This window comes from Eptesicus fuscus, chromosome 18 (assembly GCF_027574615.1).
Source record: "Eptesicus fuscus isolate TK198812 chromosome 18, DD_ASM_mEF_20220401, whole genome shotgun sequence".
Lineage (NCBI taxonomy): Eukaryota > Metazoa > Chordata > Mammalia > Chiroptera > Vespertilionidae > Eptesicus > Eptesicus fuscus.
This window is the reverse complement of record NC_072490.1, coordinates 30,208,303-30,280,391: the sequence shown is the minus strand read 5'-3', so window position 1 is coordinate 30,280,391 and position 72,089 is coordinate 30,208,303. Positions and strand designations below refer to the sequence as shown.

Here is a 72,089-nt window from a genome sequence, read left to right as displayed (position 1 = left end):
AAAAAGGAGAAACAATTGTAATCTGAACAATAAAGATTCATTAAAAATAAATAAAAAAAAATAAATAAAGTTTAGGCATCTCTTCAGTTTCTTTTTCTTTTTAAATTCTTTTTAAATTAAACTTATTGGGGTAACATCCTATCTAATAATAGACAAATATGCAAATTGACCATACCTCCGACACAACCACAAGCCACGCCCACAAAGCCACGCCCACCATCCAATCAGAGCGAGCATGCAAATTAACCCAAACCAAGAAGGCTACAGCCACAGAGAGCAAGGTTTCCTAGGTAACAGAGGAAGCCAAGCTTTCTGCCTGCCCTTGCCAGGCCTAAGCCTCCACTCAAGCTACAAAGTTTCAATTATAGAAGGTAAACAAATTCAAACAAATGGCGGTGGAATGGAGCTTGAGAGAGCAGGCCAGGGTTGCCGCCAGCAACAGGGGAAGCAAAGCTTTCCACACACCCTGGCCGGGCCCACCCGCTTAAGGCAACAAAGTTTCAATTATAACCCCAACACACATGGCTGCCGGCCTCGGAGGGAGACCCAGGCTTGGCTCCACTCCAGGCTACAAAGTTTCAATTGTAGAAGGAAAATAAATTCCAGATACCAGGGCCTCTGCTTGGATTGCCAGGGGGCGTGGCCGGCCTGCAAACCACCACAGGCCCCTCGCTCAGGCCGCCCCACGCCCCAAGGGAACCCCCACCTGATCCAGGACGCCCTTCAGGGCAAACCAGCTGGCCCCCACCCCTGTACCAGGCCTCTATCCTATCTAATAAAAAAGTAATGTGCAGATTGATCATCACTGCAACACACAATATCGCTGCCCCCATGTGGTCAAAGATCCTGCCCCCCATGTGGACACAAGATGGCCAGCAGGAGAGGGCAGTTGGGAGGCATCTGGCCTGCAAGGGAGGGCAGTTGAGAAGGACCAGGCCTGCAAGGGAGGGCAGTTGGAGGTGATCAACCCTGCAGGAGAGGGCAGTTAGGGGTGACCAGGCTGGCAGAGGAGGGAAGTTGGGGGCAAACAGGCTGGCAGCAGAGTGGTTAGGGGGTGATCAGGCTGGCAGGCAGAAGCGGTGAGGGGCAATCAGGGAGGCAGGCAGGCAAGCAGTTGGGAGCCAGCAGTCCTGGATTGTGAGAGGGATGTCTGACTGCCCGTTTAGGCCCGATCCTGGGATCGGGCCTAAACCGGCAGTTGGACATCCCTTGAGGGGTCCCATATTGGTGAGGGTACAGGCTGGGCTGAGGGACAACCCCCCTCCGTGCACGAATTTCGTGTACCAGGCCTCTAGTTGGTTAATAAAATTATATATGTTTCAAGTATACAATTCTATGACACATCATCTGTATATTGTATAATGTGTTATTTCTTTGATTTCATTTTGGTTTCTCTTCTTGAAATGTAATTAAATTTCAATGTAATATTTTTCTTAAAATTAATATATAGAATAATTTTATCTTTATAGAAATATTTCTCATGCTCATTCTCTCTCTCATTCATGTAGAAATGTGTGAAATAAAGTTTATCTGTATTAAAAATAGTTATTTTGGGGTGGTGGAGTTTGGGGACATTTTCCTACATCATCACAACTCCGTTACCACAACTAACACAATTAACAGTGATACCTTAACATCATGTAAGGCCAAGTCCCCAACTGTCTCCAAAATGGTTTATTCAAATCAGATTCCAATCAAGGACCACATATTGCATTTCACTAAATGTAGAACAACCTCCTTCCTTCATTTTCTGTAACAATAATTTTAAAAATATATATTTTATTGATTTTTACAGAGAGAAAGGGAGAGGGATAGAGAGTTAGAAACATCTATCAGCTGCCTCCTGCACACCCCCTACTGGGGATGTGCCCGCAACCAAGGTAGGTACATGCCCTTGACCGGAATCGAACCTGGGACCTTTCAGTCCGCAGGCCGGTGCTCTATCCACTGAGCAAAACCAGTTAGAGCCCGTAACAATAATTTATTGAGACTAGGCCAGCTGTCCTCTAGACATCTCACCTTATGGGCTTTTGGTCCATTGTGATATAGTTTCACTTGTTCCCCTAGTTCCATGGCAAACTGCGGCTCGCGAGCCACATGTGGCTCTTTGGCCCCTTGAGTGTGGCTCTTCCACAAAATACCACGGCCTGGGCGAGTCTATTTTGAAAAAGTGGCATTAGAAGAAGTTTAAAAAATTTGGCTCTCAAAAGAAATTTCAATCGTTATACTGTTGATATTTGGCTCTGTTGACTAATGAGTTTGCTGACCACTGCCCTAGTCCCTGTAATTCCTGTAAATTGAAATTTATAACAAAAGGCTTGATGAGATTCAATAGAAATAGTTTTGGCAAGAATGTGTCATAGCTGCTGTTATAGTTCATCTTGCTTCATTATGGAAGACACATACTGGTTGTCCCACTATTACTGAGGCTGAGACAGAGCAGTGAGTCCTCCTTTATGAAGTTACATTTTCCCCCTTGTGATCTAGGGGTGATATTTTAGCATCAGACAGCGGTCTCCTCTGGTTTTAGCGTCCATCAATGGCTCATGCCTGAATCATTTCTCTTATTAGGGATTTCAAAATACTGATTTTCTAATTCTGTAAGCCCATGTATTATTAGCTGGGGTTTTACTGTAAAGGAAAATGTTCTCTCATCATCTGGGGCTGGCTACAGTTGCCAGTAGAAAGGCAGGATAATGCCTAATTCTCTCCCATTAATTACAAACTTTACAAGTAAGGAGTTGTTGAAATAGCCTCCTGTGATGGTGACAAATCTTTTTTCTTTTTCTTTTTCTTGTTGACTTATAAAGGACAACTTTTATGTCAACACAGTATATTCCATACTGGAAGATTGAAGAAGGCAATCAGAAGTTTAGGCTAGCAGTGTTGCCAAATATCTTTGGTGCTCAGTTGTCCTGCCAAAATGCAGGTATGTTGAACCTATGGTGATTCCCCAATAATGTAGATACAGGTTGAAAGAACAAGAATAATTCTCCTCCTCCTCCTCCTCCTCCTCCTCCTCCTCCTCCTCCTCCTCCTCCTCCTCCTTCTTCCTCTTCATTATCATAATGGAATGTTATCAGAACTAGGGTTCTATTTAATTAAAGTTTCTGATTAATTGAGGTGTATCAGCTAACCCTTGTCATTTTCACATTTGTCAGACATCATTCTATAACACATGAACCCACTCTATTATCTAGTACATGTCATCGTGGGACATAATTTGATCTTTCTTTGATGATTCCGGAGCCTATAGTGCCACAGGGTGGTTATCACAAACACTTTAAAAAAGTACAATTCTGTAGGGAAAATGAAGAAGGCTGGAAGAATTAGACTGAATTAGTATTAACCCCAGGAAATAATCTCTTTATAAAGACTCATTTTCACATATTTCTTCTAAAAGCAATTCTAACTTGCAAATGCACTATGTTGGGTTCTGGTTAATCTAATTTAACCAGGGAGTAAAGAGGGCTCCCTAAGTTGTGTTTCTTTTTTCTTAGGTGCCATGATGATTCCCTGGAAGTTCATTCTGTTTTCTGCCAGGCTCTGGGTTCAGGGGCATCCCCATTTGGTGCTACTTTCTTCCCAAAACCTATCTCATTCTGTCCTGCCTTGTTACTGAATATACATCATTGCAATGAAGCAAAATTAAAATATCAGCATAGCATGATATAAAGCTGTTGCCTACTTTCTGTTCAGGTACTTAATTATGCGACAATTGTATTCTTCCTTGTGAGATGTTTTGCCATTTTTATAAGCTTGTAGTGAGAGGAGCTTATTTGCATTTCAAAATAGAATTTTACTGGTGGAGAATCCACACCAAGAAGACAGAATCAGAGATTATTTTTCTGATAGTGACAGCTCTGTAACAATACATCTCAGTGGAACAAACAGCTTTCTTAAGAGTAATTTAGATGCACACAGGTTTCTTTTCTCGAAGGGATAACAGGCATTTTAGTCTTTAGCTGAACCATACAAGAAGGAGTTTCATCAAACAGAAAGTTTCCATGCTTTTTAAAAAGAAAATAGTTTTATCTCAAGAAAATTATTTTGTGTTACTAACATATTTTCTAAACTATTTAATGTCTGTGCTGATCCTATTTCCCCAAATACCTTTGGGGGGTTTTTTCAGCATCACTAAAACCCGGTGTGTTCTGTACCAAACTCCAATACATATATCAACTGGAAACATCTAATTCCACAAAGTTCAAAAGGATGTTAGTGAGTTTCTGTAGTAGAAATATTTCTCATATTTAAGAAGTTAAATCACTGAGCCTATTTTGTCTGGAGACCACATGTCCAGTAGAGTAATTTTTTACAAGGGTAAATCAAGTCACACAGCATGCCAGTTCACCCATGATACAGTGTTGCCACATTAACGTCTTATTGGAAAAAATTTTCTATTAAATCTGATATATGCATCTTTTTTTGTTGTTAATCCTCACCAGGGGATATATATTTCATTGATTTTTAGAGAAAGTGGAAGGGAGGGAAGAGAAAGGAAGAAAGGGAGAGAGAGGAGGGAGGGAGGGAGGAAGGAAGAAGAGAGAGAAAGAGAGAGAGGGAGGGAGAAATAAACCTCGATGTGAGAGAGACACATCTATTGATTGCCTTCCACAAGCACTGGGGGATGCAACCTGCAACCCAGATATATGCCCTTGACCCCTTGACTGGGAATCAAACCTGAAACACGTTAGTGCGCAGGCCCATGCTCTAACCACTGAGCAACACCTGCCAGGGCCGATATATGCATCTTTTAAAGTCCAGCAACTCTTACACAGTATGTTCCCAAAGTTTGTTCAAGATCTCTACATGAATAATAGGCACTACAAATTATCAACCCCAACCCCTCTTGACAACTTCAGTCATCTGCAAGCCCATCAGCGTAGAAGTGAAAGAGCACTAAGAAGACAGTTACTCCTTGGCCGGGTGGCTCAGTTGGTTCGAGTGTCCTTCGGTATACCAAAAGGTTCCATTTCTGGTCAAGGCACATACCTAGGTTGCGGGTTTGATCCCCTGTCGTTGCGTAGGGGAGGCAACTGATAGATGTTTCTCTCTCACATCCAAGTTTCTCTTTCTCACTGTCCCTCTGTAAAATCAATAAACATTTCCTCGGGTGAGGATTAAATAGAGGAGGAGGAGGAGGAAGAGGAGGAGGAAGAGGAGGAGGAAGAGGAAGAAGAGGAGGCGGAGGAGGAGCAGGAGAAGGTTGGAAAAATGCAACTTTACTTTAGGATGAGCTCATAGCATTCCAAATGCCCACAAGATGGCACTATTGCCCTGGGACGCTAAGGCAAACGTGCATTGGGCCAGAATTCAGGGAACATTTTGGATACTTGTGAAAAGAAAAAGGACAAGGAGCACAGGAGTGAAGAGGATTGTATGGGGAATGGAGGAAGTTTAGGAAGTAAAAATCTGGGTCAGCTCCAATTTAAGGATTGTGTTTGTAGAAATGCAATCATTTTATACATCTAGGTTCTGGTCACTTTTTGAGAAAGAGGCAGGTGAAATTTACAAGCCCTTTAGATTTTGAATTAACTTTTCTTATGGCTTATCTTCTTATTATTTGCCAAGAAAGCAAATTGAAATCTGGGATTTTTTTTTTAGGAAGAAGTTTCAGGGCAAACCCATACATAGGCTAGTGCATCCTCTCTGACCCAAAAGACTTAATCATTGGAAGACATTTTTTTTTAAAAAAAGCATAAATTAGAAATATATATCCATATTTACCAATTATCTTTTCTTTTTTAAGTTTATAAATGTTTGCTGCATTACTAAATATTAATGTCCGTTATCTATACTATTACTACTTTGGATAATTACAGTATCTCTGGACACAATGGTTTCTCTTTCTTTTTTTAGACTAAATAGATCCCTGGCTGGTTGTAGGGGTCTGGAGGCAATGCTTCAACACTGGGAGGCTTGGGGGTGTACGCAGGAATGTGCACGTGCTTCTGTGTTATACTGGGAAATTTATTTTTAAAAGGCCAAGGTTGTCCGTGATGCCTGTGGCTCCTCTTTCCTCACCTCCTCCAGCCTTGCTACCCCTCGTTACCTCCAGAGCATAAGGATTTGTCAACAGGAAGGTAGTTTTCAGCAACCTTAAATCAGACCATACTGATTCTATTTTTCATAGGAAGAGCCCTGCTTTTATCTTAGGGAGGAAGAATCCCGGGCTCTTTTGATTAAGGAGGATGGATTACAGGGAAAACCGGCAACTACCTTCTTCTGACGTGGGCTCTAACCCAGGTAGAAACAGAGGAGAGCTGGTTCAGGTAACATGACAGGGTAAGTCCTGGAGTCTAGGGCTGGAACTTGGAGAAGACCAGAATTAAAAAGGAGGAAAGCACTTATTTACTTATTCATTTATTTTGTAGGAAAGCACTTTTTAATAAATGTATTATATAAAGTTAGCTAAGCAAAATTTAAAACAACACCATTCATTACTGATAATAAATATTGGAAAACCCTTTTCAAAACACAAAATACAAAAGACCTTAAAATGTTTCTAGACTTTAACCTGGAACACTAATAACAATTACTCTTTTAAAAAAATGTTTTTTAATTTATTTCAGAGAGAGGAAGGGAGAGGGAGAGAGAGATAAAATCATCAATGATGAGAGATAATAATTAAGTGGTTGCTTCCTGCACACCCCCTACCGGGGATTGAGCCCCAAAACTGGGCATGTGCCCTGACCAGGAATCTAACTGTGACCTCCTGGTTCCTAGGTCAATGCTCAACCACTGAGTCACACTGGCCAGCAAGATTTATTCTCTCTTTTTTTTTTTAAATATATATTTTATTGATTTTTTACAGAGAGGAAAGGAGAGGGATAGAGAGCTAGAAACATCGATGAGAGAGAAACACCGATCAGCTGCCTCCTGCACACCCCCTACTGGGGATGTGCCCGCAACCAATGTACATGCCCTTGACCGGAATCGAACCTGGGACCCTTCAGTCCGTAGGCCGACACTCTATCCACCAAGCCAAACCGGTTTCGGCAAGATTTATTCTTAAGAAATCATTCAACAGAAAAGCAAAGAGCCAGAAGCAAAATATTATTTGTAATATTATCTGTAAATTTGAGAAGGTGGACAAATTAAATGTCAGACACTATACAAGATTGTGATTAGACAGTGAAGGCATACCTAGCTACTAGATGAAACATTAAGCACCACTAAAAATAAATATAAACATCATTTAATAATGTTCTTAAAATGGTAATTTGAGGAGACAGAATGAAAAGCAACGGTCTTCAATAAGACGAGGAACGCCGACCCTGTGCTTCTGGGCCTCCCCCCAAACAGTACCCCGTGCCCAGTAGGTTCAGGGACAGCAAATAGGTTCAGGGCATGTCTGTGTCTCTCTAGCAAGTCCCGTGATCATCGTCTGTGTGCCCAGTCCGTGCACTTTTCTTCATTGCAGAAGGAAGGTTGGTCCATGACAGTGGACTCGGCTTCCAAGCCATTGGCACACGGTCTCATGGACTCCCGTGGTCTCTAAGAACTCTCTGGTGTTGCTGAACACAGTCTGCAAGATGGAGACAAAGAATCACAACTGCTCCCCGATCTCCCACCCGCATTGACCCTTATCTGCTTTAGTGGAACAAAAGATACTGTAAGCAAGCAAAGGAACTTCAACTCTCCGCTCATTACAAAGCAGCATCCACTTGGCCACCTATAGACCTTGGAGAGATTATTCAGGGAAAATTTGATTTCCCCCATGACTGACTACCTTCCTCCCACCATCTAACAGATTCCTTCCCTTCCTTCCCTACACACTCCACCTCTGCTTCAGATTAGTCGAAATCATACATAATTAGGGAGGCAAATCGGTCGAAATAGAAATCACATCACGTATTCCAAAGACAAATATTAATGATTTATGGATAGGGTTATAAGTTCTCTGGGAAGGTATTTTTTTTTTTTGTCAGTTCTTCTCTTCAGGAGTCCAAATAATTGACAGTTAATTGTATATTGATTTTTGTGCAGATACAGTATAATATAAGCTGATAAAGTTCCAGGTTCCTAACCACATAACCAGCAGTGTCAAAGCAGGACAGGAAGAACTTGCCCTGACTCAGCAAGCTCTTTTCAACATCGGTTTTTCACCTGGAGCCCCCAAATGGTGCCTACAACTTTACTTACCAGGGTCCCACTATTGCTGTGCCCCCTCCACTGGGGGAAGAGCTGGGATGAAGAAAATTCCAGCCAGTTGTGGATGTCTGCTCATGTCAGTGAGAGAAGCCTTAATTGTTTTGTGAATTATTTCCTGCATAAATTAGAATAACTACTATAAATTATACGAGAAAGATTAATTGTGTCTTTGTAACCGATTTGGATGAAAAAAGGTGTTGCCGGTAAGTTATTAAAATAATTTTAAATGCCATCTAACTTTTATGTAGAGACTATTACTTTTCTTCCCACTCTCAACACAAGGGATACATTTTGAATTGTCCTTTAGATGCTGGTCATGTTTGACCCTTGTCAAGTTTTTGAGGTTTGAGGAGAAAAGCGATAGAGGTACAGTTTGTAAATTAAATGCTATTTCAATTAAAAGTGGATGAAGGCCGACTACTACTTACCTGTGCCTGGTTTGCTCATGAGGCGGTTGTCTACGTGGTGAGGGTTGGGGACCAGAAGATAGAAGGATATTGGGCTGAGCTTGAAGGGCCACCTTCCAGGCACTGTTGTCAGTTCCTGTTGCTCCAGGCCTCAAAGAGCAGCCAAGTTCCCAGTAACAAGGCCAGCATCTAGAAAGGAAGGGAATTAAAAACAAAAGTGAAAACAGACATCACTTTCCTAGATTAACTTTCTTTCCCTTTTGTTGCCATGATTTTATACACAAATGGGCTACATCATGCCTCTGCAGCCAAAAATGACTTCCGTCTCATATTGTGCCTATGGTGAATGGGTTGGAACTCAAGCCTTCAGAGTTTTAAAGAGCTATTACAGCTCTGTGTGGGAGCCAGGACTCAGGGGCTGCATGCATCAGTAAATCACCATTGTGTGCTGGTTTGGTCCAAGGCCAGGAATGTAACCATCCTCCAGAAGGTAACAGAACATTCCAAAAGTCTGACTTCTTATTAGTAAATTCAGGACATAAAAGTTCTGTGCATTAAAAAAAAAAAGTTGATTCAAGAGTTGAAAAAAAAAAAAAAGCAGATGCATTCCACTCTGGAAATCAGATGCATGAATGCGTCTTCCTGTGTCAGCCAGATGATTAGCTCATGGCCTGTGCATAATCTCTGCTCACAAACACCAGAGATTTACTCCAGGCCTTTCTCCCATATTGATAAATAAGTAGAATCACGTTTCAGCATCTTGTTCAAAGAAGCAGACACATGGGGGTCTCTACACAGCATTCTCATCAAATTTTCTTTTCCCTTTTTGGGAATGGCAAGACAGTGGGAGACATGGCTGGTCTATCTTGTTTAAATTAGGAGGATTTAAAAAAAATTGAACCAATATGGAGATCACTAAGAACAATATATATCAAACCCAGGTAGTCAGCATTCAATTTAATAAAGTTAACATAATGTTGTATCTTTTAAAGAGATAAAATATTTAAAATAATTTCAAGGTCCTCCATTTTCCTCTTCATGGCCCCATTCTCTCTCCCCCTCTCTAAATAAAATCACTGTCATGAACTTGGTGTGTGCCTGGTCAATATTTCTATAGTCTACCATTTTTCTAATAAAAAACACATCCATAAGTAATAATTGCTGTAGGTGTTTTATAAAATTATATAGATGCATGCTCTCGTACCTAATGCAATGCTCTCCAGATTTAACTTTTTCTTAACGTTATTTTTGTTGTTGATCTCTACTCATGTATCAGTGGATTTGGTTAACTAACATGTTTATTCCATCATATGGACTATGCCATAATCTGTCTGTTTTCCTATTCCTAGATATTGAATTATCTTCATTTAAAAAATCTTTATAACCATGTCGAAATGGACAGTCTTGTTCATGTTACCACGTAAAACTAATTGGCTACTGAATTTGTGTGCCCAGTGAAAAATGAACTGCAGGACTGCTCCTCTCGCCCACCCCCATTCAAAACACAGGGGAAAGGTGCTGTTAAAGGTACTGAAATATAAAACGTTTTCCTTTCTCCCATGGTCTCTCTGTCTCTTTGTCTCTCAACTTGTCATGGTGTTTTTTTATGTGGCATCCTAATGTTGTTCTAAGCAAAATTAAAAATTTAAATGATTATCATGAATTTTACCTTTTATTGTTATATTGTGCAATGCCCATTTCAAATGCAAATGTAAACATACTTAACTCATATGGGAAATCACTGAAATTACACAACTTGCGTTTTATAGCTCCTATATGCAGATGCATTTTATCTTACCCGAAAAGTAGAAACACCTCACAAAACCAACTCAACTGCTTTTATTTCACTTCTTGATTCATGCACTCTTTACCCGCACTCTTTGCCGTCAGCTTGCTGGAGAGTAAGGAAGGACTGAAAGGAAAAGGAACTGAGCTGGTCTATCTTTCCTTTCTCTTCTGGTGACATCGTGTTCAGCCTGAGTGGTTGGTTAACATGGGGAAGTGCCATGAGGAAGGGTATGGTAGGCTTCTTTGGTTGCTCATGTGCTTTTGTTGCTCCCGTTTTTTCTGCATCTGAAGCCAATTCTGGCTCAGACTGAAAGCGTGGCCTCTCGGGGCTGTCAGCTCCCCGCCTACTCAGTCCTAGATGCCACATGCTTACCTGGTTCTCGCTGAGTCCTGCTGAACGCCCAGGCATCCTGGGGCCACTGGAATTCTGTGCTCCTGGGGCACTGTGGATGCTGTATGTGAATCGGGCAGCAGGGAATGGTGTTATGTACATTGCACCCATTTCCTCTGCTCGTGACATGCTCCATTGTCCCATTGAATTTACTTAAAAGCACAATTTCAAAAATAAAGCTATTAACAATCGCAAGATGGTGAAAGCATGAAACCAAGCACAGGGCCCTCCTGAGAACAGAATCCTGTGGGACTGCACGTGCCCCTGGCGTTGCACCTGCACCTCCTGTGAGTCTCTCTGGGAGAGAGGGATGTCTGCACGTGGGTTTCTGAGTGGTTATGCACAGTGTTGATTTTAACCTGATATTATCAAAATGGATTTCATAATAGCTGTACAAATTTTCACTAATAGCAGTACTATGTGAAAGTTTCCATCAGCCCAGACTCTCATTCCTACTTATTTATTAATATTAAGTAATTTTGCCAATTGTATCATTTTGTTATTTCCCTGTGAAGTTGAACATCTTTATTCTTCTGTGAACTTCTTGTTCTAGAATCTTTGCCCATTTATTTACTAGACTGTCTGGCTTGGCATATTGATCTGTAGGAGTTACTTTTTTGTTTGGTCTTTTAAAACATTCTCAATACTAATCTTGACAGTTACACATCTTGCCAATATCTTCTCTCAGGCTGCTTCTCATCTTTTATCCTTGTAAGTGAAGCTTTTTGTTTCGTAAAAGTATTAAATGCTTTTGATAGCCACATTTGTCAATCATTCCCATTATAATTTCTATTTTTTGCCTTCCCTGCCCTAAGATCACACAGAGTACATTTTTTGAAATCATTTTGAAGATTCTTTAAGATGTTTGTTTTTATCTTTAGATAAGTCATCTCAGTTTGTTTTTAATGTACAGACTCTAGTAAAGGTGAGGCAGAAATTCAGCTTTAAATTTATTTTAACACGAAAAGTCAGTTGCCCCAACACCATTTATTAAGTAGTCTATTATGTGCTCCCCTAATTTCTGTTGGGTTGATTCTCAGATCCCTACGTTATATTTCGCTGATTTATTAATATTTTCCATTTACTAGCAGAGCTTTTAGTTAGTACTGATATCTGTAAGTGAGAATACAATATTTTTAAACAACACATTTTTTTTTCATTGTAAAACACAGAAACAATAAAACAAATCAAACACGTTTTCTTACTTTTCAGAATGCATTAAGAAATTCTCTAGCCTACATACTGTGAAAACACGACTTTGAAATCAGACAGACTTGAGTTCTTATTTCAGGCTTGTCATTTTCTGGCCATTTGAACTTAGGGCATGGTTCTTAACCTCTGGGGCTAGACTCTAATCTGTAAAATGGGGATAATAAGATCTACGACCTAAAGCTATTGAGAGGATTAAGTGAGTTAAGTGCCTGGCACAACCTAAATACTCAGGAAATATTACTTTTCTTCCCCATTCCTGTCCTTGAAAAGAGCTGTGTGTCGCTTGGTTATTCTCTTTGCTCGTGGACTCTACAAAGGATGCCTGGAGCTTGCTTAAAGGCAAAACAAAATCCATCCCAGGCTGATGATCTGATTCAGTCACTTTTCTAAACCCCAAATAATTGCCTGGGCTTTGGAACAGTAGAAGCTGTAAGGATGTCCTTAAGTGGTTCAGCCACTGGCTGCTGTTCTTCTTATTAATTAAATGACACAAATAGGTCATAATAAAACCAGAGCTAATCAGCCCCCTCCCTTCCAAATTACACAAACTTAGCTCTCCTGACATGTGCTGAAAAGATCAAAAGGACGAGAAATCAGTAGAATTAAGAGTTTGAAATTCTAACGTCTTACCCATCATGATTCTGGGACCTCCAACTCTCCAGCATTGCTCAGACCAATATTATTTCCTCAGCTGGAGAGGAATTCTTTCAACTAATACACCTTGAAACCTGGGATGGAGTTGAGAACATGCTTGGAATTTCATCATGTTCAGGTAGAAACCTAAATTGAAGTGGCTATTCTGGAAGATCAAAGGGAGGAAAAAAGTGCATCAAGAATAAATACATGACTAGCCCCACTGCGGCAAAAGGAGGAGAGTAATGGGCCTAATGAAGCGGGTGGGCAGGCCCTCTCCAGGAGCTTCCACCATGCAGGGCGCACACCTGGGGAGACACAAACCAGCAGATGAGTCACGGAGAAAGGCGGGGTCTGTGCCCGTGAGGCTCTGGCAGGGGGAGAGGCCCAGCTAGGAGCACGCTGAATGCAGAGGCCATGAAGGAAGGACTGTGGCTGCAGTTGTAGAGGGTAGTGGCCAGGTCTCTCCTGGAACCACCATGTGCTTCAGAACCTTCCACAAGAACAAGTATCAGTAGAGAGAGACATGCAGTGGAAGGAGAGGGGCTTTGGGAGCAGACCTGTGTTCAAAGCCTGCCTCTGGGACTTGCTCGCTGGATGACCTTAGGCAAGTTACTCAGCCTTTCTGAGCCTTGGGTTCTTCATCTACTAAATGGGGGAGAGAATTTTAAACTTAAAGCATTGTTTGAGAATCAACTGAAATAAGATATAGAGTTCTCAATACAAGAGGGGTTCAATTAATGTACCTACTAGTATTTTCCACACTGAGAAAATGGGGCTGTCTTTGATGAGCCTGGGGTGATGAGCAGCCCTGAGTTTTGCTCCTTCCCTGCAGATGCTCCAGGCCTCCGATATTCTGGGCCCTCCAAACCCACCGTTAGTTCTCCATCCACCTCAGCAAGCATCCCTTCCCCGCCCCACCTCTCAGCAGAACCACCTCATTCTTGGCTCATCACTACTAACTATTGTGTTTTTTTAGTTGTAGTTTTGAAATTGTTGTGCGAGGCAGCAGTTTAGGTGTTTACCTATGCTGCCATCTTGGTTTCTCCTCCTAACTATTGTATGTGTGAAGTTACATGTATGTGTAAGATCCGCACTTACAGAATGTCTCCCCAAAGTTTGTTGATGGGATGTTTGTGACTCAGGACTGATGGTCCCTTGGTTACAGTATTCTAAATCAGTGTCTCCCTTGGACATTCTGATTCAGTAGGTTGAGGGAGGGTCCAGGAATCTGCATTTAACAAGTAGGTCTAGATCCCTGCTGTCAGTCTGGTAGCTATCAGTTGGGCAGCTCTGGTCTCACCTGGGAGCTTGTTAGAAATGCAGAAACTCAGGCTCCACCTCAGACCTACTGAATCAGAGGCTGCAGTTTAGAAAGATATTCAGGTAGAGTTGCCAGATAAAATACAGGAGGCCCAGTTAAATTTTAATTTCAGATAAACAATAAAAAGCGTTTTAGAAAAAAAAAACGTTTTAGTATAAGTATGTCATATAAGTATACTTGTATTTCTATTTGCTAAATCTGGCAGCCCTATCTTCAGGTAATTTTTGTGTACATTCAAGTTTGAGAAGCACTGATCTAGATCAGCAGATCTTAAACTTTCACATGCTTCAGCGTCACCCAGAGGCCTTGTTAAAACCCAGATGGCTGGGCACCACTCCCGAGTTTCTGATTCAGTAAGTTTGAATAGGGGCCTAAGAATTTGCATTTATAACAACACTGATCAAGGATCACAGATCTCTGTGATGACCACTAGGTGCCCGAGGTAGAGATAGATAGATAGAGAATAACAGTCTCTGATTCCAAGCCAACAGCCAATAAACACAAGACATATATATATATGCAAAGGCCATGAAGGAAGGCCATATATATATGCCTAGTGACTGCTTGACTGTGCAACCGGTAGCTATGATGCACACTGACCACCAGGGGGCAGACACTCAACACACAGGCATGGAAACATGGAACAGACTGATGAATCTCAGGGGGAAGAGGGGTGGAGGGAAGGCGGGAAGAGATTAACCAAAAATCTTATATGTATACTAGAGGCTGGGTGCACGGATTCGTGCACCTGTGGGATCCCTCAGCCTGGTCTGCGGGGACCAGGCTGAAACCAGTAGTCCAACATCCCCCGTGGGGTCCCGGATTGCGAGAGGGTGCAGGCCAGGCTGAGGGACCCCACCGATGCATGAATCCATGCACTGGGCCTCCAGTTTATAATAAGGTCTGTAAGGACAAGTGTGGATGACCGCGTGAAGTACCAGCAGCTCATCTTCTTCCGAATTCCTGTGTTTCTTTCCTGCTTCCAACCTCCTGGAGGTGGTTCCAAGAGCACAGGGGGAAGGATGGGAGGACTGGGACTACATGGATTCAAAGTGGGGCAAGTCTTTTAGGGAGATGCATATGAGTGGAGTCAGAATTGGGGTATGGAGAGACCAAGTGGGCAGAGTGGAGAATGGGGTGGCCAGTGTGGAGAGTGAAGAGGATGAGAAGTGGGGCAGGGCTGGCTCTTCAGTGGGATGAGATGGCTCCAGCTAAAGTGGCCATTGGAGCTTAGCGGAAGGACACCAGCTCCTGCAGTCTGAGTGGAGACTGAAACCCCAGCTCTGCCAGGGATTGGCCCTGTGGCCTTGTGCATGTGCTTCCACCCCTCTGAACTTTAATTTCCTTCCTTATTTAAGGGTGAGTGTGAGGAAGATATGAAGCAATGCATAGAGATATAATTCCTGATACTTTGAGCAGACAATCAGTAAATTATAGTAGTTGCTATTATAGTTGCAAGAAGGTTTAATGTTACTTGATAACATTCTATGAGAATCTCTTTACCTATTTTTAATTACATAAGGTAATAGGTTTAGGGAAAATGTCCTCCATACTTTGAGATGATAAAGGCCTCTTACAAAAAAAAAAAATACATTGTTAATTTCCACCTGAATGTGATTTCTCCTCTCACCCCCACCCCACCGGTACCAAAAGAAGGTCAGCTGGACATTGGGCTGTATGGAGAGAGGTATCAGATGGCAAATCTAAAGTGGGCCAATTTAACTACTTCTGTATCCCAATGAACACAACCCAAGTGTCCTTCAATGAGTTTCTGTGCCTTGTTTTATAATATTTTGTTTTATTTTCAATAGAAAAAGGCAGTATAATTGCCTTTGTTGATGTCTGGTTCTATGAATGTTAACAGGTGCGCAGATTGGTGGGACCATTGGTACAATTGGGATACAGAACAGTCCCATCACTTGACAATGTCCTGGTGCTTTGTCAGCCACACCTTCCCTCTTTTCTTGACTCTTAGCACCTACACTTTTGTCTTTTCAAGAATGTTGTATAAATGAAAGAAATTAAGCTGAGTGAAAAAGCCAGCCCTGTCTTATTTTATATTCTTTTTAAAAATATATATTTTTGTTGATTTCAGAGAGGAAGGGAGAGGGAGAGAGAGATAGAAACATCAATGATGAGAATCATTGATTGGCTGCCTCCTGCATGCCCCCTACTGGGGATGGAGCCTGCAACCCGGGCATGTGCCTTTGACCAGAATTGAACCCAGGACCCTTGAGTCCACAAGCCAATGCTCTATCCACTGAGCCAAACTGGCTAGGGCTTATTTTATATTCTTAAATCAAGACAGCAAACCTTTTAAAAATTTGACACAAACAATGAATATGGAAAAACCCATTTGTAAACAAGACATTTTATTGTCACACCCCTCCTCTCCCACCTCCATCCCCCACACATTTTCTCTCAGTTCTGGCTTGACAAATTTACTTCTTTCAGGGAGCCTTCTTGTATTGGCCCTCCAGAAATTCCTTATCCTCTCCCTCTGGTCCTTTTCCTCCATACTTTGTACTTCTCTTTTTATCACTTTCCCAAGAAGACAGTTCTGAGCACAAATCAAGCAGCATGACAAAGGGTAAAGCTCATGTACCTTAAAGACACACAGGTCTCAGTTCCAACCTGAGACTTTTAGGACCATGGGAATACTTCCTTGAGCCTTAATTTCTTCAGGGCAAAATAACATCTACCCTGGAGAGTGGGTGTGAGGATGAAATGAGAGGATGAATACAAAGTCCCTGGCACAGAGTAGGTAGCCAATATGCAGGAAATTATTGTTCTGGGCTATCAGTAGTAAGAGTGCTCATTATTGTATGAATTTACATCTGCTTGTTCATCATGAAAGTTCACAGACCATCCCATCAGAGACCTCTATATATGTATACACACAAAAAATGATTCAGTATCAAAGAAGCTCAAAACAATGGACTACATTTTTTCATCCATTGTCCTGGCAGTACAGTGAAGTGGAGCTCACATAGAGTAGGTATCCATAGACCATGCTCTAGCATGGCCTCCTTCTGTGACCTTGACCATAGCACCTTGGCCTCCTTGACTGTTTTTATATGAGAATGTGAGGCTGTCCTCAAAGCTCTCAACAGTTTCTCTCGGCTCCCAACTTCTAAAATCCCAGGTCCACACAGACCACAGATTTAGAATTTAGCAAGTTCTTATACATTTGTTCCTGATTCTTCCCGAAACTCTACTGACCCTGAAAATATAGACTAATCCCTTTCTTTTAGTTTATTATTCTGACATTTTACTGGGTCTGTACAGAAACATGGAGGAATTATCAAGTGAATGTAGATTCTATAAACAATTACTAGATAACTGACTTTAGAAAACATATAGGACTTTCCTGCTTAAATATCATAGGAAAGGAAAAAGAGAGAAGAAAAAGTCTAAATTCATAAAGTAGTCCACCCATTGGTTTCTGCTGTGTCAATACAGTTTAATAATAACACATGGCAATTGGTACTTTTCCTGGGCATTTAATATGTGCCAGGCACCTGGTTGGGCATCCTGCAGGTAATCTCATTTAATTCTTACAACTCATCTGTGGCAAATTTTTGGAATTGCTATTTTAATCCCCCCTGCCTTTTAAAAAATCCTCACCCAAGGATATTTTTCCATTGATTTTTAGAGAGCGTGGAAGAGAGAGGGAAAGACAGAGAGAAATATTGATGTGAGAGAAATAGGTTGCCTCCTGCATGTGTCCTGACCAGGGCCCTGCCCGGGGAGGAGCCTGCAACCCAGGTACATGCCCTTGACCAGAATCGAACCTAGGACCCTTTGGTCCGCAGTCCGATGCTCTACTGAGCCAAACCAGCTCTGGCTAATCCCCTTTTAACTAATAAGTAAACTGACCCTGAAAGGTATAGTAAGTAGCCTATAATTATACAGATAATATGTGGTGGAAAACTAGACAGAGCTACATAAAGTGCAGGTGATTTTGGAACAGGAATCATATTTATTCACTTCATTAAAGGGAAGACAGTAGTCTCCAGGGTTTGGCCTTGTTCCCCTCTGAATCCTTAGCACCAAAATATGCTTGAATGTGATTAGTACTCCATGACTATTGGTTGAATGAGTAAAAATGTAGTGGAAAGTGAAGAGGAGGAAGCTGGACTAGGAGGTAGAGAGAGAGGAGAGATTACAGTGAGACAGAAGAGAAAAGTATGGAGAGGACAGGCCAGATTCCCAGAGGCTGGCTCTGGAAGAAAAGACTCAGAGCCTTGAGGGATGCGGTGACCTAAAAGGACTGTGATGGGTTCAGGAGGCAGGGAAAAGCTGGATGAGGGAGCAGGAGGAGATGGGTAATGTCTCCAACCTTGGAGCTGGGATACCCACTGAAATCCCCCTTGCCATTTCCAAATCCTGACCACCAAACGGGCCAGTGTTTCTGAACAGGAGAGGTGTTTTTCTTTTCTTTTCAATATAACTGGGAGGAAGCAAATAAGATTTGTCAATTTAAAAATTCTTGAACTGTGCTTTTAACCCCAATTGTGCTTTGAAGAAAAAGAAATGGCCTGTGTAATGATGGGCAAACTGTAGCCACATGGGAAGGGGAAAAGGGATGGGGATGCTCTTTGTGTCATTTTACAAAGAAAAAGTATGACATACTTTGCAGAAATGGGCAGAACAGACCCTCAGCTGATATTCTCATTCATCATAAAATATATATGAAAAAAAAAGGATTTTAAAAAAGTGAAAGAAAATAATTAATAAATCCAAAACTATAGCTAACACTTACTAAGCGTGTGGCATAGAACTGAGCACTTTGCGACCATCATGTCCTCAAAACAATCCTGAGAGGATGGTACTGTGACTATGGCTGTCTTGCAGATGAGGAAAGTGGGACACGGAGAGTCAGCACAGCTAGCAAGCAGCAGAACTCCCGCTCAAGGATCTGATTCTAACACCCAAGTTGTTAACCAAAATCATAATCTGGTGCCTGGAAAAGACCCAAAAGACAAACCAAACACAAGGCAGAAGAGTCCTAATGAATGAGCTATCGCTGCAGAGGTAAGACTGAGGCAGGACCTGAGGACTCTGGAAAAAGAAACACAGAGGATGAATTTGCATCTGAATAACAGGGTGCTAGCAAGAGCCCCAAACTGGGAGGGAAAAGATCAGGTCCTCTTCCTATGGGCTCTGTGACTGTAGGCAAGCCTTTTAACTTCTCACAGATCCAGTTTCTTCTGTAAACTAGAGAGAATACCTACAGGTGTTGTGAGGACTGCTTGGAGAATGAGCAACTGTACAAACTGAGGTAAGCAGGGAGGTTTGTTAAAAATACATTCATTACAGCAGGAGGTTTAAAGCTCTGAAGTAATTCTGAGTGAGAAATGTGGCAGAGGGAAAAGAGTAGTATATAAGATGGCAGACCCTCTAAAAAATAAAAAAACCACACACACACAAAGAAAACCAGTCGGCAACAACATACATGATTTGTCAGGTGCTTTTTTTCTTCCATGGGGTCAAACTGCTTCATCGCTTTTGTTTGTTTGTTTGTTTGTTTTGTTATTTTTACTTTTACTTTGGAATCTGTGCTAAGAGTGACAAATACAAGACTGCAAGGTCACATGATTTTGGAAACAACCACAGACTTAGCAAGGCCTCAGATTAAGAATTCAATCCTCAGCCAGTCAATGAAAGAAAAATACCACATGATCTCACTCATTTGTGGATAATAAAGAACATTATAAACTGATGAACAAACAGATAGATACAGAGGCAGTAAAGCATCAAACAGACTGTCAAATTACAGCGGGGAGGTTAGGGAGAGGTGGGGGAGATAAGAGCAACCGAAGGACTTGTATGCATGCATATAAGCACAACCAATAGACACAAGACACTGGGGGATGAGGGCATGTATGGGAGTGGGGTGGGGGGGGGCAATGGTAAGATATGTACACATATAATACCTTAATTTAAAAAATGGGGGAAAAAATAAAAAAATAAATAGAAAGAAAAAAGAATTCAATCCTCTAGGACCACAGGTGCTCCAAGTTAAAACCAGGGCGGGCAGGCAGTTGGGCAGAGCGCAGCCCAGGGACCACCCTGACTCAGGACTGCATTCCCCGACTCACTGCATTTTTACAAGGCACAGAGACTCTGGTGACTGCCCAAGGCTGAACTGCTTATGGTTAGCGGCCTTTTCTTCCATTTCTGCCATGTCCTGTCCAGCTCACCTTCTTAGAGGACGGGCAGCCCTGGCTCTCAAAGCCCATTCAGAATCCTCCTTCCCATAGAGCCAGCCCCTCATCTTAACCCCTGCCCCCCAATTCCCATGAAAATGCATTAGGTTTCGTGCAATATAATTAACAGAATGAAGACATTCTGAATAAAGAGATAAGGGACTACCAAGAGAGCATTTAAACTTTATGGGAGAACCTGGTGAATCTTCATACCTTTCTCCATTAAGAGAAAGTGCTAATTAAGCAAAAGAAACCATTAACAAAATGAAAAGGGAGCCCACTGAATGGAAGAACATATTTGCCAATGGTACATCTGATAAAGTGTTAATTTCCAAAATATATAAATAACTTATACTACTCAACACCAAGAAGACAACCCAATTAAAAAACAGGCAAAGGACCTGGACAGACACTTCTCCAAAGAGGACCTACAGAAAGCTAATAGGCATATGAAAAAATGCTCAACGTCACTAATCATCAGATATATGCACAAATTAAAACCACAATGAGATATCACCTCATACCTGTCAGAATGGCTGTCATCAATAAATTAACAAACAACAAGTATTGGCAAAGATGTGGAGAAAAGGGAACCCTGGAACACTGTTGGTGGGAATGCAGACTGGTGCAGCCACTGTGGAAATCAATATGGAGTTCCGTGAAAAACTTAAAAATAGAACTGCCTTAAGCCCCAGTGATTCCACTTCTGAGAATATATCCAAAGAAAGCTGAAACACTGATTAAAAAGAATATATGCACTCCTATGTTCATTACAGCATTATTTACAATAGTCTAGACCCGTGGTCGGCAAACTGCGGCTCGCAAGCCACATGCGGCTCTTTGGCCCCTTGAGTGTGGCTCTTCCACAAAATACCACGGCCTAGGCGAGTCTATTTTGAAGAAGTGGTATTAGAAGAAGTTTAAGTTTAAAAAATTTGGCTCTCAAAAGAAATTTCAATCGTTGTACTGTTGATATTTGGCTCTGTTGACTAATGAGTTTGCCGACCACTAGACCTAGAAACAGCTCAAGTGCCTATCAGTAGATGAGTGGATAAAAAAACTGTGGTACACGTACTCAATGGAATACTACCCTGCAGTAAAAAAAATAAATAAATTTTACCATTTGTGACAGAATAGATGGACCTGGAGAATATTATACTAAGTGAAATAAACCAGTTAGAGAAAGGCAAATACCATATGATCTCACTTATATTTGGAATCTAATGAACAAAATAGAAACAGACTCGTAGATACATAGAGCAGACTGACAGCTGTCAGAGGGAGGTTAGGGGGTTAGATGAAAGAAGATTAAGGGATTAAGCAAAATAAAAACATACACTGAGTGGCCAGATTATTATGATCTCTGAATGCATAATAATCTGGCCACTCAGTGCATGTGTGCATGGGTGTGTGTGTGTGTGCCTGTGTGTGTGTGTGTGTATCACAGACACAGACTACAGTGTGGTGATAGCCAGAGGGAAAGGGGAGGGGGTGTGGAGGTGGGCAAAGGGGGTGAAAATGGGGTCAGAAAGAGATTTTGCTTTGGGCAATACAGTGCGTAGATGATGTTTTATTGAGTTGTATACTTGAAACCTGCATGATTTTGTAAACCTATGTCACCCCAATAAATTCAATTTTAAAAAAAGAAAGTGCTAATTGCCTGCCCTTTCTTTTAGCCTCTAAGAAAAATGAGAGAAATAGAAGGAAAGAAAGGTTGCTGGGCCAATGCCTGAAAGATTTGGCTATAAACTAACCTTTTCTGTTGTCAGGCTGTGAATTTTGATAAATCACTTAACTCTTGTGATCTTTCTTCACTTTAGATCAGTGTTTCTTCCAAAGTGTGTCACTGGAGATGTTTTGACTATTACAGGGGAAATTTTTAAATTTTAGTTAGTATTATCTATATAAAAAAAGAAATCTACCACAACAAATTCATGATTCATATAAAATGAGACTAAAGTGGGAAAAAAAATGAGTCAACTTAAAAAACATATATAAAGTGTGTGGGTTACATGCCTTTGAGTCAGTTCTGACTCCCGACGACCCTATGAATGAGTGTTGTCCACAATGTCCTGTCCTCATTAACCCTGCTCAGCTCCTGCCTATGGCTTCTTTTATAGCAGGCGTCCTCAAACTACGGCCCGCAGACCACATGTGGGTGTTTTTGCCGTTTTGTTTTTTTACTTCAAAATAAGATATGTGCAGTGTGCATAGGAATTTGTTCATAGTTTTTTTTAAACTATAGTCTGGCCCTCCAACGGTCTGAGGGACAGTGAACCGGCCCCTGTTTAAAAAGTTTGAGGACCCCTGTTTTATAGAGTCAATCCATCTCATGTTTGGTCTTCTTCTTTTCCCTCCATTTTTCCCAGCATCATTGTCTTTTCTAAAAAACCTTGCCTCCTCTAATGTGACCAAATTGAGAAGATCATATTTGAAAGAAGAACATTTGGCCAACACTGACCTTCTGTCCCTCATCAAAGGGCAGGGACCAAGACCAGCACTCAGCCTTCTCTTTTATTTCTCTCCTTGACACCCCCTCTCCTCTCCCCTCCCAGCCTCCATCAGGGCTTCCCGTCAACATTATTGAGAAACCTGCCCAATAGAAACATTCCACTGGTTTGCAACCCTTAGGTATAAAACTGTAATTTACACAGTGATCATGTCATGAATTGCAGCTCACAAATAAATGTCTTGTTAAGGTCATTAGCATTTCAAATCTCCTTTTAAATTTTCTAGAAAAGTATCAAATCTTGCATGCGAGTTTTGTGCCCCTCGGTTCTCCATGGGATTCCCTCCTCTGGCTTCATACATTCAAAAAAAAAATTTTAGTGGTTAAGGACAACAGGGGGGTGGGGGCATGCGTGGGGAGGGGTGTGGGATGGGAATGGGGGGATGAGGACAAATATGTGATACCTTAATCAATAAAGAAATTAAAAAAAATTTTTAATGTGACTTGTTAGGAACCATCTGTATTCAAAATGAGGGTGGATTCTAAAGCTAGTGGATTCCGAACAGTTCTGTAAAGGTTGTACCCAAAGTAGGGACTGGGAAACTGATGGCTTTGGAATGTCTTGATGTTACCTTAAACATAAACATTGTGATCAGTAACTTTTTGTTTATGTCAAGCCTTGGTTTTCCCAGAAAGATGTGACAAATGCAAACTATTATTAACAAGCCAATGCAAAGCCAGTGGGTATACCGTGGTTGATATGAAAGCATTCAAATCAGAATGAGTAAGCAAAAACCATTGTTCCCATCTTAAGGCAAAGACACAGAAGCTGGGAAGATTTAAAGGATCTTGCTGAGTAATTCAGGGGAGCAATAGGGTAACAGATTTACTAACTCTGCCAAGGGGCAGGAGAATAAGAAACAGGATTTGGGGAAATATTTCTTTCCCTTCCCAACACATTATACCTTCAATTGCTAAGCTCCCCAGCATAGGAGGCCCTGCAGAGTGAGCAACATGAAATGAGACTGGAAAGGGACTCATCTAGTTGGCTCTGCAGGAAATCTGTGTCTGTGAATGTGCCCCTCCAAATCTGTAATGATTCAGGATTAGCTTGGTGATGTCCTGGTCCCTGGCTGTGCCTATAAGACTTAGAAGCAGCCAGTGAAACTTGGGCCAATAAGGCTGAAGCTTGTGTGTACTCAACTAGTAAGAAGGCGCCATCCACATTGACATGGGATGCTGATTGGTTTAGATTCTGAATATTCTATGCATCCACCTGAGAAAGGGGAAATGTTTCAACTACTCCATCTTCCCCTGATACTCTATACTTTCTCCTCTTCCTTGGTCTTGGCCCCAGCTGTAAATTCTGTGGACTCTCTGTTCCCTCCTTTACTCACCTCCAGTGAGCGCTTGACTTGACAGATAGTATTGGGCAGACAGTGAACATGAGTATAGCAGTTCTATTGTAAGGACTGTGAGCCTTGGATGGGTCACTTAATATCTCTGAGCCTCAGTTTCCTTCCATGTGAAATGGGGGTGATAGCAGTACCTACCTCCTGGTGCTTTGGGGAGTATCTAAGGTACCCCGCATGCTTCTTTGCACTGAAGACTCAGTTAACATCCATCTAATAAACAATGCGGCTTTCTCTTATTGCAAACAGAGTACATCTCCCCAGGGAAGATGGAGACACATCTTCAGAGTCCTGGAAAGAAAATATATTCAATTAAAATATATCTCTAAAATACATTTACTGAAATAAAAAGGAATCTCACTTAATTCACTAGCTGAGATGGTACCTAAACATGGTTGACAATCTTGGCTTTCCTCTCTGTCACTGATTTCAAAGAAATAAAAATTTTACCCATTTGCATCCAATTGTCTCTTATCCATTTGCATCCACCAATCTAGGCACAGTCACTGCCCTTTGGAATAAAATACAAGTTTCCTGACTCCTTTTTATTCATGTAAGCTAGTGACTTCATTAAATGAATGGTCTGAGGCTTGGTGCGTAGACTTCAGTTTCCATGACAGGCAATAGCTCCACTGGGCTCTGGGAGTCTTCCAGGCTTATCTGATCATACTCCAGATTTATTGTTTTTAAGTATCATGATTTCTCCTACTAAGACAGTCAGAGCTTTTGATGCTTCTAAGGCCAAGAGTATATGAATGAACTTGATACCGTCAGTAGGGGACTAAAGTCCAATTATGAAGACTCATGACTAATGTCACTCCCTTCATCATCTCTTTCACCCGTGTTTCACTGACAGTGGTGTGGAACCTTAGCATAAGGAGTCTAGGTTCCCCTGGGTAGTGGCAATTAGCTGCCCACTTAGGAAAGTAGGAAAGTTGAACCCTAAAGGGGTTGACAAATATATTCATGACTCAAGGTCTTTTCAACTTGTTTCCCCATTTTTAACTAAAGAAATGCTATTTTGACATCTAGTTGAAACGCAGAGGTTGAGCAGAAGACAGAAAGTAATACCTATCCCTTTTGGTCTCATTCCAAATAATTTTTTTTCTTTCTGAGCTTTTCCTTTTGTTGAGTCCTCGCCAACTAAGAAGGGTAAAATCATAATAGTAATTTTCTATTTGGCAATAGTTTGTCACAAATTAAATTCACCTTTTTGACTCCAGATTATCTCATAAGGGGATGAAGGCTCCTTCTCTCAGTGGGCTTGGTGATTCAGATGTCCATCACATTACACATTGGTGGATAGTGGAGATAATCTAATTTCTGTTTTCATTTTTTTAAAAATGGAGGACAAGAATAAAATGTTCCTGTAGAATGTCCTCCGAGAGTTGACGTGGGAGAGCAAGAGACAGGCAGTCTTGATATACTAGGAGAGCTCTAGAAGAGGCCACCTGCAGAAGGATGGGACTAGGGCAGAGAGATATCTAATCACAAGACTTGGCTTCAGATTTGCTGTTGGAATATCTGTTTCTAAAATAAAAATCCAAACCCACCTTCATTATCACTCAGTTCACTTTTATATTGTAAAATATGTTTTCAAGAAACGTTGAAGCATCTTCAACCATCTGCAAAGGAGCTAAGGTTGTTTACTTGACACTAGAATGACCTCCTGGTTCCAGTCCACTCTACCTTGTAAGTTAGCCATAAACACTGCTATTGCTGTGTGATACACTTTGAGTTTCGCCAAGTCAGTGGTAACAAGGCAGAACTGCCACAGCAACTGATAGGGAGTCATTTGTATTTACACCTTGTTTGTGCTCACATAAGCTAAGGGTGTAACCCAAATACATAAATGGCTCATTAAAAACCATGAGTATATTTGGATAGAGAAAAGTTCAGCTCACCTCTTCTACAGATGACACACCTTCAGGCCTTCAGCTTTTTCTTCTTCTCAATTCCATTCTCAAAGATAACTCAAAGTAAGCAGATCTTTCTTATTAGGTGTAAGTATCACAGACACTCCAGAGAACCCAGGAGGGAAAAGGCAATGGTAAAGAGAAATTCTACAATGTCTTCCAGGTGTCCCCTCATCCAGCTGATTTATATCAGAAACACTCACTCCCAATAGTCTGTAGAGTTTGAGGTAAGAAATGTACATGAGACATTTCTACTTCTGACCAAACTGTTACTCTTTGGGCTTCATACTCAGTTTGTTTGATTAAAACTTAAATGAGTGAGAAAATGCATTACCACAGTGGAAGGGGGACCAGGAAGAAACCAAAATGACAAAGAATGATGCTGATAATTTATCAAGACCTATGAAGGAAATTTCTGATCTGACAGTAGTGTTCATATTTTATAAAGGAAAATTAAACATGAAGAGGAGGAAGAATAAGAAAGGAAAAGAAATTAGTTTTCATTCTAGAGAAGCTCCAGCCTGTGGGAATGCATTTTCTGTGGTTTTTTGTTTTGTTTTGTTTGTTTTCACTTGTGGAAACCATCACCAGATGTTGATGGTTGATCTTGTCCTTAAGTCTGTAGATCTCCAATCATCCATTTGGATGACATTAAAACAGAGGCTGACACCTCATCACCCCTTTATTTGGGTGAATATGGAAAAAGTATCTTTCATTCTGGTCATCCTTTTATTTCAAGAAAAATAAAACCTATTCTTAAGTAATCCTCTCCATTTGGAAGTCCCCACATAACAGCACCTCTCATTTCTTACTTGATATATGTATACTACACAATTATTTAGACTTGGCAACTTTTAACACAAAAGACTTGATACGGCTCATACCTTGACTGATCAGAAAATCCTGAGGGAAATTCAAACTTGTTCATACCCATAACAGCTATTTTAATGAAACAATGCATTATTGACCCGGCATCTGACTATACATAAGGATTTCCTCTTTGGTACATTTCTGTGTTACAGAAAGGTTTTCAACTGCATGCATATTTTACAGAAAAAAATATAATTGCATATCCTCTGCATATAATCTTTTAGGCATGCTATGTGTGCTCAAACTGAAAGGTGAATATGGTTAAAATTTTGCCCTGAAATCATAATGTTAAATTATCAGAGATACTTAAAAAACAACAAACCCTTTCTTCTCTATTCACCTTTACCCATTTCATCTCAATCTCAGATTATTTTAGAGAAAGAAAACTTCATTGCATATTCTAGCAAAGTGTATTGGTAGGAGAAGGTTTAACAGAGCCGGAGAGAATGTGCAAGGAGTGAGAAAGTGAGTTGATGGATGGATGGTTAAATGAATATAAATGAACTGACACCTTTACAGGAAAATAACATTTCTTTTCTTTTTTTATTCTATAGATCAGTGGGTTTTGTATCTGTAATTCTTTCATATCAGCAAAGAGGAAATAAACTCTCATGTAAATCATTTTCCCCCCATCTGGAGCATATTAAAACCATGCCTTTTTTTTTTTTCCTTTTAAGCAGACTCCTTTTTCCCTATTTGCTTATCAGTTCATCCACCATTACATTTTAAATGAAATTGCAAGACCTTCGTCCCTCCCCCAAATTTCAGCCTGATGTAGGAAAGTGGGAAGCAGACTTCTCTTGCTTTAGAATAGTGACCTAGATTCAATTACAGATAGATCCAGAAGAGAGAAGTGACACCTCACAATTTTCTTAGAAGTCTTGCAAAAATTAGAAATCCCAAAACAATACTTAATGGAGAAGAATCTGTTTGTTTTCCTATTCTCCCATCTTACTTTTTCTCTGCCTTAATTGCATTGCTTTGGTCCATTTAATTGTTCCTGCTATAACACCACAGTTGGTTTCCCATGGGATATGTACAGTCATAAAAACAGGCATTTCAAGGAAATTTCTGAATTTGGTTTTTGAGAGTGGGTGTCTACATATGGAGTGTGGGTAATCCTGCAAACAGAACCCAAACAGATGAAAAATAATGGCTTAAGAGGCATATTTTTCCTTATATCCTTTTTTTTTGAAAAGGCAAACGTTACAAAAGCACACCTATTACAATTGCACTGTCGACAAAGCATTGAACAGAAACACAAAACAGGGACACATATATTTTACTTTTCTCCCCAATTACTGTGGGAAAATGTGGTCAAAGAAATAGAAAGAGGGGAGACTCCTGTGATTCTGCTTATTGACTTTTATCACTAAATTAGGCATATAAATGACCTGAACGGGTGGCTTGGTATATTAAATTAAAAAAAAGAAGAACAATGATTCTCTCTTCCTCTCCCTCCCTCTCTGATCTCAGGCTGAAAGGAGTCTCGGAGAGATAAGGAAGATGGGATTCGGTCCGCGCTGCCCGCTGCCCGGGTCGGTCCTGCTTATCCCGGGGCTGGGGAGGCAGTTGCTCTCCACGCAGCATTTCCGTTTGGGGCTCACGGCAAAGCGGTCCCGGGCGTGGGCACATCCCCACCACCTCCTCTGCTCCCCAAAACAAACAAAGAAGCCAAAATTGGCCGCCCCTAGACCCAGGCGCTTGGGAAGACTTGAGGCGCGAGAGGGCGAGGCAGGCTGCCGTGGGCAGGAGTGGACACCCCAACCCTCGCCGCGGGCTGGGAACCTCCCGGCGCAGGAAGAGGGCAGAAGTGGGCTCGCGTCTATGCGGGTATCCGAAATGACAAAGAAATGCAAGCCGCACAGAAGTCCGGGGTGAGGTCCTGAAAACAGAGCGGGGGTATCGCCTTAGCTCTCAAACACCTCTGAGGGGTGGATTTCCCCCCAGTAGATTAGTTCACGCCTTGGGAAATAGAGCTGCGCTGGGCGCTGGGCGCTGGGCGCTGCCCTGGGGACGTGGGTGTGCGCCCGGCCCTGCAGAAAGGGTCCCCTGGGCCGCGAGGGTAAGCGCAGCCGGTTCCCGGCCCCGGGGGAGCCGGCGGAGGATTGTTTCATTTCAAAGTGAAAATCTGCAGGCTTTGGGAAACGATATTCAAAAAAGTATATAATCTCCATATGCCGCTCAATGGAGGATCCTCATAATTTACAGCGGCAGATAAGGCTAGAGGGTGTAATAAAAAATCTGAAGCCCTCCCCTCCCCCTCGCCGCCTCCTCGGAATTGCACCTTGGGCAGCGGAGCAGAATCCGGAATGTGAACTTCTCCCGACATATGTTTCCCGCAGATAAGTAAACAATCTGGACGTGAAATGGAAATGGTAATTAATGCAGTAATGCTGTTACACCTCGAGTGTGCAAATCCCATTGACTCGCCGCGCCACGGGGGGTGCTGGGCGGACGGGGACCAGCGGCGAGCGCCCGGGCCGCCGGCTCCCTCCCTCCCCTCTCCCGCCTCCCTCGGGCCCCGGGCGGGGCGCCGGGAAGCCACGGGGGCTTGGCCCTGCTGCGGGAAGTCGGGAGCTGCTGAGCGGCTCTCGGGACTCCCTGGTCTCCGCTCTCCGCCCGCTAGACCGGTGCGCCGCGCTCGCCTCTCCCGCGGTACCCAGTTTCCCTCCTTCCCTGCGCGGCTCTAGCGCCCGCAGGACCTCGGGGCTCGGAGGTGCGGCCGGGCCAGAGGCTGAGCTCTCGAGGAGGGAGCAGCGAGCGGGCGGCGCCGACGGGGGCCCCTGGGAGGCCCACCCTAGAGCGCAGGGTCCGTCGGGTCTGGTGTTCAGTTTCCTCCCGGCTCTCCACCCGGTCAGCGGGCTGAGTTTTTCTGAGGGCCCTTCCACCCCTGCCCCGAAGGCATGGATGCCATTTGAATTGCTTCCCTTCCCGACCCGAGAAGGAAAAAGTTTGGGATGGTGACTGGCCGCCGGAGTAGCGCAACTTCTTCACTTTGGAGGAGAGAAAACTTGCCAACTCCTTTCGGTCTCTGTCCGACTTGGGCACCTGGTCTCTTCCCCAAATCCGACCAAACTTGGGGCCTTTTTTTTTGGGGGGGGGGTCGGAGTGGATACCCAGTGCTGGGATCTGAGAGAGAGGATGGAGAATCTGTGGAGGCCGCCCAGGACTGTCCTGGGCCGCGGCCTTTCCGGCTTCCGGAGAGCTCGGCTCCCACCACCTGTCCCCAGGGACGGGCCAGGAGTCCGCGGGTAACGGCTCAGCCGGACTCGGGGGCCCAGGGCCGGGCGAGGAGGGGGGGGCTGGGGAGGCTCTTCTCGCCATCGGTCCCCTCCCCAGTGCCACGACAGACACTACCGAGCCGCGGGCTCAGGAGCGCACATCGAGGGTTAGGCGGGGGCAACCTCCCGTCTCCGGTTATGTCGACACCCTAGGATTTCTAGTGCCCCCCCCCCAAGCGCCCCCAATTTCATTATTTTCTTAATTATTCTGCAGCGGCTCAGTGCCAACGGGTCTTGTCCCAGGACCAGGCTCCTTCCCATAGCACCAAGAAAACCAGCCAGAGCAGCACTCCCAAAAGCTGGGTCTGGGAGGGTCTCCGAGGCCAGGGCGAGACCAGAGGCTGGGAGGGCGCGCCCAGCCGGGGAGGCGGAAAGCACCCACCTTGGCATCTCCTGCACCCAAATCTCCTGGGCCCCTTCTGCCTCTGTCTTTCTTCCTCTCTCAGACACACACACACACACACACACACACACACACACACACACGCACAATGCACTCAGCAAATAAAGAGATGAGTGTTCTTAACAGGAATCTTGTGAATTACGTGATATTCAAATTCAAATGATTTGAAATTCATTGTCCGCTTGAACAATGGTGACAAGGCCTGAGCTGGGAAGCAGCCGAAGGAAAGGAGAGTCCTCCAGGGCAGTGCTGGCACCGCCGCTTGCCAAGTTTCTCAGGCCCTGGCAGTCTCCGATCTCCAGAGAAGCTGCCGGGGAAGGAGCCGCCTCCCTCGATAGAGCGATGTCATGGAAGTCCCCCAGGGTCTGCCCTGACTGAAATGCCGCCCTGCTTTCGGGGGACTGGCGGGTTCTGGAGGTGATCTAGATCCTGCTTTAAAACACAGATGTTAAGGGTCTCAGATGTCAGTCACTCACACCTCAGTAAGATTTAGTCTGCATTGCTGGTATCCCCTCTCTCAAGTTAGCAGTTCTAAGGACATTGATATCTACATGGAAAAAACCAGGACACTGGAAGAAAACCAAAGGTTTCTGGAGTCGGACCCGAAGCTTGGGGAGGGCATGCGAGGCTGCAGAGGCTCTGCGTGACAGGCCAGGAGCGGAAGGGGGCCAAAGACCCCGCCTCTCCCAGAAGATGTGGCCAGCGTGCCCCCTGAGCCAACGGTGGCCAAGGTTTAAGAAAGAAACCCTAACTAAAACCCAAACAACTCTGCCCCTGCCAGCGCTGCCCGCTGCCACCCTGAGCAACGTGTGCGTTAGGTCTCCCGGTCCTAGGACGTATCCAGGAAAGGAGAGTCGGGGGCTAGCGTGGCGCGTATTTGGGTAAAAAAATGTTATACCCTTGAAGCAACCGCACCTGTAAGCGAGAGGTCCGGGCCCTCCAAGCAGCCCCTGCTCCAGGGAGACGCGGGCTGCGGGCAGAAGTCCGGGACCTCTGGCTGCGGGACGCGCGAAAGGGCAGAGGGTTGGACGGAGCCGCCTGCTGCAGGGTCTCCGGCGCCCGCGCGGAGCGGGGGTTCGCGTCCTCCCGGCCGCGCCACGCCCGTCGAAGGGGACTCTCGGTGGCTCTGGGCTGCGCGTCGCGCGCCGGGGAGAAGCGGCTCTCCTGGACTCCGGGCGGGCGGGGCGCTCCTCTCCCTATGGGTTTGCTTTAATGATTTTCTTGAAAGAAAGAGACGGTTGTGAGCAAACAGGTTTGACAGGGACTGCTCCCCCCCACCCCACCCGCCTGCACACACACACACCCCGGGGGATTCCTTTTTGTCTGCGCCTGACTTCAAAGTCAGTAATAGGCCCCTGTCATTGGCTTGACGGGCAGGATTTGGGCTGTTTGTTAGGGCGAGTCTCGGCCGCGCACCTCGGCAGAGGCTCTGCGGCCCCCCTGTCCCCCGGGCGCGGGCGGCTGGGCTGAGATGGGCCCGTGGGGGGCGAGGCAGGGGCCAGGCCTGAGGAAGACAGACAGCCGGACAAAGCCCGCCTGGGAAGGAAGGAGACGAGGTGTGCTAGACAGACACGCCCCAAGCCAGACCTCCGCTGCGTCCCCAGCTCCGTGCCGGCTGGAAAGAACTCAGTTGCCCATTCGTGGGCACACACACGTCCTTCCGACCCTCGTTTCAGTTTTCCAGCTCCCACCGCTGCCCAAAGCCTTTCCCAGAGGACCCACCGGGTGCCCTTCCCAGCCTCAGCCTGCCTCGGAGTTGGTGGGGTGCCCCGGTGGGCCCGAGCGCTCGGGGTTCCTCCCGGGCTGGGGCCCTGGGAATCCGGGGCGCTGGAGCGCCGGGCTCTGCGGGAGACACCCAGACCCCAGTGCGCTTCATCTTGGGAGATGTTAAGGGACACTGAGCTATGAGGGAGCTCAGAGTGGCTGACAGCACTGTCAGTTGGGGTTATATCAGACAGCAGAACCGCGGCGCCCCCGCCCTGGGCCTCCTGGGCTTCCTAGAGGGCGGGAGGAGGCGCCTTCCCTCAGCTCCCGGGGCCCCCCAGACCGGACGGCCACCAGAGGCAAGTCACTTCCTAATTGTCTCGATTTGTAAGAGGGTTTTGTGATGCTAAGTAAGCGTGGCGCAGCCCGCCCGGCCGCCGCTCCCCGCCCCCCCCCCCCGCGCCCCCACAGGTCCCCCGGCCCGCCTTTGTTTACCTTCGCCTGATCGCTCATTTATTTATCTATCTATTATTTATAGGCGTCCCCTCCTATTCAGCGCCCGTGTATGTTAATTGTGTTATACCATTTAATTCTAACATCGGTCTCCAAAGAGCTCTTAATGAGAAAAGCATATACAACACGGATCACTTTACTATTCAGCTCAGCCAGATGGACAACCGCTAACTTTTTTTTTTTTTTTTTTTAATAATGAAATCCCCTTTTGACAAAGGGGCTCGGATGAATAGGCTCCAAATAACACCTCAAACACTTCTAATTGTTTTGAGGACAATATGCTAATCCGTGGGTTTGGCTTTGGTGTCTGCTGACAACGTTTCCCGTGCACTTCCGGCCCTTGGGCTCCTTGGGAAGAGGCAGAGCCGGGCGCACAAACCCCTCAGCAGCAGCAGAAAGCAGCCAGCCACTAGGATGCCCCCTACCCCCATCCCCACCGTATCAAAGCCAGTGGGGAAAGCACCGGACCCACAGAAAACCCGAGCAGGGCTTTGGGGATGAGACCAGGAGAAGATGGGTGCTGGGGTGGTGGTGGGTGGTGGGGGGGGGGTAAAGGGGGTAGAACCCTTTGGTTTGGAGAATAAGTTCCAAAGAGTTGTGCTGGAAGGCATCCGAAGGTCCTTTCTCCCACAAAAAACAGCAATGTTCAAGCCAACATTCACCCAGTGGGGGAAGAAAGAGGTTCTTTTCCTTGTTTGTTAAACACGGAGGCTATGAGTTATGATTTTTATGATTTTGAGCATGTCACTATCGCCTCCCTTTTTCCTTTGCTCCCATCCCATGGGGTCTTAGTAAAAAGTCTCCCGTGGCGTTTCTTAGACTTTTATTTTTTAACTTAGGAACAGTACAGAGTTCCAAACCCCCAGAATAACCAGCAGCATGATTTTCAAACACCTTTAGAATATATATATATATATATATATGGTTTCCACCAGTCTTCCTAATCATTTAACTTAAACACCTACTGCAGGACGCAGGTGCTCCATGCGCAACTGGTTCCCAGTAGATTCGCGTTTCTCTCCATTCCTTTGGAGTTTGGTTTAAAAAAGGAAAATGCACCCAGATCTCAGAGGTCTGGACCAGCCTTTGTCTTAGCTCATTTGCTCCTTGAAGTGGTCTGACCACTTTGTGAAGGACGCGGAGAAGGAGTGATGTCCTAGGGAGCTATACCCTTGTCCCCGTCCCTAAAGGCAAAAAGTGGGTACAATCCGGACAAATCAAAGACTCTAGTCCCCTTTGCACCTGGCCTGAAGGCCACCACGCTGGGCCAACGCAGGCCAGCCACCAGCTGCCACTGCTAGAGTTGCTCTATGCACTCTCAGCCTCCCAGTGACCAGCTCCCAGCCCGGACCTGGCCTCCTGACTTCAGATTTTATGCACATCAAAGGTTATTATTATTTTTTTGCAATGACAGATTGTCTTTATTCAAAACATCTTTGTTCAACAAATGAACAGAATAAGGAGATGAAATCCTTCTAGGTACATTTCCAAGACATCGTCAAAACATTTACGACCATTTAGGATGTTTTTATTCTTTCAATTTTTGTTCACTTTCTACTTCCTGACTTCATAACCTGACATTCTGTCTAAAAGTAAACTTAGGACTCTAGGAGCACTGCTTTATACAAAGTAAATAATCATGTGGGTCCTTTTGTATTACCTTTAAAGAAGCAAACACTATCATAGCATGAGTTTTAAATAGAAATGTTTCCCTTCTGCAGTTGAAAACTTTTAAGCCTTTTCCCCACACATGAAGAGCCAATGGCACCTAGTTGTGTCTGATGACAAAACACAGAGCTAACTCTTTTCTTCGGGGTGCAAAAGAAAAAAAATAGGCATATTCTAGATATAATACCAGGATCAGAGAGTTCTGGAGTCCAAAGCCCATCAGAGGAGAGAGAAGGGGACATAAATAAAGCAAACTGCCTACTTTTTTTGTCCAAAGGGGGTACATTTGGAGATCTGATTTGGGACAGCTGGAGTTGGGACAACTGTGCGGTGGTGATAATGTTCACAAGTTTCTGGCACCTGTCTGCGTCTTGGGTCGGGTAGGACGCCCCTACCATCCCCCTGGAAGAGAGAGGCAGAGTCTGGGGGCAGGGCTGGCCCCAAGGCGTGTGCAGGCCCCGGCTAGGCGCAGATGGCAGGGTGCAAACCCCAATTCCAGGCCACCCTCCAGGTCTGGTGGGCCGGGCTGGGGGTTACATGGCTGTGGCGTGGGCTGACGAATAAGGGTCTATGCCAGTCTTAGTCATGCCGGGGAAGAGGATGTAGGCGACAGGGGGCTGCAGGGTGGAGGCAGACCAGGCGGTACAGTTACAGGGCACCACGTAGCCCGGGTTGGTGGGGGACGGGTGCGTGTGCGTGTGCTGGCTGGGGCAGCTGAGGCTGCCGAAGGCGCCGTTCTGATAGCCCAGGGTGGACGCGTAGGGCAGCGCGCCGGTGGCCAAGGTGTGGGGCACTTCGCCCATCTTCTGGATGGCGCTCGAGCTAAACTGCGCAGGGTCCAGCAGGGAGTAGGGCGCCGAGGCGGGCGGCAAGAAGGCCCGGGCTTTCTCGGGCGCGCTCAGGAGGCCGTCGGAGGCCCCCACGGGCAGGCCGGCCGCCTTGAGCGGGTCCGTGTCGCCCAGGTAGGGCAGGGGGAAGACATACCTGTCCTTCTTGAGCAGGTTCTTGGGCTTGCGCCGCGGCCGGTACTTGTAGTCGGGGTGCTCCTTCATGTGCTGGGCGCGTAGCCTCTTGGCCTCGTCGATGTACGGCCGCTTCTCTGCCTCGGACAGCAGCTTCCATTCGGCGCCTAGGCGTTTGCTGATCTCCGAGTTGTGCATCTTGGGGTTTTCCTGGGCCATTTTGCGCCGTTGGCCTCGGGACCATACCATGAAGGCGTTCATGGGCCGCTTGATATGGTCTGAAGGTTTAGACATGGTCCCGGAGGCTAGGCGGGTGGGGGCGGGGAGGGCAGGGGTTCTGCAAGGCGAACCGGGCGCGGTTGTCTGTCTGCCTGTCTGTCCGTCCTGAGCCGGGACTCTGCGCTCCCCTCGCCTCCGCACCGCTGAGGGGAAGCCAGAAAGAAGCGCTAGCCCCGCAAAGTTCAGCTGATCATGCCAGTCTCGCGCCCAGGCGGGCCCCGGGGGGCGAGTGGGGACAGAAAGGGCGGGGGAGGAGAGGGTGGCGGGCCAGGATGCTGCCGACACTCGCCGGGGTCCAAGTACCGGAGTCTCTGGGATTTAGTGGCCAGGTAATTTGTTGGAGGGGGCAAGGAAGCTCCTCCTTCTCCCCCCTCTCCACCTTCGCCTTCTCTGCTTCCCTTCTCTCCCGGGTCTACGGCCGAGGCTCCCTCCTCCCTCCCGTGGCTTTCCCGGAGCTGCTTCGCCTAGCGCAGCACCTGGCGGAGAATGCGGGGAGGCTGGGGAACGCCAGCCAAAAGCGGCGAAGTTCAAAGGCGAGGTGGGCCGGGACAGCGCGCACTCTGACATAAGCGCGGGGCGGCGACTCCCCAACCTGGGCTCCAATCAGCGGCCGAGAAGGCGAGGGGCGCACCTGCCGCCGCGCCAGCCGAGGCTGGAGTGAGCGCGACCGGCGGGGGCGGGGAGAGGTGTGCGGGGGAGACCGAGATGGGGAGGAGAAGGCAGGGGCCGGCGCGGGACGGGGTCTTGGGTTCCACATTGTTCCTGGCGCTTTCAACAAATTAAACTCTTTGTATCTGTTTTCTTTCCCGGTTTGCAAAGGAGAGTTAAGGCTTCGAATACAAAGACCCTGGGAAGGGGCAGCAAAGGGGACGAGCCGGGAGCGCAGGTTGATAAATAGGACAGCCTTGTCACGAAATGCAAGGACAGCACTCTACCCCCCTTGTCAAAATCCTTGCAAGAGAAAAAGAATCTATCAAACTCAGGTTTGAAAGCGAAATAAACTTTTCGCGCCTTATCCTCGGCCGTCCTTGGGCTGCGTTCTCACGGGGTGCCCCCGAGGCGCCGCCTCCACCCCGGCCCCCCGCGCGAGGCGCCCGGCGAAGCCCCCGCGCCCCGGGTTAGCTCGGCGGGGCGCTCCCCGATGGTGCCGGGCGGCCTGGAGTCCCGCAGTGCGGAGGTTTCAGACCCTGGCTGGTGAGCCCCGCAGAGCACCGCGATCTGCTCTTCACTTTCTTGGAGGGGGCGGGAATGGGATTTCCATCACGATTCCTATTGACCTTATTATTATTAGGTGTTTTTTAAGCCTCCAACTTTCCCTCCACCTCTGCCCGCACCGGAAAGGCAGCCTGAAGGCCAGCAGGCGCCCTAGCCGGAGGTGGGCGTTCCCGGTTCCCCTTCTGCAGCGGCCCTAGAGCCCAGTCTCAGGCGGCACCCGCACTCCGGGTCGGTTTGTCCCTGGGCGCCTCTCTCTGCCCACCCAGCAAGAACGAGAAACTCGTTTCTTGCAGTCAGATGAGCATTTTCGGGTAAAGAGGACGAAATAACCTGCAGAGCAGACCTGCGCGCCTGTTTCCTTTGAATAATTGCCTGCCCGATGTGAAATGCCCTTGGGGGAAATATTTATTAAATGGAAACCATTGTCCCAGGCCCAGCAGGACCTGCGTGTGTTCCAGGCTTATTGGCTTTTGCATCGGCCTCTCTCGGGAGGGCCCACCAGAAATGTGCACAGCTCCGCGGGCTCGGAGGGGTCGGAGGTGGGGGAGAACCAGGCAGAGAACTGGGAGGAGGGGAGAGAGGGTCTTTCTTTAGTATACAGCGTGTCAAGTTTGAGGCGAAGGCTTTGCTCCTCCTTCCTACCGTTACAAAGACGCGTGGCATTTCTCATCCTTAGCTTGCTCTCCGGAGAGGTGGACACTATGCCCATTTTACAGATTAGGAAACTGAGGTTGAGAAGGGCTAAGTGATTTGCAAAATGTGACTCCGGTGGGACGTGGTGATGAACGGGTGTACAGGATTTGAAAGTCCTGATTTTGTTCTACCCCACACGGCACCGCTTCGGATTTGCCGGTGCTGCATTCAAACGCAGAACTTTCAAGGAGACCTTTGGAGCCACCAAAATCAGCCACGCAGATAAACGGCACTGAAAGGCTAATTGCCATGATTGTTTTTGACTCACTTAGGCTCTGATGGGACCCTGACCTCCTTGACCAGACACCTGGAGAGCAGGCGCACGGTCTTTACATTGCACTCAGCCTCCATCCTGCCCTTTACCCCTGTTTTCTCTGCAAATTGGATCTAGCTTGGGGTATCGGGGAGTAGAAGCACTTTTTCAGCCCAGTTCCGGGAGGGTTTCCAAGAGTCTAAGGCAACCCTTACTCAGGTGGAACTAGTCTGCAGACTGAGCCCTGCTTTCAGAGCCTGCAGATCTCGAGGATTTGGGGAAGGAATGACAGAAATACTCCTATCTGTGGAGATCCAGCATCCAGCGGGGACCCACCAAACTCTCACACCAGAACACTCAGGGAGCACTAAACCCACACACAGAGATTTGGGTTAATGCAAACCAACCTCTTGGAAAGGGCTCAAGGAGGGGATATGGCACAGGGTCCAAGACCCTTTCTCTCTTCGATTGCCCTGAGGCTGCTCAGACAGGTGGGCTCTCTTTCAGTCCCTCAATTCTCCCCTTCCTACTGCCCGGGCTTCTCTTAAATATCTCTGGCTCAGCCCTAGTTCTCAATTCAAAAGTCTGGAGTAGATTGGTACCAAGGTTTTGAAATGGTGGGGTGGCAGTTTTTGAGCCAGGCATTGCCTGACCTCCCAGGGTTCCGGAGCCCCAGGGTGCTGGGTCAGGCTGCACTGACCCTGACGGGCGCCACCATCCCCCTGCACTTCTTGACCTTGAGACTTGAACTCAGTGCTGGGAGACGTCTCCTAGGTGAACAGCGCAGCCGCACACACCCCTTACACAGTGCTGCTTGGCCGCGGGTTTACTCAGGACTCCTTAGAGCTGGGTCCCACACAGGAGTTGCCATGATCCCGGGGCCTGACCTGGTGCCATCTGCAGCCCAGACCTCTATCCTGCGCGTCCCTCTGAGCTCTGCCTCCCCGACAGGCCTAGGCAGCGAGGCGGACGTTCTAAAGAGGAGACCCCTGGGGAGAAGCAACAGCTGTGGTCACCGCTGGAACAAGCCTTAGGACAGAGGTCGCCTACACGCGCCTCCTACTTAATCAACAGTAGGAAGCTAGGGCCTTTGGCCACTAGGCCACCCTCCAGGGCTGGGACGTCCCTGGGATAAGGCCTTTCCGCTTCCGCGTTCTCCTACAGAATTCGCGCACAGCTGCAGTGCGCGCGCCTTTACGCAAGTCTGGTCGCGAACCCACGTGTTTCCAATGGAAGTTGAGAGGTCACGACCTTGAAGGTCACCACCCCACGGACTTCTCGCCCCGCCCACTCTCTCCAGCCCCCTCTAGATGCGCGCTCCTGGCTTTCGCTTCTGGGCCTTTGTAGCGAGCTCCCGCCCAACGCCCGTGCGTACATCAGGACTCTTAAAGGCTTCACCTGCTCTGGGGAGGCTTCTTTGATTCCCTTTGCTGGGGTAAGACCACTTTTAGGTTCTCACTCGCACAACCTCTCCTTCTCACGCCCTCTGCCCAGCCTCTAGTGGAGCCACATCGCAGCCCGTGTAGTCAGTCCACCAGACTTCGAGCTCCTCGAAGGTGGTCGCTGCGTGCTCTTCGTCATCCAGTGCCCAGTGGCAGCACACCTCTGAGCGCACAGAAGACGCTGGGTAGTTTCCTTCTGCTCAGGCTTAAACTTTTCCAACAGGCCTTTCCCTTCCTCGTAGCTTCGGAGACAGGCTCTCAGATGCAGCCTGGGAGAGCCAAGTGCGCAAACCCCCGGCTACCAGGCCCGCAGCCACCTGCCTGGCATCAATGCTCCGCCGCCCTCGGCCACCACCCGCTCCTCTCTAGCGGACAGAAGGTCTCTGCACCGAGGCCTTCGGGACTGAACGACAGCCCGGCGAGAAGAGGAAGGTGTGCAGACCTTGGCTTTCAGAACATGGCTGGGAGGTGGAGTGGAAGAGGGGACCTTGCCACGTGAGTCGCGCCCAGTGGTTTTTCGGAAGAGACCCAGACAGTGGCCTGCGTCTGGGCGGGCGGAGGAGCTGGGCGCTCGCGGGACGCCCCTCCGGGATTCGGGGAGGACCTGAGCCAAGTTCCAAGTGCGGGTTTCCAAGAGCCTCTGCGCGCAGCCGGCTTCAGCTCTGCGGTGAGTGTGAGCGCGAGGCGCATCGCTGTTCAGCTACCCGAGCGTCAATCCGGCCCATCTCTGAGCGTTTCCAACCCAGAAGCCAACTTGAGAGTGATAGAATGATCTTGGGAAATAACGCACTTCGGTGAAATCATAAACTTTTAATTTTCTTATGAGCGAAAATATTTTAATACAGGACAACCTTGCGTCCCCCCACCCCCACCCCATTTTCTGTCTGTTTTCAAATTCAGAGACTTCATACATCTCATCTCTCGAGAGTGCTGGAGAGGACCCAGGACTCTGGTCCTATTAAGACATTTCCTGGTAATTACTTTAGCTAGTTCTTCCCTCCAGAGCCCCAGCCCAGCCTGCTAGGAGAGTTTTGAAATTTTGTAAAACTCCACGGGGCCCTCGCCCAGTTCGCCCAGGAGGAGGGCGCGGCTTCCAGCAAGAAACAATTTGAAACAGAACAAACTCTGATCCCAGAACAAATGCCTGGAAAGCCTGCAATGGGTGCGTTTGCCTACGAAGAGCTAGCAGAGCTCTTTGCTGGGCTGAAGGACACTTCTGCCTCAACACCGCGAGCACGCCCAGGTAAGGAGACTTTGTGATACTTCAGACTGCCTTAACTTGAGCAGCTGGAGTTTCCTTGTAGCAGAGACCACGTGATCACCCAGGTGGTGCAAGTTAATAGATGATCACTTCAGTTACTTAACTTGTCTGTGTCCTGGTTTCCTTGTCTGTAATGGGCATAATGGAATAGTATTAGGACTAAATGAGTTATTACCAGGAAAGCCCTTAGAACAGTGCTTGGCATATGAAACTGCTCAATAAAAGGTCAGGTTATATTATGTTGTTATTATGTAAATAAGGAGTTAATTTTTGACGGTGATAAGTGGTCAGCAGTGAATCAGGTGGTGAGACAGGGGCTGAGATGAGGAAGGTGTTTACATTGGGTGGTGGGGAACCTGAGCACAGCAAAGAGCTAACCTTGTTGTGGATGGGGGGTAAAGCAGGAGAAGCAGGAAATGGTACCACCTGGAGAGGAGGCTCACTGAAGGCACCTGAAGGATTGAAGGGGCCAGTGTGGCTGAAACCTGGCCATGACCCTGGGCGGAGTATAAGGAAAAGGCTGGGTGAAGCTGGGGAAAGGCTGGGTGATTCCCGGGCTCAGATTATTCAGAGTCTTGTAGATTCCATCCGAGTTTGTTTCATTCACATGTATTGGGAAGTCCTTGAAATGAAACACCCCAGAATTATTTAACAACAACCCCAGCAACCATGCACAAAAGATACGCATTTTCAGTCACTTTACTTGTGGAGGCCTCTCACCTCCAATTATGGTCGAGAAATTTTATAAATAGATAGATTTTTTATTTGCCCTGGGGTCAGCTGCTTGACCATTCCTTAAAGAATATTGCCACCCTCCTGAATGCTTTGGGCTCCTCTTCTCTCTCCTTTCAGGAAGTGAGGAATAAAAGAAGGGATGGTCATTCATAGCTGTCCATGATTCTGAGAACATGTCCACTGATAGTAGATAATAGCAGCTCAATTCATCCTTGGCTTATTCTTCCCATTTTCCACCAAGTGGAGTTCTCCTGTTTCCCTGTGGAGGGCCCAAGGCTTCTAAGTTGGCCTTACCTGGAGAAACTGAGTCTACATATAGCCATCTTGAATATCTCCACTTAAGAAATATAGGATTTGTATATGAGTAAATGGGGTTTCTTAGGCTTAAAAAAAAAAAAATCCCAGTGGTTATAAGAACAGGAAAGACATTTTGTTTCTAAGAATAAAAACCAAAAGAATGTCAGCATTGTATGCCTCTGCCTTGGGTTTTCTTGTGCTCAGGTTTTTCACATGCATTAGGGCTCCCCCACCCCTATTCTTCTACTGTAAGAATCCTTGGTCAGCTTTTATCATAAATAATACTCTTTAAGGCTCTGTGTTTGCTAATGCAACTGGCCAAGTTATTGGAGCATACATTCTCTTGCCAGTTTTATCACAAATTATATACTGCGGAGGATAAGACCAAACTCTGGCAACAAGCCCCAATCAAGGTTCAGAATAACACTTCCTCTCTTTTGTGGCACCTGTCTTTGCTCACAACCTAAATAACAGGAAATATTAGGTCACTCGGCAGTTGCAAAAAATGCTACATTAAATGCTTATTTTCATGTACCTGGTGTTTCTTTAAAGCATCATTTTTACATGTTCTGAACCCCAAACAACCCTTAACATTTTATTTAATAAGAAAGTCATTGAAGTATTTGTTGAGTGAATTGATGGTTAAGTAGAAAGAGCTATCAATATAAAATTCAAGACTTAGGGTTTCTAATTACTATGAGTCTTTGGACAAATTACTTGACTTATCTTGGCCCCCAGTGTAACAAATTACCTTAGTAGTGACTTAAAATAACAAACTTTTATTATCTTATATGGTTTCTGAGAGTCAAAATCCAGGAACAGCTTAGCTAGTTGGTTCTGACTCAGGATTTCTTGTGAGAGGGCATCAAGATGTTGGAGCTGCAGGCTTGATTGATACTCTTTAAGGCTTGATTGAACTGGAGAGTCTGCTTCCAGACTCACTCATGTAGCTGTTGGTAAGAGGTCTCTAGTTTTTCACCACATGGGTCTTTCCCTAAAGACTGCTCACAATATAGTATCTTGATTCCCCCTGGTGCAAATGATTGGAGAGGGACTGAGACAAAAGCCTGGTACAATGTGGGAGGAGACTAAAGAAGAGTGTGAATACTGGGAGGAGGGATCATTGGGGGCTTCCTACCAGAGGCTCCAACTGTACAACAGAGGGGAAGAGCTTTGTAGGCAGCAAAACACCATCACTCTAAGTTACCCTCCCTGATGCTGTTTCTTCCAGATTCCATCACAGCTAGCTGCTAGCTATTGGCAGAATTGTGCAGAGAACCTCATTTTGTCCTAACTTTTACCACTTCCCTCTGTTAGCACAAATTTGGCCCTGCTGGAGCTGTCTCTTGTTCTTTTTCCAGTTTCTTTAGTGCCATCCTGTCCCTCACCATTCTCATCCCAAAACTGTGTCCTATTAACTTCTGTCAGTTGAATCCCAGCTAAGATTCACTAATTATTAGGGTGTCAAAAAAAAAAAAAAAGACTTGAGAAGCTGGGTTTTAGAAGAGGATTGCTGAAGACCCAGTTCCGCGTGACCATGATGGGGAGGTTACAGGCAGTGTTGCTGATACTGTGGGGAAGGGAGCCCCTTGTAGCACCTCTGAAATGACATCACTTCGCTCTCGGTCTGCTTCTGAGCTAACCCTGATATCTATAGTTATATAAGACGTGGTAATAGGGGAAAGGACAGTCTTTTCAATCAATGGTGCTGGGGAAACTGGACAACCACATGGAAAAGAATGAAACTCAACTCCTATCTTGTATCATAAACAAAAATTAACTCAAAATGGATTAAAGACTTAAATGTAAGATCTAAAACCATATAACTCCCAGAAGAAACCATAGGGGGTAAGCTCCTTCACATATGTCTTGGTGATGATTTTTTAAAATCTGACACCAAATGCAAAAGCAACAAAAGCAAAAAGGAACAAGTGGGACAACATCATACTAAAAAGCTTCTGTACAGTAAAAGAAACCATCAACAGAATGAAAGCCCACTGAATGGGAGAGAATATTTGCAAATCATATATTTGATAAGGGGCTAATATCCAAAATATGTAAAGCACTCACACAGCTTAATAGCAAAAAACAAATAATCTGATTAAAAATGGGCAGAAGATCTGAATAGACATTTTTCCCAAGACATACAGAAGGCCAACATGTACATGAAAATATGCTCAACATCATTAATTAGCATAGAAATGCAAATGAAAGCCACAGTGAAATATCCTCTCACACCTGTTAGAATGGCTATTATAAAAAAGACAAGAAATAAGTATTGGCGAAGATGTGGCGAACAGGGCAGCCTTGTGTACTGTTGATGGAAATGTAAATTGGTGTAGGCACTGTGGAAAATGGTATGGAGATTCCACAAATGATTCAAAGTAGAACTACCATATGATGTAGCAATTCCACTTCTGGGTATTTATCTGGAGAAAATGAAAACACCAACTTGAAATGATATATGCCCCATGTTCATTGAAGCATTGTTTACAATAGCCAAGTTATGGAAACAACCTAAGTGTATATAAATGGATGAATTGATAAAGAAATTGTGTTGTGTGTGTGTGTGTGTGTGTGTATAAATGCAATGTTATTCAGCCATAAAAAAGAATAAAATCTTGCCACTTATGACAACATAGATGGATCTTGAGGGCATTGTGCTAAGTTAAACAAAGACAAATAACGTATAATTTATCTTATATGTGGAAGCTAAAAAAAGTCAAAACAAAAGCCAAACTCAGACAATAGATTGGTGGTCAAAAGGTAAAAAAAAAAAAAGCCATGGCTAGTGTTGTTCAATGGTTAGAGGGTCAGCCAAGCACAGAAAGGTTGACAGTTCGATTCTGGGTCAAAGGCCATGTACCTGGGTAGCAGGTTCCATCCCCTCCCTGCTCCTTGCTCGACGTGGTCGTGGGAGGCAACCAATCAACGTGTCTCATTCACATTGATGTTTCTCTCTCCCCCCTTGCTTCTTTTCACTCTCTAAAAATCAATGGAAAAAATATCCTTGGGTGAGGATAAACAGTAAAAAAAAAAAAAAGGTTAAAAGCAAGGCTACACAGCAAGGCTATCATTTAGAACTGAAGGTCAGATAAAGAGCTTCACAGACAAGAAAAAGCTAAAGGAGCTCACCACCAAACCATTATTACATGAAATGTTAAAGGGTATTCTTTGAGAAAAGGAAGAAGAAGAAAAAAAAGTTAAAAAATAAGAACAATAAAATGGCAAAAAATACATAACTATCAACAGTTGAATCTAAAAATCAAAATAAAAGAACAGGAAATCTAATGAACAAAATAAACAGATGAATAAAATAGAACCAGAGGCATGGAAACATGGAACAGACTGAGGAGTCTCAGAGAGGACTGGGGGATGGGGGGCGGGAAGAGACTAACCAAAGATCTTATATGCATATATGCATTACCTATGGATACAGACAATAGGATGGTGAAGGCCTGGGATGGGGCAGGAAACCTGGTGGAGGGGTCAATGGGGGGAAAAAAAGGAGGGCATCTGTAATACTCTCAACCATAAAGATTTGAAAAATCAAACAAAACAAAAAGTTAAAAAGAAAAACAAAACCCTCCCAGTTAAAGAAAAAGAGCAAAATAATAATTAAAAGATCCACACACACAAAAAGGGAAAATATCTGTAAGTAAAACATTAATTAGCAATTGATGAGGAGACAGTATATTGACTTAGAATATGCTGATCAATTTGACCTTTTTTATTTGTTATTTAAATTTTATTTTACTGAAATAATACATTCATGCATTTAAAAAAGTCAGATAGTATAAAGCCTGGTAAGTCGCCTGACCCAGGACACCCCTGCTCTTCCCCGTCCCCCAAAAAGTGCTTCTCTCCAGAGGTAATCATTTTCCACTATTTCAGAACCTCTTCACCTCTCCATATTTCTAAAGAATGTGCAGACTGTTATTTATTGCCTCAGTAGGTGAGAAGTTAGTTCTCTGACCCTGCCTTCACCTCCTCCACTTCCCTTCTTCCACCCTCCCAATGTAGTAATTCTATTAGAGTTTCTTTTTTTGTTAAATTAGCAACATTTACATTATGCCTATGTAAGTATTCATAGTTGTGCATTATGACTGTTTCAATTTTTTTACTTCCTACTCATTGCCCTATTTCCCACTTATTTGGTTTGCTTTGTAACTGTCACTGATTCTCCCCAATCTTCCCATAGCCTCTCATAATTTCCCTCGAGGTCAGCCATGTCAGGTAGTCTTCCATTCTCATCTCTTTCTCAAAGACGTTTTCTGGAGTCCCTTTCCTTCTGGGTTGACTTTCCTATTTTCCATTTCTCATATCTTCCCCTTTCATGTCCACTCCATGTTTTATTGGAGTGTAACTTCCAGTATTTTTATCATGTTGAAGAGATGGCATAACAATGGCAGTCTTCTAAGTCCCACTGCTCCAATGTGGAGTGATTGCTATTTTGCCTGGTGCCGGTGTTCTCCCTTCATCTTCACCCAGAACATTTCCTTTACTTCTCCTGGAGCTTCAGTTTATGTGCCCTGTCTTCCCCTTCATATTTCATCTTTCATGCTTTTTAGTTTTATTTGTCCTCACTTTTGCTCCTCTCCTGAGCTCTGGCACCCTACCTCTAACTTTCTGAGCTCCTCTCTGTCTTACCTCTTGGCATTCTTTCTCCTCTGCCTTCCAGGGGTCAGTGCCCTCATGCTGCCCTGTGGCAGTCCTGCCCTTTGCGAAGTAGCACATGCCTCTCTACTCTTATTAGAACTCTCCCTAAAAAACATATAAGGGAACAGTTATATCTGGAACAGCGCTGACCTAGGGATCTGGAAGAGCTGACATCTCTGATTCTTATGTGAGTTAGTGGCAAGAGGGAAAGTTCAGTCATGACCTAGACTTGGCAAAGCCTCCTCAGCCTAGTTGTTGAGGGCCCAACAAGACTTGATGGAGGAGTTGGGTAGAGGAGGGGATCTGTCTTTCGAGGTCATTGTTCACAGGAATTTCAGTCAGACCAGTGAGGCAAGACATAGGTTCAGAAAGTAATTCGAGAGCTTTTTTTGGAGTTTCTAGCAGGGGAACACAGCTACTAGTACATGTACTCTTGACTAAAGACCAGTCTTCTCCTCTGGAGGGAAGGTCGTCCTCTTTGACTGAGCTCACAGCTTCAGCAGTAATGCATATGGATCAGTGAGGGGGGAAGGGGACATCTGCCTAGCCAGCCAGGTCAGCTGAATAAACCCTGGCAAATCAATGGGTTGACAGATGTTACAGGCAGACCACCCTCATATCCAGAAAGTAATTTGAGAGCAGACAATTATAGCAGGTAGTGGCCAACTATTATTGAAATTTTCTTTTCTCATATTATATACCAGGTGCTATGCAAAAACTCTTTACATGCATTATTTTATTTAATACTCAATAAGCCCGGGTGGAGAAATTTGTTGTTATCCCCATTTTGAAGAGAAGGATACTGAGGCCCCTAACATTTAGACAGTAGTACCCCAAGTCAAAGACTAGCTAGTAAGTGCTGGATCCAGGATTTGAACTCAGGTTCAAGATCCCTTATCTTGCTACCCTGATTCCCCTCAATATGACCTAGTGTGAACTTGGATGGAACCTAAGCATGGTAGGAAGCAGAGGAGGACAGCACAGATCCTTGAGGGCTAGCTCTTAACAGAAAGTTCCTTGAGCAGGGTCCTTGACCCTCTTCTATCATGAAAGGTTGGGAAAAATTGTAAAAGCTGAGGAGAAGAAAGGAGGAGGCAGTTCAGGTTGGGAGGTATGTGCATTGGGGCAGGTACAGAAATGGGATGAAGGACTCATTGTGAGCTGGGGAAAGGTGAAAAGTAAGGTTAACCAGATATCAATAGCATTTAATGACAGAATGAGGGGCTGGCAATCTATTAGATGGGCAACCAAACCCGTACATTTTGGAGATGAGGAGTGAGTGATTAAGTATGGGACTTCATGAAGTTCAGTATGAGAGTGTAATACAGATGGATGAAAATGGGAAGAATTTGGAAGTTACTCAGTACTTATTTACTGCCACTGTTTATTCAGGGTAAGCATTTGCAATGTCTCTGCTAATACAACATTTTTTTTTCAATAAATTTCCCTAAATTCTTACTTGTATCAGAAAGCAGAATGTCCAGTTTGCTGATGAGGACTTATTTTGGTCTGTTATTATGGTTTTAACCAAATATATCTTGCAGCAGTTCTTTGCTAAAAATATTTTTAGGTTTGCACTTACTATGCTAGAGTGGATTGATCCCCTTATCAACCTATGTTCAACAGCTACATTCAGTAGGATAATTTTAGCAATGATTAGACTTCCCTACAAATCAGGACAGTCCATTTATAATCCTCAACTTACCATTTAAAAGTTAATCTCAATCCTTCTATTTCACAGTGCTTATTATACACAGAGATGATTTGTTTATTAATCTCCACAATAGACACAGATAATGAGAGAAAGAAGCCTCCTTGGAATGGTGTGTCAAGGGTCACTTATGTACTTGCAGGCCATGGGGTGAGGACTGGTACATAGGTCTGGCTGATCCTATTCTAGTGGACTGCCTTGCTGAAATACTTGTTTAAAGATGTCCAAATGTAGGGCATCTTTACTGGACATGTGAAGATGGACTTGAGCTGAGTAAGTAGGTCAGATACCTTGAAGTTCTTTCGTGGTTCTGGCTGATGGCACAGACCCCCCCTCCTCATCTGTGAACCATCCTATTGTGATTCTCTGACTTGTGATAGGCAATGCTGACTGCCCAGCTAACAGTCATTTCCCCTATTCTCCTTTGCTAATCAGACCTTGAGTCTTTTCAATGTCCAAGTACCCGGGGGTTGTTGGATTAAACCTGTAATAGAGTGTCCATCTGCTTTCCAGTGATTGGCTTAAAGATGGGCATGTGACCCAGTCTGCTCTGGGGTGGGGTTCTAGGAAAGTTTTCCTTGCTCTTCAAAAGACTTGCACAGAAGGAAATGATTCCCAGTTTTTCTGTTTTGAGATGTTGTTGTCTACATGCTACCACTTCACCATTGGAGCTAGGGTGGCCGTCTTAGAACCTTGAAGGGATGGCTGAAGAGAACACATCAAGAAGATGAGGATGGGGTGTGGTACAAGGGGAAGAATCTAGTTCCTTGATGACTTTGTCTCATTGCTGAATAACCACTTTTGGAACCCAATTTTGAAACTTCTTGGTATGTGAGAGAATTCATTTTCCTTTTTGTTTAAGTCCTTTCTGGTTAGGTTTTCTGTTGGCGCAGTAAAAAACTCCCTAGTTATTGCCAAGCCTCCCTTCTTCACCATCTCAGGTTTTGTCTAGGATTGGACTTAGCTGAAGTTACATGTAGAGTTTGAAGCTCTTTTGGTATGCACATCTGAGTCTTATTTTTATGGATTTTCTGTTCAATTGTACTCTATTTTCACATACTTTAATGTAGTAAAATTGTGATTATTTTTACTGACCAGTTTATTTGGGTTGGCATCAGCTTGCTGTATAAATAACCACTCAGTTTTACAATCCAGGAGGAATAGAAATAAGTTGGGCTGAATTTCTCCCTATAATTATCTTAGAACAGTAGATACTTTCTACTTTACAGCTGCTGGGAAACATGATGTGGCCCCAACAGGATTGGGAGTCTGGAGACGACCCCCCCCCCCCGCCGCCCCTCCCACACTCACATTATAGCTTCCTAGGTCCTATCCTGAGTCTTATGATTGTGCTGATTTCAGCAGTCCTGTTGCAGCTGTGTGGCTGCTTAGGCGTCCCTCTATTCATCTATTGTTCTGACTGCACTCCCTTCAGTGAGGCTGCACTAAAGATCCTCCAGACTGTAGTCATTTCCCCAGTGAAGTCTCTTATCATCTCTCCATGTTCAAACTTGGCTGTTTCTTCCCCATCTTTTTTACCCTCCCCGTCTCAGAAGAAGAGGTGTTCTTCTTTTTCTTAAAAGTTCCCTCTACCACTGCACCATTCCTCTATCTTCTTCCTACTCTAGGGCCTGGGCCCTTTTTATTAACAGGTTTCTGCAAAAATATAATCTTTTCTGCCCAAAGATGGACTCTAGTTTCTGTTGTCCTGGGACAAAAAAACAAGCTGACCGTACCTCTTCCTCAATGTACCATCCCATGATCCCTTTTCCCTTCACAAAATCTTTCTTGCTTTTGCATTACAGGAGAAATAGGAGAGAGCCGTGCTGAGTTTCTCCCTGTAATGGTCTTGGAATAGTAGGTTCTGCTCCAGATTTCTAGAGTAGAAAGTTCATGCCATTGGTTCCATGTCTTTCCTGCACCTCTGGTCCTGCATACCCTCCCTTCTGTTCCCTGATTCCACAAAGTACCAAAAGTGAACTAGCAAAGGCAGCCAGACTCTCCTAATTACAAATGTATGATCTTTGCTCAGCTCTGCTTTCCCTTGACCATTTGCAGCAGTTGGTGGTACTGTCCATCCTCTAAACTTTTCTTTCCAAAAGGTGCTGACCTCAGCCTTCTGCCTTCTCCCTTTTCACTTGCTCTCTGGGAGAGCCCAGTCCTGTACTGAAACATATCAGCTGAGTTAAGATGAGCTTGTAGCCGAAGCCGGTTTGGCTCAGTGGATAGAGCGTCGGCCTGCGGACTCAAGGGTCCCGGGTTCGATTCTGGTCAAGGGCATGTACCTTGGTTTCAGGCACATCCCCAGTCGGGGGTGTGCAAGAGGCAGCTGATCGATGTTTCTAACTCTCTATCCCCCTCTTTCTCTCTATTAAAAAATCAAAAAAAAAAAAAAAGATGAGCTTGTAGTCAAGAACAGTCTGGTTAATCTTGTACCCGGGACACTTCAACGTCTTGTATCTAATAGCTCAACAGATGTCTGCTCAATGGACTCAGACCTGTCTTCTGCTCTGACCGCTTCACCAAGTTCTAGTCCTGCTTCTGATTTCTTCTGTCCAAAGCAGAAAGTATCTATTTTTCCATCTATGCAAATTCCCCACTCTCCTTCCTTGTTTATTTCTGCCTGTAGTGATTATTCATTGGGGCTGGGAATGTTGGTATTATCATGGACTTTTCTTTTCCCTTCTCTCATATGCTGCCAACCACCAACTTTTCTTTCTTCTTAATGCCTGCCTCCTTTTCTTTTCCCATCTTTAGCTCTTGTCGCTTCATTCCTCAAGTGACAAGTGCTTCCTTTGCTTCCAACTAGTGCATGCAGTAACCACCTTTCTATTTTAAAACAGAACTTAACACTCCTCCTGTTATGTCTGTATTAAGAAGCCTCAGATAACATGGATGAGGTGTCCACTGCTTTCCTGGCTTATAGGGAACTATCCAATTGGTTTTTCCCAGACCCCCTTTGGCTAGGGAGAACCGTTCCCTCTGTCCGACTGCCACACCAAAGGGTTGGGACTATTAGATAATTGATTTCATGTAGATGGTGGGTCAGTTGGGGCAGAGAGAAGCTGGCAGTATCCTCAGGTTGATGGCACTGGGCATGATTCAGCTTGCTCTCAGCAACCTGGTTGTCAAGGTACAATGACTCTACCAATCTCCCTTCCAGTAGGACTGAATTTCCCCTTCCTTCCCAGGTGTCTCAGTTGCCCCATGCTTCCTCCTCCTCCCCTTTCTCATAGTGAGTCTAACTTTGATTCAGGTAGTAGAAAAACCTCCCTGGGCAAATAGTCACCCAAATCCTCTGCCTTTGCTTTGAGGCACTTGGTCTTTGCTGTTGCTTCCTAATTGAATGACTCACAGTTATGGGAGTGGCAGAGGGAGAGGAAAAGACCTTCAGGACACCTGTGAGAGAGTAGGGGAGAAGGCAATATGCTGAAACACAGTTAATAAGGAAATAACCTTGCCACTCATATATGATCTCTCTTTCTTTAAAGGAAATTTCAAGGGTCTGTTTGAGCTTTAGCTTCCTATACAATAAAACAGAGGTAATAGTGCCTTCCCCACAGGTTGATGTGAGGATCAAAAATGAAATACCATCTAGCAACAGTCCTGGCTTGGAACAAATAGGAGCAGAATAAAGTGTTATCACTCTCACCCTCAAGTTACATACATTACATCTTCTCCATTTCATTGTCCAGAACTGAGTCACATGACCGAATTGTTAAACCCAGGTTAAGTCTGGATTTCTGTATTGACATTGAAAGCTTCCAGTTTCAAACTGTTACTGAATTTAGTGTAATATTTTGTTCTACATTTTCTCAGTTAATAGGTACTCAAAACATATCCCCAATCATGCCAAGGTCTGTGAAATATAAGGGTGCTAGAAAGAGGTCTATATCTGCTAAAGAGTTAGGAACAGCTGTGCTACAATATCTTTCAAGCCTATTGCACCCTTCCTCTTTTGGTTCTTATTTGCTTCTCTTTCCTTTCTGTTCCTCCAGGGGCTTGGAGGGTATTCAGGGTAAAGGAATTAGCAAGGGCACTGCCAGGCTACTTTTGCCAACTGGGAGGGGTAGGGCTTCTCCAGAAGAGGGCAGAGTGGACACAGCATAAGGAGCTTGGCTCTTGATGACCACTCAGTAATTGCCTATTGAATTTAATGAGCTCTTGTAGGAAGGACAAGAGGGAGCCTGTGTAATTGCTTAGTGAAGAATTAGCCCCAAAGATGAGGAGTGATCTGTTTATGGTGGAAAAATTCAAGCCAGTTTCATCCAATTCAGTGAATTTCTTCTGAGACCTAATATGTATAAAGCATCATGGTTGGTGTTGCATGAGCTGCCACAGTATGTAGTTCACACTCCTGCCATCAAAGTTAAACAGGAGTTATGTCATATACAAGATACCACATGACACATGCTACTAATCCAATTGATGAGCAAAATTGCAGCATCTGAAAAGCAATAAACTAGTGGCTCTTCAGACTATATTGAAACCTTGTAATTCTATTTGGAGGAAATTTTGCTCAGTTGTCACCATGTGGACTGACTAATAGAACTAAGATCTGATCAGGTGAAAATGGGATGAATGGCCAATCTGGTCTTTAGCCCAGGTTTTCCAAAGTGTGCAGACACTGGCATCCATTAGATGTTACTAAGTGTTAAAAGAAATAATGATGCCAAAGTCCAGTACTTTTAAGAAACTCTAGGTTAAAAGTAGATATAAGGTTTCTTCTTTTTTTTTTTTGCTGCAAAAAGCTTTATTGTTTCATTTGGTCCAATGTATGGGAGAGGGCTTCAGAGTGGTTAAAAGAATGGCTAGTAGTTTTGGGAAGAGGCTCAGGTAAAAGCCAGACACCAGGGAAATGCAGAGGGGCCTCTCAAAGGCCTCTGGGCTCCAAAGGCTCCTAGTCCTGCTTGAGAGTGAGCCTCTCGAAGAGATACTCGCCCCGCCCAGCCTGGGGCCGGCCAGCCTGTGGGTGGATGTTAGTCAGGTGTCGCCCCTCTTCTTGATGAGCTTCACCTCCTCACCCAGGAAGTGGTTCTCCAGGAAGTCACAGAGCTGAGTGGGGTCTGTGCGTGTAGAACCCAGGGCCTGCAGCTCCAAAAGGGCCTGGTTCAGGTTCCTCTCCAAGGCCAGGGCGGCCTCCATGGCGTCCTGAGTTTTGCCCAGTCATCTGGGGAAAGTTTCAGTGCGTCCTGGAAGAGAATGCGGCTGCCACGCTTGTTTTGCAACTTTAAGAGACACTCAGCGCCCTCCCGCTTCTTCTCTGCCAACTCAGGAAGAAGCAGCCCACGCCCTCGAGAGCCACATCGTCCCTGTTGGAATGGAAGCCCAGAGAGAGGTAGGTGTGGGAGGCCCGCAGATGCAGGCTGGCCAGGCGGTTGGCCGCAGCCTCCACCTCGGTGGAATAATTCTGACTAATGTGGGAGCTCATGGTTGTTGGGCGATAAGGAGTTAAGGTAGAAAATAACCCCGGTGTGTTGGCTGGTCTGAGAGGTGGTTCTGAAGGTGGTGACAGGATAGGACGCAGGAGAGTGGCCAGTGTCTCGAAGAAGGGCCATTCCTGGGTCTGTTCTATCCAAACACTGTTGAAGCAAGAGACAGATCTGGGACCGCCCAGGGCACTGCCGATACAAGGTTTCTTTACTGTGGGTTTTCTATAACCTTTAGTGTGCCAATGGGCTTTAAACTTTAAGAGAAGAATGCTGTATGAATCGTTTGCCAAATTTATTTGGCCAAGGAATTCTTTCTTCAATGGTCTGGTCTAGTGGAATATGTTTTGGGTATGACTGCCCCAGCCTAATCAAATCTAATGATACTATCCATTGAAAATGAAGCACCTGGCCTTAGCTGGTTTCTCATTGGTTAGAGCATTGGCCCATGGACTGAAGGGTCTTGGGTTTGATTTCCGGTCAAGGGCACATACCTTGGTTGCAGGCTTGATCCTGGTGCTGGTCAGGGAGTGTGCAGGAGGCAACTAATCAATGCGTCTCTCTCACATCAATGTTTCTCTCTCTCTGTCTCTCCCCCTCTCTCCACTCTCTCTAAAAATCAATGGAAAAAGTATCCTCAGGTGAGGATTAAAAAAAAGAAAAAAAAAAAAGAAGTACCTGCAAGTGGAAATGGTGGATTCTCTCTTGATAATATAAAATTGTCATGTAAATGGAATTGAGATCAATCTACTTTGTCCCCCCATATTTCTGATCTTGTGCCCTGTTTAGAATTGACATCTCTCTTTTGGGAAAATAGTTAACAATGGGATTACTTTACCTCGGGAGTAACACTTAAGTCAACACCACCTCTGTGTGTGGCCAGTGTGATTTCTCCAGTAGCACCCTACAATTGGAAACCTATTTGTGGTTTCCCCAAGTCCAACAAGGATTCTCAATGAAAATTTGAAATATGATTTGTATTAAGACAATGTGTTTTAGGTAAATTAGTTATCCAAAAATAATAATGATACAACTATGATGCCTATTTTAGGGCAGCCATGATGGCCCAACTCCCTCGGGGTTAGTTCTGGTGCATTATCCTGACCAGATCCATGCTTCTTGGCTGGAGGGCAAGAAGCCAGCTCCTATGAGTCACTAGAGACTGCTGAAAAATATACAAGAATATTATTAAGAAGAGGGTTACAAAGTTAATTGCTCCTGTTTTAAGCACACAATTTTAGATTTGTGATAAAATATTATTTTGAAAGTTGCCTATGATTCTGCTACCTAAGTGCCAGTTACAAGTTATAAAATTATACACTTTTTTCCTGCTAAAATTTTTATATAAAATGGCGAGATATATATTTTCAAATATAGGATATATTTTGAAATCAAGCTGTCAAAGTTTCTTAAGGTGGAGAAACCAACGGAAGGGCAGCAACCACTACCCATAGATGACCATCCCACAAGCATTCTGTGAGTTAGATCACAGGATTTTGTGGAAAATCCATAAGTAACTTGAGCTTTCTCTCTGATTCCTATATAAGTGTGCTCCAGAGAATACAGTATAAGCCAAACACCTACTAAAAACATAAAAATAAGTCTCACTTTTCTATAAAATGTGTTTATATTTTCTTCTGTAAATCCTGTTTCATCTTTGTTTTCTGACAATCTATATATGCTGTGTTCCTCTTATTCAAATACGTTTCAGGTGTGCTTTAAACTAAACTGTTTATTATTTGACAAAGTATGAAAAAAGTAAAGAAAAAATTGAAATAAATAGGAAGTTAAAACATTCTAATAGGAGTTGCAGGAAGAGAAAAAAAAGAGAATGGAAGAGAGGCAATATTTAAAAAATAATTGAAAATTTCCCAACACCTGAGATAATCATAAGTTTTTCAATTTAGATAGCCCATCAAGTGCAGAACAAGATAAATAAAAATAAACCCATACTTAGGGACATTGTATGAAACTTCAGAACACTAAGGAAAACCAGAAAATTTAAAAGATAATTATAAAAGGCATACTAACTACTATCTGAATGACACAAGACTTTTATTTAACAACACTGAATTCAAGAAGATAATAGAGAAGTATCTTTGAAACACTGGTAGAAAATAATTTTGAACTTATTTTTATACCCAGTTCAACTGTAATTCAAGTGGGCATGGTCAATAAATAAAATTTTAGGCAATAAGGACTCAGAAATTTTACTACTACATATCCTCACCAAAAGAACTTCTAAAAGATGTACTCCAAAAATTTGACAATTAAATAAGATAATGTATAGGAAGTATTTAGATGATATTAAATCTGCCCTTTAATCTACTATTAAAAGGAATAAAAATTCCTAGCAGCATTCTTCTCCTTTTCACATTATTCATGTCTTAAACATGAATGGCATTTTATGACCATGAAGCTCTGGAAAGAAAAGAAAGACCAAAGAACCAGAGAAATGTAGATCCTGATATTTTTAGCCTATTGTACCATCTCCAGCAATTCACCTACTTTCTTGTTATGTGAGAAAAATAAATTCCTATTTATTTAAGCCATTGTTCATTGGGTTTATTGCTACTTCACCCAATATATTCCTAAGTGACTTACTTTCCATTTTTCTTATCTTTAAAGTATGAGCTATTAGGATTAAATGGGAAATTAGGTTAAATTTTTCCAGTACCTAATACATTCTCTAGTAAATATTAATCCTGTTTTTAATCCTCCAAATTGTAAGCCTAAGTACTATACTATCTTTATTATCTTTGCATTCCCATTTCTTAAGCAATTCAGACCAGTTCACTGGATATTTATTGAATGTCAATGTATAGGCTAGGTACTTTGATAATTGCTAACTCATAGTAGGATATCAACAAATATATGTTGAATGGATAGATGAATAAAAGCTTCAGAAAAGTCAATAGGAATTAGTACTCATTGTTGCCTTAAATATTGTCAAATCAACCATCTACCTTTTCTATTTTATTTATTGTGCTAACACAGCTTCTGCAGTGTTCAAAAGAGTGCTTCTTGCCATCTTTTGCCATCTTCCTAGCTTATTTGACTCTTAACATTCAATAATTTTTAATTCATTCTGAAGAGAGCTATAAGTGGGGGAGAAGAGTGACTTTTATTATTCTCTCTTTACTGACCCAGATTTTGTCAATTTAAACTTGTTTCAAGAGTTGTGAACCCCTTGAATTCTCAAACAAATAACCAAAGACAGCATATACAGAATGGAGGAGGGTTTTTTTGTTGAAATAATTCATACACATGGACACAAAATGTTACGAGTGTTAGTTTTTGAAAAGGGAGTGTCAGGGAAAAGGAAAAGGAAAGGATGAAGGCTGAAAATCTATGAAAATACCCTAGAACATTATACACAAAGAAATGTCAAAGGGAAGCCATATCCATAAAATAGAAATTGATGGAGGAGTAGATGAGGTTATTCAAAAGGGTTTTTTAGAGGCTGCAGGAAATAGAACAATTTGGTCAAGTTGAGAAGTCTTATAGACTATTTCACAGGAAAAAACATCTAGAAATAAAAACAGAACTAAGCATCAGGTTTCATGTAAGAAAAGGACCATGTACCTAGCAAAGGTATGGAGAAGAGCAAACATGTCAACACTCAGTCTGTGACTGTCATATAGTAGAAGATTTGGAAGTTGGCTGCTCAATAATATGGAAACAAAATTAGAGTTTATTGGAAAGGAAACAGGAAAAGCAGACGTCTATAATCCCACTGACAGATGGACTTCCTGGGAGAGCAGAAAAGCCAAAATACATGTATAATAAAGACTCAGGCCCCAGCTGGTTTGGCTCAGTGGATAGAGCGTCAGCCTGCAGACTGAAGGGTCCCAGGTTTGATTTTTCTCACTCATAGGTCTGCAATTGGCTGAACCAATGCTGGACTCAGCTGAGATTAGTTGCATTTAGCTTCAGAAGCTGGGGATTGAGTTCATGTCTTTTCCACGTGTCTTTTCATTTAGGAACCAAAAGCTACCTGGGGGCATGTTCTTTTCATGGCAGATGGCAGAAACTCAAGAGAGATGAGTGGACCCTTGTCATACCACTTGACACCTCATCTTGGGACAGTCATACCATCACTTCTGCTAATAATCCATTGGTCAAAATAACTCATATGGCCAAGCCCAACATTAATGGGGAGGGAGTTTACTGTGCTTACAGGGAGAGACACTGCAAGGTTACACAGTGAAGAATATGAAAGTATTATCTTACTGTAAGTGAATGAAGAGTTAGGAACAGTAATTGCAACCTGTTATATGTACACAAAAAGACACGTATGCAGCATTATGCACAAGAGCAAATACTGGAAACAACCAAAATGTCTATTAACCAGAGACTAGATAAACAAAATGTAGTATATTCATAGAATGTAATCTTATCCTATATAATAAAAGAGTAATATACAAATCAACCGAACAGCAGAATAACCAGTCACTATGATGTGCACTGACCACCAGGGGGTAGACGCTCAATGCAGGAGCTACTCCCTGGTGGTCAGTGCATTCCCACAGGGGGGAGCACTGCTCAGCCAGAAGCCCGGCTGACTGCTGGCGAGCACAGCGGTGGTGGCAGGAGCCTCTCCTGCCTCCACTGCAGCGCTAAGCCGTCAGTCGGACATCCCCCGAGGGCTCCTGGACTGCAAAAGGGCGCAGGCTGGGCTGAGGGACCCTATCCTAGTGCACCAGGCCTCTAGTTCAAATAATAATAAAGAATAGAATTTTGATACATTTAAACCTCAAAAATATGTTAAGTGGAAGAAGCCAGACACACACACACACAAAAACACATAGTGAATGATTCCATTTATTAAAAACTAGAGGCCCTGTGCACGGATTCTTGCATCAGTGGGGTCCCTCGGCCTGGCCTGCACCCTCTCGCAATCCAGGACCCCTTGGGGGATGTGGGAGAGCCGGTTTCAGGCCAGTCCCCACAGGCCAGGCAGAGGGACCCCACTGGTGCACGAATCTGTGCACCGGGCCTCTAGTATGCATATAAGATCTTTGGTTAATCTCTTCCTGCCCTCCAACCTCCCCACTTCCCTCTGAGATTCATCAGTCTGTTCCATGTTTCCATGCCTGTGCATTGAGCGTCTGCCCCCTGGTGGTCAGTGTGTGTCATAGCTACCAGTCGAATGGTGGAAGGGTTGCTTAGGCTTTTATATATATAGATGTCCAGAAAGCAAAATAGAGACAGAAAATATATTAGTGGTTTACTGGGGTTGAGTTTGGGAATAGAGAGTGATGGCAAATGGGTAGGAAGGATCTTTTATTGGGGGGATAGAAATGTTCTACAATTATATTGCAGTGAGGTTGCTGAACTCTAATATTACTAAAAGTCATTGGACTGTACACTTAAATAAACTGTCTGCAATGATGGAAACATTCTACATTTGCAGCCCCACATGGTTGAAAATGGAAGGTTTCAGGACTCTAGACATAGGGACTTCAGGTACATGACAGAGGCAGGGAGAAGATTGTATTAGGCCACAAGGCTCCAATTGTTCTGACACCAACTCCAAGAACACTTGCAGCCAGGATTTTTGCCTCAGCCAGAGACTAGAGGAGAGCAACCTGCTTGGGAGTAAAGATGCACAGACATTGACAACTGGGAGTTCTGCCCCTGGACAAGCACAGCCACTCACACAGAGCACCTCATCAGCATTTCAGTGCCTCCTTCTTGAATATGAGAACATGGCCAAGGATCATCAGACATTTGAGGAAAACCTTTCACTTGAAGCAGGAAGATCAAAATCAAGAAATAGAAAAAGAACATGGTGACAATGCAGAGTGAGTCAAAGGAAAATGACAATGAAACCATGAGGCTGAATATACTCAGAAAGATAAGGAAGATATTGTATTTATGACACTAGAAAAGGACAGGAAGCTTATAAAAAGGGAACATTCAGAGAGAAAAAAGTTATTGGAAATAAAATATTAAAGCAGAAATGAAAATTTCAGTAGAGGATTTGGAAGATAAAATAGCACCCATTGGCAAAGGATGGAAATAGAAAAGAACATAGAAGAAAAGATAAGGAAATTAGAAGAGTAGGCCAAGAAATCCAATATCCAAAGAAAAAGTCCTTTAGAAAGAGCAGAAAAATCAGAGATGAGGAAATGATTAAAGAAATAATTCAGAACAATTTCCTATGATCACAGGGCATACATTTCTAGGTTGAAAGAGTCCTTTGAGAACCTAGTGTAATGAAGGAAAAAAATACAAGGTGTATACAAAATTGTATTATCATAAATTTTCAAAACTCTGGAGACAAAGTATCTTAAAAACTTCTGGAGAAGATAAATGAATCCTGTAGAAAGGATCACAAATCAGAAGATTACTTCTCAGCAGCATCAATATAACCTAAAAAACAGTAGAGCAAAATGTTTTCCAATCTAAATTCCTATACTTAGCCAAATTTTCAGAAGTGTGAGAGTAGAACAAACATTTTTTTTTCCCTCAGCATTCAGGTCTCCATGTACCTTCCTCATGCCGTTTCAAGGAAGCCACTGGAGGATGGGCTCTTCCAAAATGGTAGACAGGACTAAGAAAGTCAAAGATGTGAGCTTCAAGAAAGTGAGAATCAACTTAGGAGAGAGATGAAAGGGATTTTCAGAATGATGATCCCATGATGATGGCTGTGAGAGCAAATAGCTCAAATTAGACAAGTGCCCAGAGGGCTTCAGGAGAGATGGGAAGGAGAGGTATTGCTGAAGTCCTAGGGCTGTCTCAGTCTACTGAGACGAATTAGTGATGATACATAGAAAGAGCAGAAAGAGCAGAAAAATCAGAGGTGAGGAAATGATCTAAGAAAACTAAGCCAAAGGAAAAAAAAACAAGACAATTGTATAAAAAGAAAAGAAATAACAATACATTTCTTAACTATTTATAATACTAATATCAGCATAATAATGCGCTTTCAGCCAAAATTTGTGATATTACCATATAGAAAGGTTAGAAAGGGATAAATGGATTGTCTTTGTGAATCTAATATTCAACATGATGACTGTCGTTAACAATACTGTATTGTGTACTTGAAATTTGCTAAGTGTAGATAAGTGTGCTCACCAAAAAAAGAAAAGTAATCATGTGAGATGATGGATGTGTTAATTAATTTGTATGTGGTAATCATTTCACAATATGTACATATATCAAATCATCACATTGTACACTTTAAATACATACAATTTTTTTTTTGTCCGTTATACCTCAATAAAGCTGGAGAGTAGGGGAAATCTTCTCTGTCCTTAGATACTCTAAATTTTCATAAAAGCTGCAAGTCTCTCTAAAATGCGATCAGGTTCCTGCTTTCGTTCCCTGTACCACCATCTCCAGCCTCCTCTTCTTTACTCTCTTCTCAACTCTTCTCTGTTGTTCCTACTTTAAAATCTGTTCTGTCCTCAATTCAGGAATATTCAGATATTTACCTAAACCCTCCTGCTTAGTTGTAAGTTACGACTGTGTCTTCTGAAATTTAAGAAAGGTAATATGGCTTCACATTTAATCTTTCATAGTTACCTAGTAACTCATTTGTCTCTTAGAAAACCTATCTCTTTTTAGTTCGGAGGTTATGTAATTTGTAATTACAGGTATACGGGAATTCTGAATCCTTAAAGAACATTTGTCTAAATCCACATCCAGTCTGTTCTTCACCTTCTCTCTTTAAATGTGCTTCCCACGTTGTTGGTGTTTTGTGTGTGTGCATGAATGTTTTTCTTAAGGCAGGAATAACCTTGTATTCTCTGGTTCCTGAGATCTGCAGGGCATTCCAGTTGGTAATCCTCTCCTAGACATACTCTCTGCTTTTCCTGGGTCCCGTGCTACAGGACCGCATGGTAAAGGCCATTAAGGGAAGTCCATAGAGAATGAAACGGAAGGAGGCTCTGGCTAATGAGCCTGACCCTGAGACTGCGGGTCTTCATCACCAGTTCCTCATGAATGACATTTGATGGATGGGGTGAAGTTATCGGAGGTCTGTTGTGCTAAGCTTAAAGAAGTGCAATTGATTTACAACTGGACCAAAGTCTCTAGCAAGACTATATAACACTTCCAAGGATAATGTTATTTATTAGGTATTTTCCAATTAATTAGTAAGGGCAGAGGTCTGACATACAGCCTGGATTAGGAGCAAGACTTAGAGGGGCCAGTAATGGAAAAGATGTAGGAGAGGCCAGCCCTTCTCAAGATTGCAGAGCATTGGTCTGTAATGGGAGACCACTACTCCCTCTAGTTTTATGACTTTATTACCATCAACTCCTCTTTCCTCTCTTGTCAATCACCTTTTTGGCCCACCCCTTATCAGCATGCCCTAGAATCTAGATGTTGTTCTCAGTCCACCTCTTTTCTCAGTCTGTGAACTCTCTCATTCACACATTTCTTTCCCAGAGCATGCTGATCACTGTATATTCTGCGGCCTGCCAGACCTCTCTTCAGATTTGCTCCAGCACCTTGACCTCAGTACATCAAAAGCTAAACACATTATCTGCTCTTCTCCTGACCTCAAACCTCTGTTCCTCCTGCATTTCCTATCTTAGATAATGACACTGTCCTCTACTTGGTTGCCTAAGCAGAGATCTTCAGTGTCATTCTTTACTTCTCTCCCCAAGCTCTGTCTATTTTGCCTCCTACCTGAGCTGCCCTAATCCACCCTTAACATAGCTTAAGATCATCCAGGAGCTCATCATCATCGCTACAGTCAAGTATTTATTCCTTAACTTGGTATATAGACTGTTTATAATCTACATCCTGCTTGCATTCCCAGCTTTATTTTCCCTAATGTTTTATGTTACAGCTATATCAGATGGTCTGCCATTTTTAGAACATGTCATGATGTGTCACACTCATCTACCCTTGTACATCCCTCTACCTGAAATGTCCTCTTTCTACATCCACCTGTAAATTACTATCTTTCAACACCCAACCTACAAATCACTCTTCTATGAAGTCTTCCTGGATTACTGGTTCCTCTCAGAGTTAATTGCTTCCTGATCTGTACTACTAGTATGCCCTGTGCATATTTTCATTATTCAATTAGTCACATTGTATTGATATTGCCTACTTTTTTGTTTTTCTCGATAAACTTTGAGCTTGATAGGAGAGAACTTGCTCATTTCTCTCTCTGATTTTCCAAATTGCATAGGTTCAGAGGAGGTCCCAAGGAGGCCAAGCAAAAACGCATTAGAAGGAAGCCATAAAAACTGAACAGAGATAGATCAATTGGAGTGCAGAGTGGTGGGTACAAAGTTTGCAGTGTGAGTCCAGGCATGTTAATTGAAAAAACAAACAGCCACATACTTATTTTTCTGTTTCCTCTTTTTTTTTAAAGTCATATGTCTTGGTTTGGGTTTTTTGTATGTGGTTACCATTAGGTTTATGAAAAAGGAAGTTTTATATACACAGTAGTCCTTTTCTTTTGAATGTATCTAATTGATTTCACTCATATGTGAGATATAAAACTGAAACTCATAGACCCAGACAATAGTAGGGTGGTTACCATAGGGAAGGGGGTGGGGGTGGTAGTAAAGGGCAAAGGGGATCAAATAAATGATGACAGAAGATGATTTGACCTTGGGTGGTGGGCACACAATGAGATATGCAGATCATGTATCATAGAAATGTACAGTTGAAACCTATATGATCTTATTAAGCAATGCCACCCCAATAACTTAAAAAAATTTTTTTAAAGCGAAAAATACAATAATTTCTAAACTCCACCAAATCCAGAGTTGCTAGAATGTGTTGTTTACAATGTCCAGTTTTCAACCAAAATTATGGAAATGCAAAGAAGTAGGAAAGTGTGGTGCATACTAAGGAAAAAAACTCAGTAAATAGAAACTATCTCTAAGAAGGACCAAAGATAAGATTTAATGGACACCAAAGCAGCAATTATAAACATATTCCAATAATCAAAGAAAAACACATTAAAAATTAAAGAAATATTATTTTAATGAAAATGGGATGAATAGAGGCCAGAATATAGAATAACGTATTCAAAATACTAAAAGAAAAAGCTGTCAATTAAGAATTACATATCCAATGAAACTATTGTTTAAAAATAAAGGTAAGCCAGGACAGTGTGGTTCAATGGTTGAGCATTGACCTATGAACCAGGAGGTCAGTTCAATTCCAAGTCAGGGCACATGCCCGGATTGCAGGCTCGATCCCCAGTAGGGAAGAGTGCAGGAGGCAGCTGATCAACGATTCTCACTCATCATTGATGTTTCTATCTCTCTCTTCCTCTCCCTTCCTCTCTGAAATCAATAAAAATATTTTTTTTATTTAGACTATATATATATATACATATATATATATATATATATATATTAAAAAAAGAAGTGAGAACTGAGTCAAAAAAAGGTGAAATAGGGACATCAATAATAATAAAAGGGTAATATGCTAATTAGACCAGACGTCCTTCCAGACGAAGTCGGGGCCAGAGGGAAGTCCGGGTCCCGAGTGCCTGCGGGTGGCCGGAGGGAAGCCAGCCAGGGTCTGGGTACCAGAGGGAAGCTGGTGCTGGCAGCTGGGGGAAGGAAGGCCTACTCTTGCATGAATTTCATGCATCAGGCCTCTAGTTTTCATATAAACAAAAACAGAGAATTTATCGTCAGCATACCTGTGCCAGAAACACTAGAGGAAGTTTTTCAGGTTAAAGGAAAATAACACTAATTCTATGGGAAGTAGTAAAGAAATGAAAAATGCATATATATGCGGGGGGGGGGGGGGTGGCAAAAGTAGGTTTATAATTGTTCATATAGAAAATAATACAATAATAAATAGTAATGCAAGAATAAACTCTGTTTTGTGTACTCTTAACTATAAATCTACTTTTGCCCCACTATATATATAATTGTATATGTTATGTAATATATTTTAAAAGATATGTAACTATTTAAAGCAAAAGTTATTACACTGTATTGTTCTGTTTACAAAATGTGTAATTGTATATGACAACAATTACACTAAGTATGGAGGACATAAATAGAAATATACTGTTGCAAAGTTTCTAAATAATATGAACTAATTCAATATTAGCGCTAAACATAATGGGATACATTATAGCTCTAAACATAATGGGATAACCACTAAAAAGAATGAAAATTAATATAGCTAGAAAGCCAATAAAAGTAAATGAAACGCTAAAAAAATATTTGCTTGACACAACAGAATGCAGGAAAGGAGGAACAGAGAAACAAAAAATAAATGAGACAACTCTGGCTGGGCAGTTCAGTTGGTTGGAGCATTGTCCCATACACCAAAGGTTGTGGGTTCGATTTCCAGTCAGAGCACATACAGGAGGCAACCAATCAGTGTTCCTCTCTCACATCGATGTTTCTCTAAAAAAAAAAAAAAATCAATAAAAACCCATATCCTCAGATGAGGATTTAAAAAATAAATAAATAAATAAATAAATAAATAAATAAATAAATAAATAAGACAAATAGAAAATAGCAAAATCGCAGACCTAAATACAACCAATAATTATGTTAAGCACAAATGGACTAAATATTCCAATCAAAAGGCAGAGATTGTTATGGTAGATTAAAATAAGTAAAAGCCAAATATATTCTGTCTACAAAAGACATACTTTAAATACAAAGACACATATAGATTAAAAGAAAAATTATGGAAGATGATATATCATGCAAACAAGAAACAAAATAAAGCTGGAATAGTATTTATATCTGACAAAATAGACATCAAGACAAGGACTATTATTGGTCAGGTCACTTTATACTGGTAATAGGGTTAATCCTTCAGGAAGATTTGACAACTACAAATGCATATGTACTTAAAAAATAGCAGTAAGTAATGATAATTATTAGGAACTTAATCTTTTTTTTCAAAATTAAACTTTTTCAAAAGTAATTCAAGAGTATATAAAAAATATAGATAGTTAAATATTGTGGTGACAAAAGGGACCTGTGTTATCTGGCCACAGACTCACTTGACCATTTCAACACCAGGAAAGTTCAAATCATCCTTCTAATGATTTGCAATAAAAATAATTCCCAGTATATTTTTTAAATTTATAAATCCATTACATTTAACATACTTTTTCAGTGTTTTTATACATTTTACTTACTTCTTAAAGCTTATTACTTATAGGTATTTGAAATCCAGGCAAATGAAGTTCATTTCTTTCATTTTTTGTGATCTTCTTTCATGCTCTGGTACAACCAGCCAGTTTTTTTTTTTTTAAGACAAAATTATTCTTTCCTTTTCCTTCATAAACAAAAACACATAGATTGTCTTGAACATATGTCTCCTTACCAGCACATCCATTCTTTTACATTTCTTCAAAAATGAACATGAATATTAATAAAACTCAAAGATATTTGGGCATTCTTTTTTTGACATATTAATTGATGCCTACTTTAGTAATATGTAGAAAAAAGAATATAGTTAAATGTAAATTACATTGTCCAAGTATTCAAATGTTACTTATCAATTAAAAAATTAATATTAATTCAAGATTTTAAATTAACATGAATATGGAAATTATAAGATTGAGTTCAAACATAGTAAAATATTTCAATAGCATAACACTTTTAAAAGACATCTATTGCCGAAACCGGTTTGGCTCAGTGGATGGAGCATTGGCCTGCGGACTCAAGGGTCCCAGGTTCGATTCTGGTCAAGGGCATGTGCCTTGGTTGCAGGCACATCCCCAGTAGAGGGTGTGCAAGAGGCAGCTGATAGATGTTTCTCTCTCATCGATGTTTCTAACTCTCTATCCCTCTCTCTTCCTCTCTGTAAAAAATCAATAAAATATATTTAAAAAATAAAAGACATCTATTATTACAACTTCATTTAATTAAACATATTTTATAATATCAATTTATGAGAGCAATGGTAATTTTGACTTGTAAAACCAATATTGGAAATTTAGAAAATTTTAGTCATGTGAAAATAAATTTCCCCTTGCAAAATCCAGGATATTGCACTTACATTGTTTCTTATAGGTGGTATAAACAGGAGACATGAAGTTAGTTTTAAATTAAAATTGTTAAGTTAGTCTAATTTTTCCAAAGCATCTTGATCAGACTGTTACTTTTTGGAATACAATTAAAATATATTTGAATTTATAAACCAAATTTTAATAATTCTTTAAATCATGTTAAAAAGCTCTTTCTTTTCTGGTAACCTAGTAACAAAGGCCATTAACTTAATTTACAGATAAAGTTTTTAATATTTTTTCAGAGCTATAATAGAAATAGAAATTTTTCCTTTAGAGAAGCCAAAATAAGCTAAAAATTAGGAGTTAACTTTATTTCTTTGGGAAACTCTTCAATTTTATTTTCCAAATTTATGTAAGTATTCAATATAATGTTACCTCCTAAAAGTCAGAAGTTACTTCATTATGTTTTAAGAGACCTTGTAATCTAATTTACTCCTAATTTATATTAGATATGCTTATATACATTAGATGTTATTACAGTGAAGCTACAGCTGGTTTAAACAACTCAGGGCCTTGATAATTCCATGAGTATCACATGAATAAAAGCTGATACTTATTAATTCCCAAAGGAGAGTCATCTTTCATATTAAAGTGACATGCCTCTTAGTCAGCCAAAGCAGAGAACTTCCTCACAAGGGTTTCTGCCCGTTTGTCCTAAGGCACCCATTTCATTTTGGATCTTCTGAGAAGCAGACAGCAAAACTGAATTAGAAGTGAAAAATATTGAGGAAATTTTCTTAAAAGGTAAAAGGGAGAGCAGGAATACAGAGCCTTGAGACGGCAGTGTAAGTTTGATACCTGTGCAAGGAGGGAGGAGAGGTGGGGAAATCTGGTATAAAGAGCCTCAGCCCGAAGTACAACTCGAATAAAGTGTCACCCAGGCAATGGGTGAGTCTCAGAGCAAAGATTTCCTGTTAGTGGAGTCCTATGTTGGGCAGGGATCCAAGACCCCTGCTAAATCATTGGCTAGAACCTACCTAGTGCAGGCTTGGCCTTGACATAAATGTGGTGGATCCTGAAAGTGGGGCAAGTCTGCTGACTGCATTCCTTCCATCCATTCTTTCTTAAGGGGAGATCTGAGCAGCTCACTCCCATGGCTGTGGAAAAACCACTTGAATGAATAGTTTTGGTTGCCACAGTAATTCCAAATTGTCCTTGATGAGGTTATGTCATTCAAAAAGATAAAGGCAAGAATAAGAATGTGTAAGCCAAAGTTCTTCTAGGAGGTAGCACAATTTACTAACTAACAGACATGACTGACAACTGGTGTAACCTTAGGTCAAGCTGATTTTAACTTCTGACTCCAGAAATTAGCAGCCTTTTGCTGGTAGAGTGTATGAAAAGAAGAACTCTCCCAAAGCCAAATTCTCATACACAGATCAGACCGTAATTTCTTTATAACATTTAATAGGTTTTGATGGTGACCCAAGGCAAATTTCATCTTAAAAAGAATGCCAGTTTATCATCGCCTTTTACTCAGTGGTTTTCAAGGCTAGATTGGATGATAGAATTATGAAATCTATATCCATCTTCTCTCTGGACATGCAATCCTATCTAATAAAAGAGTAATATGCAAATCAACTGTCACTCCAACACACAAGATGGCTGCCCCCATGTGGATACAAGATGGCCAGCAGGGGAGGGCAGTTGGGAGGGACCAGACCTGCAAGGGAGGGCAGTTGTGGGCGATCAGGCCAGAAGGAGAGGGCAGTTGGGAGGGACCGGGCCTGCAAGGGAGGGCAGTTAGGGGTGACCAGGCCTGCAGGGGAGGGCAGTTAGGGGCAATCAGGCTGGCAGGGAGCAGTTAGGCATCAATCAGGCTGGCAGGGGAGTGGTTAGGTGGTGATCATGCTGGCAGGCAGAAGCAGTTAGGGGTAATCAGGAAGGCAGGCAGGCAAGCAGTTGGGAGCCAGCAGTAGGGATCGGGCCTAAACAGGCAGTCAGACATCCCTCAAGGGGTCCCAGATTGGAGAGGGTGCAGTCTGGGCTGAGGGACACATCACCCCCACTCGGCATGAATTTTGTGCACCGGGCCTCTAGTAGTGTAGATAATAGGCATCCAGATAGTTGGTGGCAAATGATGGTTTTGGCTGATTTTCACCAACTAAAAAGGAAGTCAAATATTTTCTTTTTTTACACTTTTTCTAAAAGTTTTAAAGTTTTTTCACCTTTAATTCACATTGAATTATTTTTACATGTAGATAGGGATTGAATAGTACTTCCTTTCCTAATAATATTCATGGCCACCTTAATCATATACCAATTTTCCAAGTAATGCATTGTTCTGTTTTGGAGTTCTCCTTTTTGTTCTTTTTGTATATTTGGCTATATATGCACCAATGCATATTCTTTTAATAATTCTAGTTTTAGAATCTTGAAATTCTAATAGAGAAAATCATTCTGCCTTGTTGGTTTTTTGAAATGCCTTGTCAATTTGTCATGATCACTTGCTCTTCTATATAAATTTTAGAATGAGAGTGTTAATCTTGGAATTTGGTTTGAAATTTAATTGAATCTATAGATCAATTTTGGAAGAACTGGAATCTTTAAAACATTTGTTCTTCTTATTTATGAACATTGTATAAAGGCATCTTCTTTAATGACTTTCAATATTATTTTATAATTATCCATAGACAAATTTTACACATCTTTTATTGGATTTATCCCTCATCTCTCTCATCTTTTTTTTCTTTTTCTCTTTCTGTCTCTCTCATTTTTTTCTTGTATTTTCCTTGGTTGGTTTTAATATCAAGGTTATAATAATCTCACAAAATGATGTAGGAAGTATTTCTTCTTTTTCCAGTCTCCGGAATAATTGATCTGTTCCTTAGGAGTTTGGTAGAGTGAACTGTAAAATTATCATGTCTGGTGTTTTATTTGTGGGAAGATTTTAAATTATTGATTCAATTTCTTTAATAGATAATTATAAAGTATAATTTAGGCTTTTTAGTTCCTTTGGAAGCTGCTTTTAAAAGTTAGAATTTTGAAAATGTATAAATTTTAGCTAAACTTAAAAATTTATTGGCATAAAAGTATCAATAGTATATTTTCATTATTTTAAATTTCTGCTGATTCTGTGGTTTCTCCTTTTTTATTCTTAATATTGAATACTTGTGCTCTCCTCCACATATTAATTTTACCATAAATTTGTTTTGTATTAGTATCTTCAAAGAACACATTTTTGGTTTTATTCATTTTCTATGGTTTACTTTTGTTTTCTATTTCATTATTTTTGCTCTATCATATCATTCCTCTTTGGATTTATGTGGATGTTCTTTTTCAAATTTCTTAAATTATAACCTTTTACATGGGATGCCTATCTCATAATTGTTTTCTAATGAAGTATTTAAGGCTATAAAATTTCTTTTTAGTAATTCTTTAGCTTCTTCTCACAAGTTTGATATGTAGTTTTTATACTATTAGTCAATTATAAATGTTTTCACATTTTCATTATGATTTTTTTAAACCAAGAAGTTACTTATTTATAAGATTCTTTTTACATTTTCAGGTGTATTTTCTTTTGGTAAACTGTCTTTTGTTATTGATTTCTAACATAATTGCACTGTGGCAAACAATGTGGTTAAATGATATTGATTTTTTAAAATTAATTGAGACATATTATTGCCTAGTGTATAGTTCATATATATTCCAGGTGTTACTGAAAAGGATAGGTATTCTAATTGCTGGGTACAGGGCTTAATATATGTCAAATGTTAATTTTGTAATTTGTATTTTTTATATATTTTCAAATGTTTTAATCTGCTTGACCTCTCTTTAATCGACAGATGTGTAACAAAATCTTCACCTATGATAGTATAGTGTATTAGTCAATTTCTTTTTATAGTTCTTTCAGTTATTTATATGATTTCAGTTATTTATATGATTTTGACTGTTAGAATTGCTATATCTTTGATCCTTTCATCATTATGTAGTGACATATGATCCTACTAAATTTAGGGGGGTTAATGTCTATTTTGTTTGATATTACTATAGCTACTCTTACTTTTGTTTTAATTTTTTTTTGGTAATGCTCTTTCCCATCTTTTTACTTTCAGCCTTTTGAGCCATATGTATTGTGTTTATTCTCTTGTAAATAATAATGGTATACACACACACACACACACACACTAGTGGCCCAGTGCATGAAATTTGTGCACATTAAAAGGGAATTAATTAGAGGAAATATTTTAATATTGCTATTTGCCCTTTCTCTATAATAGAAGTGTCAGAGATGAAATAAAATTAGTAAAATGTATATGAAAATCTCCCTCCTGTCAGAGTCTGGGGCACGCTGCGGGACCTAGAGTCAAGTCCCCACCCACCACCTGCATGCGCTTGGAAAACACAGGAGAACCAGACCCGGCCGGCCCCACCCCCATTGGGTGAGACCCAGACCCGAAATTTTTGTGTATGGATGAAGTAATTTTAAAATCACTGAATACAGTTTCCAGAACCTATCTTTATAGTCAAAAGTGAAACCATGTAAGTCCATCTCTAATCTCTTGACAGCTTACCTGTTCTCCATACAAATTATCAATTGGTTAAATTGTCATTTAACCTCTCTGTTTTCTTAAGCCCCTTCTATGTAATACGTTTGGATCTGGAAGTGTTCTCATGTTATATCCTTGTCTCTCTTGGAATTTGGTTTTTCTTACAACCTGATTGAAGGTTATTTGTCTTAATAGAGAAGGTAGAAGTCTTGTTAATACATGAATTGTGGAAGAGTTCGAAGGTGAAGCCTTATTTTATGAGTGGCTTATCTTGTCAAGAAGAGAAATCCAAAGGTCTTATGCTCATAGGGCTCTAAGTCATTTAACTTGATGCATGTCCTTCCTAACTAGACCTTCTGAAGGATGCTGGCATTTGGGTGGTTTTCTGGTGCATCTGCAGCTCCCTGGCCTCCTTTTCTAGGCTGTCCCTACTATTTCTGGGTGACTTTCTCCTAAAGGACAGGGTTCTCCCAATGCCTGGGCCACATTGACAAGCTCTCTGTTTTGCTAGTGAAGTCAGGGGGGCTCTTGGATCTGGTATGCAAACTGGGGCTCCTGATAAGTGTTACAAGATCCTGATCTGGGCCACAAGAATTGAAGCTTTAGGAGTAAAATACTTGTGTGTGTGGGCAGCCTCACGCAAGCCCTGCAAAGCTGGGAAGCAGAGTAAGGGCAAAGAAGTCCAGAGTGTGGTCCTGGACTCTGAGTTTGAGCCCCACCAGACTTCAGGTAGAGCCAGCCACAGAGGTGATACCGAGCTTCTCTGTTGCTTGCGGCCTGCTGTAGCTTTTAAGTTAGCAACATTTTTAGCTTTATTCCTCACTCTTTGCCTCTAGTTTGAAGCGCTGGGCACACTGATTTTCAGATGGTCATTTCTCCTTAGCAGAGGCAGCCTCTGCGGATTGAAGGGAGGATCAAGAGGATCTGGTCATTCCAGGAACCCTGACTTCCTCTTGTCATTTTGTCATTGCCATAGAGCAGTGGTTCTCAACCTTTCTAATGCTGCGACCCTTTAATACAGTTCCTCATGTTGTGGTGACAATATCTGTGTTTTCCGATGGTCTTAGGCAACCCTGCTAGCGGTTCTCAACCTGTGGGTCGCAAACCACTGCTGTAGAGCCTAAGACCATCGGAAAACACAGATATTTACATTACGATTCATTAACAGTAGCAAAATTACAGTTATGAAGTAGCAACAAAAATAATTTTATGGTTGGGAGTCACCACAACATGAGGAACTGTATTAAAGGGTCGCGGCATTAGAAAGGTTGAGAACCACTGCCATAGAGAGTTGGGCAGGGATCCTGCTCACAAGGCCCCCAAAGGGCACATTAAGGTAATGAA

The 72,089-nt window shown here is 42.9% G+C and overlaps 1 protein-coding gene and 1 pseudogene across 1 annotated transcript; both read right to left on the bottom strand.

Moving 5' to 3' along the window:
• Positions 1-34,876: 34,876 nt before the first annotated feature.
• On the bottom strand, positions 34,877-35,599 carry SOX14 (SRY-box transcription factor 14). Its single transcript, XM_008152820.2, has one exon. The coding sequence runs from the start codon at positions 35,597-35,599 to the stop codon at positions 34,877-34,879; it is 723 nt and encodes a 240-aa protein (XP_008151042.1).
• Positions 35,600-36,625: 1,026 nt separating this feature from the next.
• Positions 36,626-53,281, bottom strand: LOC129147159 (ferritin light chain-like; annotated as a pseudogene).
• Positions 53,282-72,089: the final 18,808 nt, after the last annotated feature.

Bases quoted from the DNA above. Each gene is read 5' to 3' on its own strand.
- SOX14 (XM_008152820.2), bottom strand. From the start codon at position 35,599: ATGTCTAAACCTTCAGACCATATCAAGCGGCCCATGAACGCCTTCATG.